A 60,948-nucleotide genomic window follows, 5' to 3' on the forward strand; every position below is an offset into this window, starting at 1 on the left:
CATGTGCTTATCTTTTTTGAATGCTGAGTAATATTCCATGGTGTATATGTACCACATCTTCTTGATCCAGTCATCTATTTTTGGGCATTTGGGCTGTTTCCAAAGCTTAGCTATTGTAAACAGTGCTGCTATAAACATAGGGGTGCAGGTGCTCTTTGGAATTGATGTTTCTGTGTCCTTTGGGTAAATACCTAGGAGTGGAATTGCTGGATCATATGGAAGCTCTATGTTTAGTAGGTCCAGAAATCTCCACACAGCTCTCCATAGTGATTGGACCAGTTTGCACTCCCACCAACAGTGCAGGAGAGTTCCTTTTTCTCCACACCCTCGCCAACATTTGTTGTTGCTAAGAGGAAACAAACCATTTTTCTTTTTCTTTTTCTATTTATTTATTTATTTATTTATGCAAGCACTGGGTACTGTCAGAAGTGCGGAAGGGTGAGAGAATTCACCAGAGTCAGAGCAGGGAGCAGAGCAGGCAGAAGGACCGAAGTACACTGCTGAGGGGAGCAGCGGGCGGCAGGAGAGGTCTGCGCACCATGTGGGCCCCTCCTCCGGTGGCCGGGGAGCAGCCGGGGATCAAACCGGCACTGCAGAGGCTGCGGGCAGCTTTGCAACTAGGGAGGCCCCTTTTTTTCGTATCTTTGTAAGATGATGACTATCAACCAAATGTATCGTGGTGATTTCACAATACAGGTATCTCTGCTTTTGGAAAGTCAATGTTATGTCAGTTCGCTTTTACAAAAGATGTACATGACTACCTGTTTTCTTGAACCGAAAGAAACCTCAAGAGGATTTTTGCTTCTAGGACAAAAGACAAAAAGCAAAATAGCATTTGCCATTTGTTTTACAGCAGGCTTTCTGGACACAGTGGCACCCTGAGCAGTGAAAGCGGCTCCCCCTAGCTCCTTCCTGGAAATCACTTCCTACAGGCTGCATATTTGTCATATCATCTCTGCTCTTACTATATGTGAGTATTGTATAGGTTTTATGTGCTAGTTGGTGTGATTTTTGGTAGTTGATTTGGGGGTCTGATGCTTGACAGTTTTTCCATATAAATAAATAGTAATTGCTTCTTCACCTTCATCATTTCACAGACATTCTCATAGGTACACTGCAAGAAGGAAAACCTATAAATGCACATCAAATCGTTGTGCTGTACACTGTGACCTCATACGGTGCTGCATGCTAGCTATAGCTCAATGAAACTGAAGTGTAAATTTTAAGATAACTTAAAAAGAAAATAAAACAAAAAGCTCTAATGTTCTTGCCTGCAAATTAGGGATGATAAGGCCCCTGCCCCATTACTGTGAGGATTCAACAGGATGAATACAATGTGCTAAGACACACATGGTGACGTAACAATATTTGATAATAGTAACCTATTACTATTGTTAGTATCGCCTCAGTTTCCTAGTTTATAAGATACAGACTTTCATTTAATGATTATTAATTGAGCAGCGACTGTGCGCAGGTAGCTATAGTATTTTAGGCTTCCTGCCCTTGTGACCTGCTCCTTTGGGGAGGGGGTGGGAAGCACAACTAGTTATGTGTCCCCTTTAACCCTCTCACGCCCATTCTACCCCCATACCTCCACCCCCCTACCCTTCATCTCCTCCCTCCCCCAAAAACACACATTTAGGGCCTGGGGTATTGAAGACCAAGTTTAAGAGTTGGGCTCCTACAGGCAGGTTGGCTACGCCACCTAGTGGCCACACATAGCCATGCCAGAAGACCTGTGCCTCCTGCCTTCCTGGACTCCACAGGACTTCAAATCAGTCTCCCTCCAAGGGCTCACAGACTGGGGTAGGCAGGACACATTGCCAGTGCCAAACATCCCATAGTATTTTTTGCTCACTTCACAGGCCTCAGGGGGGATGTGGGCAGGTCAGGGGATTGGAAGAAGTCAGCCCTGGGTTGTTGGCATAACCTCTTAGCAAACAACCTATAAAATACTCCGGCCTCAGTTTTCCTTATCTGAAAAATGGGTGATCATAAAGTAAGTCCCTTCACACAGAATTATAGTGAGACCCAGGAGGATGGGGGAACATGAAAGAGTTGATTTCTGTGGCTCTCTGATGAGCTGCTGGTGTACTGTGCCAGCTAAGAGTGAACTGGGCAAATTCAAGGACCTGCTGACTGCAGCGAGGAGCCAGGTATGAAACCAGAGTGATAACTAGGACCCCAATGCCAGGCTGGCACAGTGCAGGGGAGCATGGGCCTTGGAATCTGACATATTCCAATCCTGGTGGCCCCCCAGCACACCCCTTGACCCATCTGATGCCCAGTTCTCTTTTCTCTAACATCATTATTATGGACCTTTATGGGTAAAAAGGCATAATCCCAGAGCCAGTGCACAAAAAGCATGAAAACAAGGGCAACTTTCCTTGATTGACTCTATGGGAAGGTGGGGAGGGGTCACCCAAAGGGGTGGTCCTTCAAAGATCATGAGGCCAAAGTTCATGTCCATTTCGGGGTCCCAGCATGGTCCCAGCACCTGCTAGTGTCCAGGCTGTGAGCAGTGGTCGCCTTACAAGGAAACCACATCCCGCGCTCCCGCCTGAACACAGGTGCAGAAAATTCCAACAAAATTTAAGCAGATCCAATCCAACAGCGTATTAAATAGGTAACATGGCTTGACCACGTGGGGCTTATTCTGGGAATGAAAGATTGATCTAACATTTGAAAGTTAACCAACATAATTCATCATATTAACAAATTTTTAAAGGCAGGAAAAGCACTTGACAAAATCCAAACTCTATTATTAAAATTTTCAGTTAATTACAAGACATTATTAAGAGACATAGAAGATATAAAGAAACAGAAAGATATTCCTTATTCATGGATTGGAAGAATTAACATCGTTAAGATGGCCATGTTACCCGAATGTACAGATTCAGTGCAATTTCTACCGAAGCCTCACTACGGGGTGGAGGGAGGACTATAAAGAGGAAATTATTAAGAGGCAGGAGGACATTTTTTAGGATAATGGATGTTTGATATCTTGATTGTGGTGATGGTTTCACTTATATACTGATGTGCACTTTATGTCAAGTATATTTCCTATATTGTTAAAAAATTAATTTGGAACTATTGTATTTATAATTTTTATACAAAACCAGTCTTCCTTAATGTACTTTGTCTTGGTTTTCTTATGTAACATGAAAGTCCAAAATCAAAGCCCACAAATCTCTAGTTTCACAATATACTGTGAGCTGCACTAACTCATCATTTCCATCGTGTGCTCTGGTGTGGGCAAAGGATGGGTTTTGAGGGTCCTTCCATCCTTGTGAGACTAGGGGTCAGGTGTGATGATGTTGGTGGCTTTGCAGCACAAAGGGCTGCAGTAGCAGAGGCACCCCCAACCACAGGACTGAAAAAGTCCTCTCCTCATGTTCTGTTCTGCTTTCTGGAGAGGTGAGTGGCTGAGGTTCAGAAGGAAAAGCACAGTTGATTATCCACTAAACCCCTGCCCCTGTTGAGTGCCAGCCATGAGCCTGGCTCCATGTGAGCAGCAGTGTGAGGGAGAGAGTTCTGTGAGTGGTGGTGGAAAGAGGGGAGGGGAAGGTAACCAGGTTTCCGGGTTCCAGAGTAATGAGACTTTGAGACTTTGGGTAAGGAAACCCAGCAGTCACCCCCCTCCCCCGCCCCAACCCACCACACATGGTGCCTCTGCATCATGCTGCCCAAGGTGGTTCCATGACCATCCATGGGGAGAGCCGCACCAGCTTTGCACCCCAAGTTCCATGTGTCCACGTGAGGCTTTATCACTTACTATGTACCTTGGGCAAGTTATTTAATCACTCTGTGCATCAGTTTCTCCGTCAAAAAAAAAAAGTACTTACCACACAGCTGTGAGGATTAAAGGAGTTAAAACCTATGTTTAGACATGTTCCTAATGGATGCCCACTGATGATTTTGCTCTTGTTGCCCTTTCTATCCCTCTGAAGACCCTTCTCCAGCCCCTTCCTACCCCACGGCAAGCAACTCTGGCAGACCAAACATCCAACCACTCAACTTCTGGGTCTTATGGAAATTCCCTTAACATACTATGTTGAGTTCATGTTTAGAGCACTTGCTAATTTATTGCTATTGCTCTATCTGCTAAGAACCTTACAGAAAATCCATGCAAATCCTGTCATCTCCAGCAGAGGGTGATCGGCACCAAGTTTTGCATTGAGCATCGACTGTTCTGGGACTCCCAGGCCTTGGGTACAAGGTCCTTGCTGTTAAAGAGTCACTCAGGCTCTAAAGCCTCAGGCAATTTGTGGGCACTGCTCCTTCCTGGACCCCTGATTTTCCTAGTTTCCATCTGTCTGACTTCCTGGAGAAGATGCCTCATGCCATAGCTGGCTTGGCCTCAGTTTCTCAGTTTGTAAAATAAATGGTGCTATCTCTGCCTGTTCTCCTGAGGTTTCCCATGTGAATTCTGAGCAGGACGAGCAGGCACAGGAGGCCCCAAGCCCAGCCCACAAGCGCCGCTGGGAAATCATTTCCTTAAGTAGCAACACCACCAGAGTGGGAGAGGCCTTTCTAAACCAGGAGTACACAGCCGGGCCAGGCTGCTAATCCTCTCAGGCCTCAGTGTCCCCAACTGTGCCAAATCTTGGCCCAAGGGTATCCTCCTTCAATCCTTGCACCAAGAAGGAGTTTCTTAGCCCAAGTGAGGGCTTCCTCATCCCCTCCCCATCCCAAAAACCAAACAGAAGACAAAAAAAAAAAAAAAAAATCACATCTTTAATGTTTGATTAATAAACTGACTTGGAGAGGCAAGAATAGTGTCATGAGGAAAAACCCAACTTTTATTACACAAAATTAGTGCTAACTAATTAGTGTTAACTAATTAGTGTTGACTAATCCTGTTAACTATACACAAAATTAATGTTATAAAAGTCACATTGAAAAATAGGGTCTGCAAAGCAGTAGCCCTTGGGAAGTTCAAGGCACCTGAGACTCTCAGTTGGGCCTCTGAAGCATGGCTGAGAGAATGGGGGTCCAGGGGCTGCACCCCACCCTTCCATCACTGTGGGGCACGTATGCTGTAGTCTTTCCCCGCTCACAAATCACTACAAAACTGCCCTCCAGGGATTTAGCCGCTATAGGCCAAGGCACTACCAGAAATGAAATGGGCCCTGAGCTGAGCACTGAGCCCCTGACTTGCAGCGGCCCAGGCCCACAGCAGGGCCTCCCTATTCCCCACGCCCAGCGGTGCTCATGGTGGGCCAGAATCCTGGAGCTTCGGAGGGTCGTAGGCTCCACCCCTCTGAGAGGCAAGGCTATGGGGCCCCTGAGCAGACACTATGCTAAACCCAGCCTGGGTTTTGGTCAGGCCCAAGTGTGGGACAATGGGCCACAGCCCTGTCCAGGCCCCACGGTGTGGCCTGGGCGGGGTTGGCTGACATAGCCTGCTGGAGCCGCTTCCCCAGGCGGGGGCCCTAAGTGGGGTAGCACATACAGCATCCTGTGCCTGCCGCCTCCACACTGGGCTTGTCACTGGAACTGAGTAACCCATCGGTGGCAGAGTACTCATTGATGATGTCCTCCACCCGGGTGATGTACAGTAACGTCAGCAGCACCCCGAGGAACTGAGGAGAAGGACAGGTGAGAGTCTGTTGGGGATCTGGGCAATCCCTGCTACCCAAGCAGCCCCAGTCTGGCCCTCTTCTATCCATACTTACCCCCCACCCCCAACCCAGGACAGCCCAGAAACTCGCTCTGTGCCACATCAGCAGAGGCCCCTCCATTTTTTGCTTCCATCTCCACCCCAGCTATGTCACTCACTACCTGGGAAATCTTGGGCAAGCCACCTGAGCTTGCTGAGCCTCAATTTCCTCTTTTGTAAAGTGGGAGTGACAATGGTAACCTACATCAGAGAATTTGAAGGGGGCGGCACCTATATACCACTTGGAAGAGCTTTCTGCTTAAGCCATGCTATTGCTGCCGGCTTCTTCTTCCAGCCCTCCATGGGTGAGCCCAGCTCACTGGTACAAGAGCCTCCTTCACTCTGCCCCTTTGTACCTTCCCTGTACTTCTGAGATCTCCCAGCCACCCTACCTGAACCCAAGGCCTGCCTACCACCCCACCTCCAGTTCCCTCCCTGGGTGAGGTGCCCACCTGGGGGAGCAGGATGCCCAGCAGGAGGCCCGCCATGATGGTGTAGTTGTCCATGAACCAGATGAGCACAGCATTGGTGCAGCCCCGCACGTAAATGATGTCATGCACGCTGAGGCGCTGCACAGGGAGGAGCTGTGCTGAGGCCCCAGCCTGCCGAGTCCAGCCCAGCTTCGCCAGGCAGGCCTCTCGGCAGCGCTGGGCCTCAGCCTCTCACATGCAATGTCAGGTTCTAGACCACTGGGCTCTAGATCACTGCATCTCGGTGGGCAGTGCTGTTTCCTGGAGAGCACCGGGGACACAACAGAGCAACTTCTGGGTGTCACAAGTATTACAGCTGGGGGCCTGTGGCACTCAGGGCAGTCCTACCCCACAATGGCCTGCCTACCTCTCAGATGTCCCCCAGGCCTTCATGTGGGTGAAAGCTTGTACATTAATATGTAAGGCAAAAGCCTCACTCCAGAGACATATAAAAACCACAGTATTTTCTGTGTGGTTTTAATGTACACCGAATTTTGCAAAAATACTCCTATGCAAATTAAGAAAAGATTATACTTGGTTTGAATTTATTAAAAATTGCTCATCATTTTCAAAAAATGTGTCAGTGGGAAAAGGATGTCCCTGGTACACAGGTTCCCAGTACAACATCCCAGGCCAGGTAAGCGCTGCCCAATTCATGCCAACACTGCCTGTTTCACTGTGCCCCCTGCTATTGGGCATCAGCATCCGACCATTCGCACATTGAAATACAGCATGTGGAGGTACGCCGTTTCATTTTACTTCCCCTTTTGTCTCCACTAGATCATTATGTTACTTGTTTTGAAATGAGGTGTGTAAGCAAGCTGCATTGCGGTGAATTTCAGGGCTCACCAAATGTTTGTTATAAAAACTGGCCATTGGGTCTGATGGCTTGGGAACAACTACGTGTCTGCGCCTCTCAACTTAAATGGGTCAGAATCACCGCTCAGGCCCCACTCCAGGAATGTGCATTTCTGACAAGTTTCGAGGTCAGGGACCTGGGGTGCTGCTGGTCCAGGGACCTCACTTTGAACCACTCCCCAGAAGCATCTCAAGTCATTTTAGCTCCCTTCTCAGAACGACCCCAGCTTCTTTCCTGGTACAGGGTCATTGCCCAGGAAGCAAACCAGAGGCAGGCTGAGGACACTCCACGGGCAGAGGCAGGCTGTTGCTGAGCATGGCTGGGAACACTGATGCAAGGGGACACCAGCAAGGGCATGGTGACCTCACAAGACAAGCGCACAGTGTCTGCTCAGCAAACCCTGGCAGGTGGTCTCTCCCAGCCTGGGCAGATCTCTGGCTCCCTGAGCTCATCTGTGCCTGCATTGGGGTGGAAAACCCCAGTAGTCCCTGGCTCTTACTCACTGCCATGAATGTTGGGAAATCCCAGCAGCCAGGAGCCTGACCCCAGGAAGCCCTCTAATCATCCTGGGGGCAGGACAGGAAAAGCAATCTTTGCAGAGAAGAGAGATTTCAAAGACATTACCTCCTTGTCGATAGTTCTATAACCACACATGGTGTTGACGACTTCTGTCTGAAACAGAAATGTACATTAGCTGACATTTACCAGGTACTTATTGTAGAAGACACTCTTCTCCCCATTTTAGGGATGAGTGAACTGAGGCACAGGGCTCTGCCTGCACTGTCTAGTATTGGTGAGGGACATTCCCACCCAGGCAGTCTGACTTATCTGAACCTTAACCTCCTCCTTGCTAGAAATGCCCAGAGAGAAAGGTGGAAGGCCACTTCCCCAGCATGCAGGAGGGAGCCCCACCCCTCTACCTGCAGGAACCTTGGGACCCAGAGAAAAGTAGCTGCCCCAGAGGTTCAGCTTTGGTGCTCTTGTAAAGGAAACCACAGACAATAGCCAGGAACATGCCCAGTTGTGGTTTAGCTGAGGACAAGACCAGGCCTCTGACCGTACTGCCCTGTCCCTGCAGACCACCACCCATGAGTAGAATTGCCCCCCCCGCCCCAAGTTCTTTCCTGGGAAGTGTTGCTCTCAGGAACTTGTAGTGGCTGACTAGGTGCAAGGAAAGCCCTAGGCCCCATCAGACCCCTCCCGAGCAGGCCTGTCTCTGCCTGGCAGAGGTACTTCCATCACCCTCTGCCCCCCATCCCTGTGGTCTCCTTCTATAAGGGGAAGGAAACACCTGCTCCCACCCCTCCTCTGGCAGTAGTGATTCAGAAGAACAGCAGAGAGGCCAGTGGCATCATGTTACCTGGTCCTGAGCTCTGTGACCTTAGGTATGCTGTCGTGGGCCAGCACCAGGAAGCATTCAATGAATATTTGTTGAGTGAGTAATGAGTAGTTTACCTAGTCTCTTCTATAAAGCCACGTGATCAGTGACCCCACTTCATGGATTGTTTTGAACATAAAGTGAGATATGTGTGTGAAATGCTTATCCTGGGGTCAGGTCCTCAGGACTGGTAGGAATGCTAACTGCATTCCTAACACTCCCAGCCTCTGGAAAGGCGAGGAAGGGTGTCTACACTCCTCCCACAAGAGTGGGTTGGACCTCAGATGTCATCGAGAGCAGTCTAAATGTCAAGACGTGGTGTGTTGGAAAAATAACCTCCCTCAGTCTAGACTATCCTGAAACTGAGCAACACCCACCACCCACTTACATTAGTTGGCTTTTATTTTTATTATTATTATTTTTTTAATTTTTAAAAAGATTTATTTATTTATTTATTTATTTATACAAGCACTGGGTGTAGTCAGAAGTGAGGGAGGGTGAGAGGATTCAACAGAGCCAGAGCGGGGAGCAGAACAGGCAGAAGGACCAAAGCACACTGCTGAGGGGAGCAGCAGTAGCGGCAGGGGAGGTCTGCGCACCATGTGGGACCCTCACCTGGTGGCTGGGGATGGAACCAGCGCTGCAGAGGCTGCGGGCAGCTTCGCAACCCAGCACTCAACTGCTGCACCACCGGGGAGGCCCTACTTGGCTTTTGAGGGCCCTCGAGGCCCAAACATCACCCAGGAGAGGGACTGCCTGGGAACAGGGGCAGAGAGCATGATAGGAACGAGTGCTTTGGTTGTTTGTTCATGTAGTCATTCACCAAACAAAAATTAACTGAACACCTATTATGTGCCAATTACTGTTCTAAGTGTTTGAAATCTAGAAGAACAAAATAAAGACCTTGCCTTCATGGGACTTATATTCTAGGAAAGGAGATAGAAATTAACATTGTAAGCTATATGGTAGAAGGTGACAAGTGACTTTCCTTTTCACTGTGGTTCTAGCCCTGGAGGCAGAACCATTGCCCCTGCTCTCGGGAAACAGTCATGTCTATGGCAGAGGCCTCCCTCACACCTGGGGCCCAGAATACTCTCTAGGCCCCGGTACTGGCTTCCCCTGCCAGGGAAGACCCTCCCTAAAGTGGAGGAGATGAGATGCCTCCACGGTCTTTCCAAAGGTAAAACTTGCCTGGTTTGACCACAGAACCAATAGTCTACAATGGGCTCAGCTGTGCAGTCGCCTCTTCCATATACACATGCCACAAGACAAGAAGTCAGAAAAAGGACTCCAGGCAGCCAAATCAGGGACACAGTAAAGCTCATACACTTTACCCACATGTGTTTGCTCTCATGCTGGCCCAGGACTGATGAACTAGGTTATCAGAGGTCTAATGGGAAGGGGGACAGAGGTTTTCAAAGACAGGCCCCCATAGGGTAGTCAACAATGATGGTGGGTATCAATAAAAACTGGACACAGGAGTTTACCAGGCAGCAGTCTGAGGCCATGCAGAAGCCGTCTACACCAACAATCTCAGAGCACCACTCAGTATAAGCAAATTTTACAAGCCAAAGTGAAGCTCCACTGTTGATGGTGTAAATCGTGTCCGAAGACAAGTAGGCTTGAGACCCAGAAAGACCTAATGTTTCAGGTCAAGCCCCAAGACAATCAGGTAGAATTCTCCCTTACACAGGGGAGGGACATATCCCACCCAAATCCTCTCATAGGAAGTCTAGTAAAGAAATTTCTTTTAAAGCTGAGATCTAGAGGTAGGGGGTGAGGGGCAATTACTCTTCTCTGAACTGGTATGTTTTCTTCTGTTGAACAGTAATAGTGAAACAGACCATATTTCCCTTTTTCCTTTGTCTGCCAGGAAGCTCTAAGCTCCCAATATGCAACTCATTTCCACTGATTTCATAGACTCTTTGGGCCTATGTATCAGTAGTAGACATAGATCTACTATTTTTGACTATATTTTCCATAGTCCTGATTTTTTTAAATTTTCATTTTTTATTCTATGTATTCTATGTATCTCCCTTCTTTGTTGAATGATATAGCGTAAAATACATTTGTATGCAAATGGAACCATCTACCAAGGAAGGAAACACCTTTCACATTTAGTGAAAATCATCCAAATGTGGAGGCCCAGGGAGAACCCATTTGTATGAAAAAAATATATAAATACATCCCAATCTGAATAAAGCAGATGTTCTCCCTATATGGGCCTTATCCAATCAGTGGAAGGCCTGAATAGAAGAGAACAGATGTCTCTTCCCGAAGTAAGAGAGAGCTTTTCCTGTCTGACTGCCTTCAGACACAAATTGAAATGTTGATTCTTCCTGGGTGTCAGCCCTGTAGGTCTTTGGACAAGAACTACATCAGCTCTCTGGTTTCCACGCCTTCAGACTCGGACTGGAAGAAAATCATTGGTTCTTCTGGGTCTCCAGCTCCCTGACTTGTCCTGCAGATCTTGGAATTTGCCTGCCTCCATAACAAGAGCCAGTTCCTTACAGTAAATCTCTTTTCTCTCTCTCTCTCTCTCTGATTCAGATACACACACACACACACACACACACACACCCCTACTTATTCTGTTTCTCTAGTAACCCCAACTGATCCATTTCTTCTGAACAGGGCCAGCATGTCCCTTCCTGAGGAGAACACTGCAATCATGCAATCCCCCAGTCAGTGTGGGGGATGAAGGCCTGGCCCTCTTACCCCAGTATGAGACAACTGGGACCACCCAGATCACCCCTGCAGATTTAGCTAAGGCCTCCAAGTGCTGCCACTCTACTTCCCCCTCTGCCCACCCCTGCTTCTGTCACCTCCTTCACAGGTGTCAGCCCCCACAGCACCTCCTGCTAAGCCTCCCAGACAGCCTGGCCTGGACTGAAGCCACCTGGGCCGCTGCAGCTGGGCCTCTCCGTGTCTACCTCTGCCCTGCAGCAGGCATGGCAATCCTGGTAAAGCCCGAGTAAGATGGGCCACAGAGCCCCTGAAGTCCTGTCATGAATCCCCATCCCTCAGGACATAAAAGTCCTGGCAGTGGCTTCTGGGCACCTGACTTCATCTGCTACTACCTCCTTCCCCTCCCCACCTGCTCCCTCTGCTCCAGTCACACCAGTCTCTCTGCCATTTTCCAAACACAATTGTCCAAGATCAGTTCCCACCTCAGAGCCCTGACACTTGCTGCCCTCTGCTAGGAATGCCCCCACCACACACACACACTCGGGAGACTCCCTGTTTCCTTCAGACTTTTACTCAGAACCCATATTCTCAGTATCTAAAATTGCGATCTTCCATGTTTCTGCCTTACTGTTCTCCTTAGCATTTCTCCCCTTCTAAGGTACTATTTTTTTAGTTATTTATTTTGTTCTGCTTTCCCCACTAGAAAATCAGCTCTGTGCAGGCAGAGTTCTCTGTGTGTTTGTTATATACCCCCAGACCTTATAACTGCACCTGGCACATAGTAGGGTCTCAATACATGTTGAGAGAGTGAGTGAGTGAGTGAGTGAGTGAGTGAGTGAGTGAGTGAGTGAGTGAATGAGTGAGTGAGTGAATTCACGTTGGACATCCAGGTCTCAATTTGGACTTTGGGTGTCACTGCTATGGGCCACAAAGTTCAGGACCATTCCCCCACTGGCCTCTCTGAAAACTCAGTGCCCCTCCCCATTGCCTGCAGAGCTACCCTAAAATGGCAGCTAAAGCTTCTGAACAAGCCTCTCCTCCTGGTCCACGAGCCTTTTTTAGGGCTTGTGCCCTGGGCACTAGCTCCCTGATGCATGGGTAAGGCCTCTACCGCCACAGCAGCTGTTGAATTACAGAACCCAGCAACGGGCACAGGGTGGTGGAGAAGGCAGAAGGAAATTTTCCATGACTGTCACGGCATGAGTAATTGCAAAGCTTTCTGCCTCATTCCAACCCAGAATCCAGGCAGTTTCTGGACACATTAGCTAAACACAGAGGACTGAGGAGGGCTCTCATCCGTCAGCGTGACTGCACAGCACAGCCTTCCAGTGGCCAGGGAAGTGACAGCCAGCTCTATCCTGCTGGGGATAGGTGGAGACTGGCATTGAGGTCACCAGGCCCTCCGCTTCCAAGAGCCCTGTTCCTGACGATCACCAGGACCTCAAGCCCCAAATCCCCCAGAGATGCCCAAAGTGTGGGCCCTGTTCTCAGTCTTCAGCTAATGCTGCAGGGCTGGCCGCCCCTTCTAAGGGCCCTGGCCCAGATCCCCCTCCAGCTCCTTGCCTGGCTTGTAGTCTAGAGCACAGAGCCAGCACAACACCTGCATTCACCCAGCTCTCTCCACTGTGAACAAGGTCCCTAACCTTTCGGTACCTCGATGTCCTCATCTGGACAGCAGTAAAATAACAATACTGACCTTGCAAGGTTGATGAAAGGCTAGACTTTCATCTTAAGAGCCTAGACTAGGCCTGCATGTAGGAAGTGTACAATAGAGGTTAAGTTGCACTCCTAGTAAAGACAAGGTCTCCCACCCCAGCCTGACCCCAGTTGTCCCCCTTCTCGTAGCCCTTGAGGCTCAGGAAGCCTTAGCAAGGACTGTCACCGACTGCCTGCCCACCCCAAACACACAGTAAGTGCACACCACCCCCTCCCAGCCAGAAACAGGTGAGGTGCTTAGCCAGCATATTCCCAGCTCCAGAAGCAGTGGGCGTACCGTGTTTTTGAAGCAGCAAGTATAGGGCACCCCGCAGGCCAGGGGTCCGGGGGCGCTGCAGTCGTGATACTGGTTTTTGTTCCAATCTCGGTAGTCCTCCCCGCCACAGCACTTAAACTGAGAAAGGAAGCAAGTAAGGAAGGGAGCCGGCTGACTGGGAGGCTGCAGGCAGGTGGCAGGAAGGGGCCCTGCCAGACAGGATGGATTTATTATGTGGGTCACCCTGGCAGGGGGAGCTGCAGGGAATACCCGTCAGGTCAGGTTGGCACTCTCCAAGAGCAGCAGGGCTGCCAGCAGGCTGCAAGTACCCCCGCACTGCAGAGGCCAAGCCCTCTGCTGGGGTTTGGGGATGGTGACCATACACTGCAAGTCCTTCCTTGACAACTGGACACCATCGTCGAGTCCCCAGTGCAGGTTTCAGAACTGAGAAGTTGGCCTTAAGATCCCAGAGACTCGGAGTCTATGGACACCCCCACAACCCCGTGGCCCCCCATACCATACTGACCTCCCCACTTACCCCAGCTCTGCCTGGCTTGCCTTAACAAAGGCTCCTTAGCTTAGACCCTCCCTGTCCCCCCCCCCCCATACCAGCACTCATGCAGGCCCAGGGAAGCAGTTGCTCTGCTGCAGTGCTGGCTCTGGCGCTGAGAGTGAGCAGAAGCAGCACTGCCTGCCCATTGGGACACATTCTAGTGGACAGAGACAGGACATAACCACTACAGGATAAGGCCAGCGAGGCAGAGCTATGTACCAGGGACACAGGAAAACAGGAGGAAGCAGTGGGGAGGGGCAGCCTTAGCTTGGAAGCGCAGGAAGTCCCTCTGAGGAGATGGTATTTAATCTAAACATAAACAACAGAAAAAAGCCACAAGCAGACCACAAGTTGGTGGTATTTCAGAAGCAGGCAGAGGTCAGTGTGTCCACAATGAGCGAGAGTGGAGGGCATGAGGTTGAGAGGGGGCACAGGCCGAACTATGCAAAGCCTTGTCAGCCAGAATAAGCAGGGAGCTGGGGGCGTATTATGAGGGATGGGGAGTCATGGAGTGTTTAATCAGTGGAGTGAGATTGTTGGAGGTCCTAGTTGAAACCCCTTCCACAGCCCCTCCCACCCCTGCCTCTTAGGCTATCAGATTTCAGGACCTGGATGTGCCTCCCTGTGGTGCAGTGCAAAGGGCATTTGCTTCGCAATCAGACTGGAGTTCAAATCCTCACACCACTACTCTTAGCTGTGTGACTTCAGGAAATTGAACAGCCTCTCTGGGCCTCAGATCCTCATCTGTAAAGCAGGAAGAGTGAGACCAGCTTTATGCATCTGAGCCGAGGATTACAAAGAGAGGCTGTGCATGAAGCACTCGGTACAGGGCCTGGCACCAAGCAGGTGCCCAATGAGCAAGAGTCACCCTCTATCCCACCCACGAGAGATGAAATTGCCAAGTCAGATGAAGGCTGGTTCCAATGAAAACATCTTGCTCCACCCAAAGCAGGACTCAGCAGTCTGGCAGACACATCCTTGGCAGAAAAGGACCTACCAGAGGCTGCACCTGTTGTGACCACAGCGAAGGCTTAAGCCAAGGGAGTGGCCACTGTGCATGGCCCTAGGAGTGGTGAGATGTTGGCCCCACTGAGGGCCAGATTGAGGACCGGGGGGCTGAAGCCCCCAGCACTGTCCTGGAAGCACTGCCAAGACTGAGAGGGCCCACAGCCCTCACACTCTGCTGGTCCTCATCCAGGAGAACACGACCATGATTAGTGCTGCAGCTGGCACTTATGGGGTTCTCATCACACGCTGGCATGGCTTGAAGCTCTTCTTAGTTAAGTCAAGCAGTCGACACTCAGTGGAAAGGACTACTAGTTTCCCCTGATGCTGGAGGAAACCTGAGGTTCCTAAATGGCATTGTTGTGTAGAAGCCACCAAGGGCAGCGGCTGGCTCTGAAACAGATTTGGGTGGACGTAGGGGATGAGGGACAGTGTCAGAAATGACAATCATCACATTCAAAGAAGCATCATGGAGGTAAATGGGTAAGGCTTGTTCTGACCCATTGCAAGGAGAAATGGAATTAAGGAAGCGCTCTCAGCCCACGGGGGTTGTCCTAGACTTGTCAGGGAGTGAACCCCATCACTGAAGGGACTGGGCAGAAGGAACATTTAACTGAGTAGCTTGGACATCATTCCCACCACAAGGAAGAAGAATATCTGACCAGTGAATAGGGGCACCCGGGACCCTGCAAGGTAGACTTTAGCTATACCTGACCTTGTGTTTTTTGGGGTTTTTTTTTGAGGGGCAGGGTCCATGTACTGGTGAGGGACACACAGGCAAGGACATTCTGGGCCCAGGCATGTGGGAAGAGGTCTGGTTGGGAAGGCTGGGCCCCAAGCTTCCCCATCCTTGGCAGGTCATCCACAGCCCACCCTGCCTCTCACCTGCTTGGGAATGGGTAAGTCCGTGACTCTCACCCTCATCCTCTTGAGCAAGGTCCTAAGATGTTGGGGAGGGGTGGACAAATGGCACAGTAGGCACATCTCTCACCCAGACCACCCGGCTCACCTTCTTCTGAACAAAGTCCATGATGTTTTTGAAGTCCAGATCATCATAATAGTTCACGATTCCTCTTCGAATGTTGTCATTCAGAAAGTCGATGGTCTATTAGATGGAGAAATTACAAAGGAAAAGGCCCAACAACTGGAGTTCAACCCAAGATTTCCCAGAGGCCCAGATTAAAATACCGTCCGTGTGCCCAGGTGGCCCCCACCTGCATGGAGCACCCTCTAGTCCCGCCCTGAATACCCAGGACTTCCCTGCCCAGACACCATCTCTGTGCCTCCAGTGCACCTCTGATGCCTGGGTGCTCTGCCATGTCTGAGCAGGATGATTCACCTCATTTCTAGTACCGAGCAGATAACCCAGGCACCAACAGTGGAGCACCCACCTTGGGTACATGGCCCCAAAGCAGGTTTGCCTAGTGTGTCCTTTCTACCTCCCAACGACAGGCCTGCAGTAGAATCTTCCCTATGCCCTCCAGACTCCTCGCCACTCATCTCTACTATCCAACCTCTTATGTTACAGAAAAGGAAACAGAGGCCCAAAGAGGTGGCCTGACTTGTCCCAGGTCGCAGAGCAGGCTGGTCGGGGGGCTCAGCCAGGACTGGAAATCAGGTCTCCGACTTCCCACATGGACCACTCTTCATCATTGTAAGTGCTGGGACCCACAGGCGAAAGAGCCCACCTCCCAGCTCAGGCTGGGCCAATCCCCGCCGGGAAGACCCTGGCAGGCCGCCCTCTCTTGCTCATGCTGGGCCTTCTGGATCAACAGCTCTGCTGTTGTGCTGAGATCTGGGAGCACAAAAGGCCCCACAGTGGGAAGGGCTGGGGGTGGGAGTGTGGGCAGCTCAGCTCCACACTCACAGCCACAATGAGGGCTTTCAGAGCAAGGAGACTCGAGTATCATCAGAGATTGTGTTGGCACAAAGGGGGCATTCTCAGCTCTGGAGCCAGCTGATCCCCGGGGGAGGTGCCTACAGGGGTATACAGGGCCCCAGGTCCAGGCCGTGTCCTGCCACTGCAGACCCTGACACCCTTACTTTCTCCCTCTGCCTCAGTTTACCACTTACAAACCAACCCTGCAGTACTATCTTTAAGTTACCATCCAGTTCTGAGGATCAAAGACTAGAACTGAGTGGGGCTGTCAAGCCTCATGGTTAAGAACAGTCCTTGCAGCCAGTCAGGCCTCAAGCACTTCATTTAATTTCTGACCCTCTAATTTCTCACATGCAGAATGCAGAGGGTAATCTTCCCTGCCTCATAGGGATGTTGTGAAATTTAAATAAACTAAAAGTACGAAAGTGTTTAGTTGGATGCTAGGCACCTAGTAGGTCCCTGTAGCATTATTATAGATCTTTCCTTTTAGAACACACAAGTACCCTATGGTTCCATTTCATACCCATCATCAGAGGAAAAAGATGAATCCCAAGGCCTTAACTCTTGCCCAAAAGACCAACTACAATGGCAGCCTCTGGGGGCAAGAGCAAGCCCTGATCTGAGACACAAGCACCCTGAAACCCAGAAAGGGATGTGATTTGTCCAAGGTCACCCCCACTGTTGCTGGCAGAAAGAGTTGGAACTGAGGTGTCAAACTCCCACCTTGATGCACTGTAAGTTAGTCAAGGTGAAAACTCAAGGTTCTGTTTGGGACCGCACCCCCAGCCATCTCCAGTCTCAGGGGGAGAACAAAGGATGCAACAGCTGCCTCCTTCCCCACACTCGCACTGCTCAGAGTCAAGGTCAGGAAGGAGACAGTCTCTGTGACCAGAAGGAAAACCCTCTGCCGATGATAAATAGCTGCTCCGGAGCAGACCTGGCAGCTGAGCGAGTTGGGAAGGCAGCCTCAAGAGAAAGAGATGTGGACACTGGCCAGCCCTTTCCAGGTTAAAGCGCCAGCCTCCCCAGTCCTCAGCCCTGCTTGGGTCCAGCCTGGAGCCCAGGGCCAGACACTGGGAGGAATAGCAATGTGTTGGCCACATGGCTGGGGCAGAACAGGGATGCAGCTGACCTCAGGCCCTCCCTCCAGACCCCACGTCATGCCGCCTTTCCAACCATGAGTGCCTCCTCCTCTGGGAGATGAGGCCAGAGCAGCCAGCTGGGGCATGGTTAGGGGTAAGAAACAGGACACCAGGGTGGGGTCAGTCTGCTACTCAGGGTAGGGCAAAGGAATGAGCTCACATCACTGACTTGCACGCTGCAGGGGGCCTTAGGCCAAGCTGCTTTGCAGAAGGTGACGCCAGGGTCAGGGATGACTAAGGCCACACCCGTAAGTGTGTGCTGAGTGACTCCCTTCTACTCTTGAGGCACCGCAGACACAGTCCTGGCCTACCGTGTCCTCTGCACCCACTCCAGTCCACTGTCAGCCTCCGATTGCCTCCACCAGCCTCCTCTCAGCCTCCTCACAGGTTACATGCTGACTAGACTCCCCCAGAGCTGTTGACAAGGTGTGAGGAGGAATGCTTGGATCTGCTGGGGAAAGACTCTCCCTCCCTCTTGGTGAGCTGCTCAGACCACTCCCCAAGCCATCTCAGTTTCTAAGCACTTTCCAAAGGCACTGACTCCAAAAGAAGCCTCTTTGTGAAAATCAGGCCCTCCATCTGGTAAGCTGGGCCGGCCCTGCAGGGACAGGAGGAGCCGCTGGAGGCCTCTCAGAGTGGGCAGGAGGAACAGATGGCCCTGGACTCCACGGGCAGCAGCTGCCCCCAGTTCCCATCAGGGACCTCTCTGGGTCCTGCAGGTTCTTGCCAGCACACACTGCCTCGGGCACTGTGTGTGTGTGGTTGTGTGTGTGTGAGACAGTGTGGGAGTATGTGTGTGTGCACACACAAGAGAGACAGGCAGGACACTCTGGTGGTCCTGTGCTGCGATGGTGGGAAGGGTGGGTGAGACACTCGCATGAGACTGGCAAGTGGTGCAGCCCATGAGCTATAAAGTGCTGTGCTGTGTTCCAAGGGTCAGGGGAGCCACTCAGAAGACAGCCCTGGGAATGCGGCAGGACAGAGAGGACTCTGGCTCAGCTGCTGCTTCCAGAGGCCAAACATACCCAGTTCCACCCCGCCCTGCTCAAAACCAGGTCATGCTGGTGGGGGCAGCTGGAGCAGCACTAGAAAACCATCTTTCACGGCTGCCTTGGAGGCCACATGGCCCAGGCTAAATTAAGCAAAGACTAAGCAAACATCAAAGGCCACAGGATGTTCAGAGCATATTGTTTGAGCCATCAGATTCAAGCTACAAAAAACTGTCTTTTCTAGTTCTTTCTTTAAATCTAGTTTAGAAGATATCTGGAGTCTCTGCATAAACCCTCTCCCCTCAGGTAGAGCACTCTGAGTGCTTTTAATGAAAGAGGAATCAAGCAAGGGGTGGGAGGCACATGGCAGCAGCTCCCTCAGGATGGGAGGCCTGGGGTGAAGAAGGAGCACAGTAGGAGTCTCCTGTCAGGCCTCTCTAGGCATAGTACTGCCCTTGTTGCCTACAGGTTACTGGCTGACTTCCAAGGCATCCATATCAGCTGGGGAGACCCAGCCTCTGGCATCCAGTTGGAACCAAAGCTGGTCCAGTTCCATAACTTGGGGGTAGGGAGGTCACCAGTCTGGGACTTCTATCCTTCCTTCCTTTGTGCCTGGACTGGGTCATCATCTCTGAGCGACCCTCATACCCCTAGAAGGTGAGGGATTCATCCTTATTGCTCCAGACCTGAGATGGGCCCTACATGATAACAGAAGGTCGAGAAGGACCCAGGGAGTGACAGAGGAAGAAGATAGAATACTACAGGTACTTTGGAATATTTTCCAGAGCCTTCCTCAGACCTGGTGGAAAGCCACAGGTTTAATGCCCATGATGGGGAAAGGTTATGCTTCAGCTTCTCAGGTATTTGGAGTTCTAGTCCTCACTCCCAATGGTCACAGTGTGGTGCACCGGCTGTGGGTTCTGACCAGATTAGCATAGATTAGTGTACTTTGCTCTGGGTGGAGAGGAAGCATATGTCCAGGTGCTCAGTCAAGGGGACCATAGTACTGTCTCCTTTCTCTCTGCTCCTGACCTCAGTGCGATGCTCAGAGCTGACAAGTGCCAGTATCAAGATAAAATAAGCCAGCTGGGTGCTGCCTACCATCCTGGCCTACCTGGCCTGGCACTAGGTATGACCCCTTCATCAAGGTCAGGAAAGAGGCAGTTGCTCTTCCCTGTTGGTAGAGGCCTGGGATGGGGGTTCAGATGTACCAATTACAGTTCAGCATTCTCTGGGTATTCCTGCTCAGCTCTGCCCATCCGATACCTACAAAAGAGGTATTGGGTATGGAATGGCAGGTGTCAAGAGGGGTAAGACCCAGATAGTTGAAGTCAGTCAAGTTCTCCTCCCACTGACTGGGATCAGGATACTGCACTGCTGTTTCTAATGACTGTATTCTCGGTTCCCTAAAACCCGGCCATTCCACCCTGTACAAGCAGAGAAGCCACCTCAGTCTGACCATCCAGTCAGGCCTGTCAGCAGAAACCTTGCCCATTGGCATGAGTTGATAGAGATTTTTGTCCTTACACTCAGAAGTCTGTTTATCTTTTGTTGCCTGGCTGAGGCCATGCTCTGTGTACCTTCCTGAGAAGCCAGTGTGAAGCCATTAGCCTGATTGTTTGTCCTCCGTTGTCACTACAAGTGGATGCTTAGACTGAACAGGTAGCCTCTGGGACTGCAGACTAAACTTGTTATAGTGTGGCTCAGAGCCACGTTACACTGACTCTTCCTGTCAACATCAGTAGGTAGGCTGCTCCCTAGCTTCCAAATATTCTTCCTTTTGTTTTATAATCAAGGGGTAAATGTCATATAAAGAAAAAATAATAATGGCCTCTTCAGCTCTCATACAATATGATTTTGTAAAATTTTGTACCAATTACAGTTCAGTATTCTCTGGGTATCCCTGCTCAGCTCTGCCCACCCAATACCTACAAGAGAGGCCCTGGAATGGCAGGTATCAAGAGGTATAAGATCTCTTGAAGACTTCTGAGTTTTTAGAGTTCATAGGGTTTTGTATCCCATTTTTAAATTATTTTGATTTGTGTATTACAAGCACATGATAGCACTGCCCACTGTGAGCTTCCAAAGAGCTGAGAGCCCTGACAGCAAGTAGCTTCCTGAGCTGCATAAAACCCTCCCAACAAAGCCCAATGAGGGTATACCCCATCCAAGGGGAAAGAATTAACAACCTTTACCTAGATAAACTAAGAAAAAAGATATGTTTCAAATAGAGTAAGAATTGAAAGCTGAAACATTACAATTGATATCATAGAACTACAAAGGCTCAAAAGATACCACTATGGCCAATTGCACACCAGTGCTAGATAACCTAGAAGAAATAGATAAATGCCTAGAAATATACAGCCTGCTAGGATGGAATCATAAAGAAATGGAAAATCTTAACAGACCAATAATGAGTAAGGAGATTGAACAGTAAACAAAACTCTGCCAACAAAGGCAAATCCAGAGCCAGATGGGGTCACTGGTGAGTGCTACCAAACATTCATACAAAAATAAATGCCAGTGCATCTCAAATTCTTTCAAAACACTGCTGAGGAGGGAACACTTCCAAACTCACTTATGAGGCCAGAATTACTCCATAACACAGTTAAACAAGGACACTACAAGAAAAAAAAAAAAAAACTATAGGCCAATATCCCTGTGGAATATAGGTGCAAAAATCTTCAACAAAATATTAACAAACAGAATTTAACAACACATTAAGAGAATCAAATACCATGGGCTAGAAGGATTTATTCCAGGGATGCAAGGATGGGTCAACATCTGCACAGATAATTAAAAGTCATTTCAGTCATAAAGGAAGAAGCAAAAGTTTCTGTTTTCAGATGACATGATCTTATCTACAGAACATTCTAAAGACTTCAGGAAAAAAACTGTTAGAACTAACAAACAATTTCAGTAAAGTTGTAGGATACAAAAATTAATTGCATCTACATAGACTAACAATGAACTATCCAAAAATAAACTAAGAAAACAATCCCATTTACAATAGCATCAAAAAGAATAAAATACTCAGAGATATATCTCACCAAGGAAGCCAGAGCTCTATAAAATACTGATGAAAGAAATTGAAGATAACACAAATAAATGGAAGATACCTCTAATTCATTCAAGAATTAACAATATTAAAATGTCCATAATACCCAAAGTGATCTGTAGATCCAATACAATCCCTATCAAAATTTCAATGAATTTTCAAAGAAATTTTCACAGAAATGGGGCCAAAAAAGCATCCAAAAATTCACATGGAACCACAACAGACCCCAATTCATTAAAGTAATCAAGGAAGAATTGCAAAACTGGAGACATCACACCTCCTGATTTCAAGCAATATTCCCACACTACAGTCATCAAAATAATGTGACAAAAGAACAAACACCTAAACAGAACAGAAAAGTAAAATCACACAGATATGGTTAACATTTAAAATGACCTAATTTTATTTCTTATTTATTTATTTATTTCATTTTAAAAGGACAGGTTTATTAGGAAAAAGAGGAAGGAAAAGACCTGCATAGAGACAGGCGGGTAGAGAGCATCCGCTGCTGCTTTGCAAAGGGATAGGCTTGTGAAAAGAAAATGCCTGCATAGTCACAGGCGGGCAGGAGAGCTGCTGAAGATGACCTAATTTGCAACAAAGGTGCCAAGAATACACAATAAATGATGCTGGAAAACTGAATAGCCACATGCAAAAGAATGAAATTGGACCCTCATCTTAAACCATATACAAAATCAACTTAAATGTAAAATCTGATGTTGTAAAACTCCTAGAAGAAAACAAACTCCTTGATTTGGGTCTTGGCAATGATCTCTTTGGATCTGACACAAATTCACAGGCAACAGAACCAAAAATAAACAAGTGGGATTACATCAAACTAGAGAGTTTCTGCACACCAAAGGAAACAATCAAAAAAGAAAGAAAACATAGCAAAATAAACAAGGAAATATCCAAAATAAACAAGGAAACTTTGCAATTCAATAGCAAAACACAAATCTGATTTTAAAATGGGCAGGGCCAAACAGATTTTTTTCCAAAAAAGACATACAAATAACCAATGAATATGTGAAAACACGTTCAACATCACTAATAAGGGCCTCCCCTGGTGGCGCAGTGGTTGAGCGCTGGGCTGCGAAGCTGCCTGCAGCCTCTGCAGCCGGCTCGATCCCACACCGAGCACAGACCTCTGCCAAGCCCGCTGCTCCCCTCAGCAGTGCATTTCATCAGTCTGCCTGTTCTGTTCCCCGCTCTGGCTCTGGTGAATTCTCTCACCCTCCCGCGCTTCTGACTGTACCCAGCGCTTGTAGAAATAAATAAATAAATCTTTAAAAAAAAATTTTTTTAAAGTCTATTATTAAAAATATAAAAGAACAAATGTTGGAGAGAAGAAAAGAGAACCCTTGTGCACTCCTGATAGGAATATACATTGGCACAGCCATTAGGGAAAAGTATGAATTTTCCTCAAAAAAATTAAAAATAGAACTACCATGTGATCCAGCACTTTCCCTTCTGGGTATAGACCCAAAGCAAATAAAACCGCTATCTCAAAGAACTATCTGCCATGAGATTCCCTTGCTTATTCAGTGTTATTCACAATAGCTGGGGAATAACATAGGAAACTCCCCTGAGTATCCACTGCTGTCAGCAAGTGGATAAAGAAAATGTGAGAAACACATGTTCATATTGTATTATAAATATATAGATGTATGTGTAGCCATTATTTATATAAGGGAACATTATTCATTCATTAAAAAAAAAAAGATATCCTGCATTTACAACAACATGGATGAATCTGGAGGGCGTTGTGCTAAGTGAAATGAGCCAGGCAGAGTGAAGTCAATACTGTATGGTATATCACTAAAAAAAAAAAAAAAGAAAAATTGTCAAACTCAGAACCAGAAAGTAAAAAAGTGGTTGCCAGAGGCTAGGGCCTGGGGGAAATAGGGAGATGTTGGTCCAAGATTATACTTTCAATTATAAGATAAATAAATTCTGTAGGATGGTGATTACAGTTTAATATGTCCTATATACTCAATCGACATAACGGGAATTGCCCTCCCCTCTCCAGGGCTCAGAAAACTGGAAGACAAGGCCTAGATTCCAGGGCTTTAGATGCCCATGGTTAAGGCCCATCCACAGGAGGCCCGTGCAGAGCAGGTATGGTCCCTGCTTCCACCTGGGCTGGAATGCCAGATGTACCCATGAAGAGTATGGCAGGAGTCAGATACTAAATCATCTGCACAACCCAGTGTCTGGGATATACTACTGGGCTCAAGTTCTGGCAAGAAAAACAATTTGGCCATAGCCCTGATGTACCTGCCCAATAGCAATGCCCAGGACTTCCAAGAACTAAGGTAATGGGGCAGAAAGGGGTAGAGGCAGGAGACTGCACTAAGAGCTTCTAGAAACAGGTCCTCCTTCTTGAGCCCTGCCTAAGATCCCATGGCCAAATGAAGACAAATGTCTTTCTCTTCTCCAGGGCAAAGGAGTTAGTGCGGAATTTGGATCCACTAGGGACCAGAACCATGCCAGCTTCTTCTCATCAAATCCTCACCCAAAACTCTTGAGCTAGAAATCATTAACCTGTAAGGAGCCTGCGGAGCTGAGTAGCTCAGTGACTTGCCCAAGGTCACACAACTAGTGTGAGTCACACACAGCCTACAATGGAAGGACCTGGGACCAGGAGTTCTGAGTATCTTTTGCACTTTCAGGAACCCTGATTCTGCAAACCCCTCCAGGGCCAAGACTCAGGCTTTACCCTATCAGCCTCTCTGGTCCTCACCTGTGGAGCCAGTACAAGAGTCCTGTTAGCACGGCCTCCAAAAGATATACCATTTCCACCCAAGCCCACTGCTTCCACTTCAGTCCAAAGAAATACCCCCTCTTCCCTGGATGACCGTTGCCTCCCCACTGGTCTCCCCACACCCCCCTTGCCTCCTTCCTCTCTATTTTCCACTTGGTGGGCAGGGCAAAATGCTTATCAAATCAAATCACGTCACCACATGGAACTAAGGCTTCCTATTGCCTTTAGAAAAAATCCCAAGCTCCTACCCATAGCCTGAGAGGACCCACATCATCGAGTCCTTCAATTCCACCTCCTACTCCTCCCTATCACCCCTCCCCTATGGCCAAGCAGCCTGCATGCTGTTTCACTAATCTGTTCTGCTCTCTTCTGCCTCAGCAGTTCCCTCTGCCTGGACCTCACTGGGTTGGTCCTTTTCATTATTTCATTGTTGTTCTCCCCCAGACACACTAGCACCTTGTTTCATTTCCTTTTCTTTGATTTACTTATTCAATGCCTCTCTCCCCCAGCAAATGGTCGTTCCATCACCTGCCCTGCCCTCTGCCACACCCTAGTTTACAGCCCTGGACACACACACCTCGGGTGCTCAGCATACACGTAGCTGATAAATGAGCCACAGACCCACCTGGTTCCGGAATATCAAGGCCACCATGCCGCCAATGAGCTCCATTATGAGGCAAAGCCCAAGGACATACTGAAACTGAAAAACAAAAGTCAGAGCTTCACCTAGAAGGCCCAGCAGAAGCAGGTCAAGTGCAAAAAGGAACATCGTCTGTAGCAACTCTTCTTGGCTCCTGGGCCTTCTGCCCCTTCCTCCAACGAGGATATGGGATGTGAACAGACAATCCCAGGGAAAGCCCTTTTCTGGATCCAGTGCCAGGAGGAGGACTCAGATGGCCCAGCCAGGTAGTCACTGACATGTGACCCAGGGCTTCATGGGGTCTTGGTGTAAAAGCACACCCCCTCCCTCCATCACCCCACACCATCATGAGGAGAGCTGGTCCTCTCACCAGCTAAGCTAGAGAGCACAGGCTCAACGTGAAGGCCCAATTCTGCTAAAGAGCCCCATAAAAAAGGGGTGAGGGGTGCTTGAGGCTTACAGGATACTCTCCCTCCCTGCCCTTTATGGGAAAATAGGCATTGTTCAAATGGATGCCAGCAACCTCCAGCCTCAAATAGCACCAAGACCCTGCTTATACAGGCTTTTAGGGGCTTTCCATGAGAAACAATGAGGTCCATGTGGGTACTGAGTAAATGGATCTGCCTTCCCAGTAGCCCTGGCTTTAGGGAGCTATCACTCACCCCATTATAAGAGGGGCAGGTGGAGCTGGCTCCACCCCCTGACTCCATAGTAGACCATCAGCACCTGGGACTTTGGTCAGAGTTACCAGGAAATGTTCCCTGGGCTCTCGGCTATAAGCCCTTTTTGGCCTGAGGCTGCCCATGCCCATGGGAGGTGGCCTGAGAAAGAGCTCAGTGGTGCCGTTGAGACTCCTGAATCCAATAACAACATTTTTTGTTTTCATTTGCTCTCATTTGAATGTGGTTTCTCCCAGTTCCAACATGGGATTTAAGTAAAATTATTCAAATCATCTTTCATACACAGACTCAGAGGTGGTCTGGGCCCTCTTGGGGCACCATGGACAGATGGGCTGATTCCACAAAACCCTTTGAAGAGCTGGCTGGAGGCAAGGACTGAAGAAACTGGACTGCCTGAAGTCCAGGGCAGGTCTCCCAAGTCTCTCAGGAACTCCAAGGACCCACACACCTTGGCTGAGGGCTGGGCAGGACTGACTCACCGCCTGGAGAAGGCACAGGTTGTCACGGAGGGAAGCCAGCACGCCGATGAAGGAGACAAAGAACATGATGGCCCCCAGGAGGATGAGGATGATGGCTGGGGCCAGGAAGGCACTTTCAAGGGTTTTGTATTTCTGCCGTTCGATCTCTGCATAGATCCCCACCAACAGCACCAGGCCCCCGATCAGCTGCAAAGAAGGCAGGGAATGAGAGAGGGAAGGCCTGGAGGTCATTTGATTGTCCCACAAGGAACTCAGCTGAAGGCTCTGGTACTTGCCACGGCGTGGGGTGGGAGGGTGCAGAGTGGAGGATGCTCAGCCCAGTTGACCACACAAAAGGGGACCTAGTACAGGCTGTGTTCCCCCAAAATTCATATTCTGCAGTCCTAATGCCCAGAGCCTCAGAATGTGACTGTATTTGTAGAACTTTTAAAGGAGGGTAATTAAGTTAAAATGAGATCACATGGTGGGTCTTAATCCAGTGTGACTGTGGTCACAGAGGACAGGGACACAGAGCGAAGATTGTGAGAAGACAAAGGGAGGAGACAGCCACCGATAAGGCAGGGCGAGATAAAGCAGGGAGAGATAAGGCAGGGAGAGAGGCCTCAGAATGAAATCAACTCTACCCACACTTTGATCACAGACTTCTAGTCTTCAGAATTTGAGACAATACATTTCTGTTGTTTAGGTCTGTGGTACTTTGTTACAGAAGTCCTAACAAACTTACAGACCCTTTGGAAACGTTACTTGAGAGGAAAGTGCAGGTGAGTGGGGGAACATGCCACTGGTTAGAGGCGCAGAGAACCAGGCTGGAGCCCCAGATCTGTGCTCACCAGCCCTGGGCCTTGGACAGGTATTGACCACACCAAGCCTGTTCTCATCTGGAAAACAGGGGTGGAGACACTTGTTTCTGTCTACTCACCCCATAGGTTTTTGCAGACCTGCATGCCAAGAGGGATATTTTTTACTGTTCCAGGCACCCCCAGCAGCCAGAACAGTCCCATGTCTGTCGAATGGATGAGAGCTCTTTGCAATACCCCCTGGCCTGGAGTGTGATGCTGGCTACCAGTCCCTTGTCTGCCCAAGATGCCTACTTTCTTGATTTCACACTCCCAAGAGCAGAGATAAGTCATCCGATACATGGAACTGCTCACTGAGTTGAATGCAGCATGGGAGAGCAGCTGGAAGGTGCGGGTGCTGTCAGCCAAGATCCAAGTGAAAGAGGGGAGGGATAAGACTCCAAGACATTGAGGAGCCCTGCCTGAGCAGTACCCACTAGAGTCAGCGCCCCTCCAGTTATCCATGTCTGTACCTGGCCTCACATGGGCTGTCACGTGCCCTGTAGATCCCCTTGACTTACTCCTAAAGAGTGCCAAGACTGTCCTGGGTAAAGGGAAATGGCTGCTTCCCCTGAGCTTTGACAAGTAGCTGGGATGCCAAAAATTAAACAAACAGACCAAGCTTAAGTAACACCGGATGACAGAGGATTACCAGGCACCATGTCCCATCGGTCCAGCACTTTGCAGTATTTCTGGCTCGGAGCCTTGACCTGAAAAATCATCCATGGTGACTGAGATCCATTCCCCCAATCTAAAAGAATGCCTGTCCAATAAGACGCGCCAGAAGGGCTACAGACCTGGGGCCTCTGCAGTGGCACAGCAGGTTGAGCACAGCACTGTGAAGCTGTCCGCAACCTCTGCAGTGCGGGTTCAATTCCCGGCCGACCAGGGAGATACCCACATGGCGCGACAGACCTCTCATATCTCGCTCGCTGCTTCCCTCAGCAATGTCTTCGGTCCGTCTGCCTGTTCTGCTCCCCTCTCTGTCGCTGGTGAATTCTCTCACCCTCCCACACCTCTGGCCTGTACCTCAGCTCTTGTATAAATAAATAAATCATTAAAAAAAAAAAAAAGTGCCACTGACTTGAACAAACCCAGCTGTCAGGTACTCATTAACAAATTGGCCATATCAGAAAACCATGCATAAGACAAGATGCAGAACACACTCATGCACCCAGACCTCTATAGGAAAATGGTGATCCCAGAAGTAACACCTGCCTTTGATAAAGATACCTAGAAGCTATCTGTTAATCCCAAACTCAGACATATTCAAGGCCAGCCTAACCCCATGGGTCTTCCAAGAACAAGCAACTTTAAAAGTCAGATCCCTTCCTTCCAAATTATTCCACTTATCACTAACTCAACCCTAACTGTGAACCAGACACAGAGCCCAGACATCCCTCCATCCCAAAGCTGAGGATCATAGTAAAAAAGAACCTCACTGAGAATGAAGTCTTCAGAGCCTAGACAGGGTATGCAAGGTCACAGTGCACATGTGGGGGGCAGAGATGAGGTTTTATCTTCCATTTTGATGAAAAGTGAAATTCACATGCTGTTGCTGAACCAACAAGACAACATTTTAACATTTTCAGAGCTGATCCCATCGATTTATGCGAGTTCTAAGTTTCCTAGGCACTGACATCTTCTCACCACCCTTGTGCACCTCCACTCCTCATCCTGCCCATGGCCATGCTTCTGGATTAAAGAACCTGCTTTGGAAACTATCTCCCAAACACCAGGGTTGTTGATGGCCCCAATTCCAAGCAGAAATGATTCCAGCCTTCTCCTTAAAGGCACTCAGTAGCTTCTTCTATTTTTAAAAGCTCCCCAGAGCCCTGGGACCCATTCCAGAATAGCCTTGCTGGCAGGAAACAAAACTTCCTTTGGTCTGATCTCTCTCCCACTGCAAAGTATTGCCTCTTCCTCAGTAGTGAGTCTTGCAACATTTCCAGACCACTAAGGCCCTGGGAAAAGCTCCTGTGGCAAATACAAACCCAAGCCTCCTGACACCCCTAGCACCATGCACAGAGCTTTCGCAGGTCTTGTTTTTCCTGCTCCAAGCAAAGGGGCTGTCAGCCCAGCCCCGGGAATGGCCTGGTAGGCAACTCCCCAAGGCAGCTCCCCACATACTGCAGGCTGAGCTATTGTTTGAGTGCAGTGGGCTTGGGGAGAGGCTGGCATACTCTTCCCATGAATTAAATGGTATTTACATCTACAGTGACATCAGTTTATGTTTCTATCTGGATAGAAAATTAACTGTCAATGCTAAGCATGCAATCCCATCCACTCTTCTCTGCTAATTATAGCCCTTCACCAGGAGGCCAGCCACTCCAGCTCCAGTGCAGGAAATGAATGGCCTATTTATCAAGGAGGACAGCTTCAGCTAACCAGCACAGGGGTGGAGACACACAGCAGGCCAATGCCAATTTGGGCCAAGGAGGGAAAAAATATGCTATTGCCAGGACACAAGTTAGGCCCAAAGCCCTGGACTTTTCAAGTCACATGGTGTCTTCAACAGGCTGCACAGGAGCTCCATCACCCCGCATAAACTCGGCTTATAAGCCTGGGCTCCCCAGCTTCCCCTTCCTCCACCCACTCAGCTGCTGGGAAGCAAGAGGCCCAGGCAGGCACTCCAGCACCTGTGTCTCCTCTTTCAGGAAGCATCTGGTCACTGGGCCCCACTGACTCACCTTCAGCTGGGGCAAGTCTGCCCTTAGATGGGACCTGCACAGCCTGTTTCCACCCCAAAAGGCACACACACTTCACCGATTGTGTTCCAGGCCCTGTATCTTGGGGACACAGATCTAGTCACAAAACTAGATACAGGGTAAGAATGGGGAAGGAGAGAATAGGAGAAGCTGGAAATCTATGGTCGGGGGATGGATGCAGGGAGTCTTTGAACTGAGTTAGTCACACCATTGTTTTCACTAACCTCTAACTGAAATGTTCCTTCCATTTCACATGCAGACAGCAACCCATAGCATTATTAACAATACCTGTGACTTTGTCACCAACAGACATCAAATCAGTTATTCCTGGATTGCTGAATATCTTAAAATATCACATATATTCCACATCAGTTCAAAATCACAGCATATTAGACTCAGTGTTAGATCTGGTGACTTAATGCATTGATAAAGGACATTATCACAGAGCTGAGTTTGTAACATTTTAATAATTGTATCTCAATAAAATTGATCTCCTTGGCAATCCTGTGTATGTCATTTTATGCATTTAAACCATGTGTTCTGAAGAGGATTCCATCTGCTTCCCCTGAGAGCCACGAGGATCCCTGGTACAAAGAGGGTGAAGAGCCACTTGTCTGCGGGAAGAGCGCTGTGGTCCCCGTCATGGACAGAGCAGGGGGCCGGAGGAATTAGAACAAAAGTGAGATGGTGAAAGGGAATGACAGAAATTAGGATGGGCTTCCTGAAGAAGCCAGTGTTTCCCAGAATGCCTCAGAACTGCTTCATTCTAGAACGACCTTGCGTGGCACTGGAGGATGAAGAGCTTTGTATTGGACCCAATCTAAGCACTTTGATGAGTTTCTAGCTTAAAGGATGTGGGAAGTAGCTGAACTCCAAGGATTGAGAGACTTTAAATAAGATGGAGCTGAACTTCACGCCCACAGGTCCATGGCCTCCTGCTCTAGGTCCACGCTGCAGGGACCTCTTGTCCATAGCCCCCTTCCCCTCTCCTGTATATAACCTGGTGCTGGAAGGAGCAGTAAAGGTGAGACAAGAGATGCGAGCTAATGGAAACAACCCAAATGCCCAAAAATAGATGACTGGATCAAGAAGGTGTGGTACATATACACAATGGAACATGACTCAGCAATCAAAAAGATAAACTCATGCAAATTGCAGCTAGCAGGAATTTAGAAACCCTAAATAAGGGCCCAGGAAAAAACCTAATTCTAATAAAGTAAAAATCAAAATCAACAAGCAACTATAAACCAGAGACACACTACAGAGGGGGGAGGAGGGAGTAGGATCAAAACAAGGGGGGTGGGAATTGCATGGGGACTATAACCAAGATGAAAATTTATACATTGTGCAAAAATGAAAAATGATGTAAAAAATGTATAAAATAAAATTTTAAAAAACTAAAAAAGTAAAAAATAAAAATTATAGAGAATAGATTAAAAAAGAGAGAGCGTGCGATGGGAGCTGGCATTCTGGGCTCCATTTCTTAGCTCGGTGCCCTTAGCCCTGTCACATCCCCTCTTTGGGTCCCAAAGAGGAACTGTGGTTAAAGGAGAGGACGCAGGTGTGCAGCACTCTGGCATGTTGTGCCAGCTCTATAATTGCTCTATAACTGGCTGCAGGCTTTGCTGCCTTACAGGTGAAGAAGACAGAAAGGAAGGACTTGGCCTAGCAGGTGCCACAATGTGTTATAAAGCTGCAATGATGGGAATAAGGTTGTGTAGATAGATTGACTCCTGGAAGAGATTAGGGGACCAGAAGCCCCCTGAGATAGGCTTCCCCTTTGAGCCACGAGGATCCCTGGTACAAAGAGGGTGAAGAGCCACTTGTCTCTTGAATTTAAATTTAATTTCAAAGTCCTTCCTTTCTGTCTTCTTCACCTGTAAGGCAGCAAAGCCTGCAGCCACTTATAGAGCAATTATAGAGCTGGCACAACATGCCAGAGTGCTGCACACCTGCGTCCTCTCCTTTAACCACGCACCCCCTCACATACCGAGAAACAATCAGTCTCAGCTGACAGACCAGACTCAACTTTAGGCTCAATGGCATGAGGGGCAGAGTGAGGTAACACAACCAGAGCCTGTCTGTCTGGCCTGCCATGAAGGTTCCAAATGGGACTTTTGCAAAGACCTGGGAGACACCGGTGTGAACAGCCTTTGCAAAATACCAAAGGTGCCAATAGGGCAGCACAGCCAACAGAATGTTCTGTGATGATGCTGAAGTCCTTGCAGCAGCCACGAGCCACATATGCGGCTGGCAGGTTCTTAAAATGTGGCTTGTGTGCCTGAGAAAATGCATTTAAAACTTTATTTCACTTTAAATTCAAATTCAAATCCAACCACCTGCAGCTAGTGGCCACCACATTGGGCAGCACAGCTCCAGCGGTTGTCTTGTGTCAGTCATCACTCTCACATTGTTCCTTTCACGAGGGAGAAACCACCCTTATTTAAAACTCACATGCCTTTAACATCCTGCCACTAGCCAGAGAAGATTCAATGAATATTCACTACGCAGTGGAAAACAATCTCTCTCCTCTCCTCTCCTCAAGAAACTCAGTTCATGTTGTCCCCCTCATCTTGACCGTAGGGACAGCAAGACAGGCCAGATCCACAAGGCCCTTATGGTGCCCCCACCTACACAGACATAGGACCCATTCTGGCTCCCCCAGACCATACCAGACCGACCCCAGGACCACCGGGCAATGCTCTGAGCTCTGACGCCTGGATACTGGTGCCACCAAGCTGGCCCCCATCCTGCTCAGCTCATGCAGGAGGAAAAGGGCTCATCTCAGCACCAAACCCAGGCAACCCTTTGCTTTGGAAAGCGCCAGAAGCTGCCTCCAATTGCCAGGAAAGGAGCTGATCCCTGCTATTCATCACTGGTACTTTGCTGTCAACTCTGCCTTGACCCTGGGCAGGATTTATTTCCTTAAAAACAAAACTAGGCAGCTCTCCTGTCCGCCTGTGACAAAGCAGGTGCCTCTCTTTTTCTTTCTCATTTTCCAAATAAACCTGTCCTTTTAAAATGTGAAAAAAAGGGCCTCCTTGGTGGCGCAGGGGTTAAAGTCTCAGTGCTATCAAGCTATTGGTAGCCTCCGCAGCATGAGTTTGATCCCCGGCCAGGGAGTTAACCTGCATGGCGCAGCAGACCTCTCCGTCTTGTCCGCTGCTCCCCTCAGCAGTGTATTTCAGTAGATCCCCCTGTTCTGCTTCCCACTCTGTCTCTGGTGAATCCTCTCACCCCCTACCTCTGGCCTACACCCAAGTTCCTGTATGCACAAACAAATAGATCTCAAAATAAAATAAAATCAATTAAATGTGAAAAATAAATAAGTAAACTTGAACTTGGACATCAAATACAGAGAACTCGGTTAATTATAACCCTTGGTCCATGACGTTCTGTGACACAGCCTGGTTGGTCTGTAATGTAACAAGCACAGTTCATTGGCTAGTCCTCTCATCCCACTAATCTGCTATGCCCCACTATGTCACAACTAAGGAGCCACATATACCTACACCTGCTTCTGGTTCCCTAATCTCTTCCAGGAGTCAATCTATCTACACAACCTTATTCCATCACTGCAGCTTTATAACACATTGTGGCACCTGCTAGGCCAAGTCCTTCCTTTCTTTTTTCTTCAGAAGTGTCCTGGACATTCTTGAATCTTCCATATATATTTTAGAATCCTCCTATCAAGTGCCGTGAAAAAACCTACTGAGGCTTGACTGGAATCTATAGATGGATCCCTTTGGAGAAAAAAAATAACATCTTTATCAATCTTCCCACCCTTGCACATGGTTTACCCTCTCTTTGTCTACTTACGGTTTTTCTAACAGTGCTCTCCTCCTCCCTCAAGCTTTTCATGGCCTCCAGAGCAGAGCTCTGAAGAGACTTCTGTAAATATTTCCCAGGCCTGCCCGGGGAGCACCCTCTTCCACCTCCCTAGCAAGATAAAGGAGTGAAAAACACAGCCTTTGGAAAATAAATCCCTCCAGGAAGCAACGTGTGCACACAATCTGTGTTACCATCCTTCTTGTCACCAATGGTTACAGAAATTTGACTTAAAAGACTCCCACACCCACACAACACATTCCAGGCTTTGAAAGAGCTGAGCTGGGAGGTTTGCAAGGCCCAGCTATTCAACCATCAGGGCAGAGAGTGGAATTTTTAATCAAGAACAACCACAGACATAGCACTGGGGTATGAGTGACTGAGCATGACCCTCCTCGGGAAGTGTTTTGGGGGGCAGGCGGGGTATGCAGTGTAGCAAATAACTATCAGGATATTCTGAAACAATTGGTAGAGCAATTACTTCTTCCTGAAAGTGAGAGAAGGCCCATGGAGCTGAGTCTTGAAGGCTGCATGGACTTTGACTTCACAGCCCTAGCCCCTCCACAAGCATAGGGATGGTCCAAGGTACAAGGTGGAGGACTGAATCTAAGATATGAAATTACTTTAAATTCCTATAATCCCAAAGAAGAAACTCTGGTGATCCCATTCTGGAATAGAGCCTTCCAGGGCTTAAGAATAAGAGTGACTCGTGGTTAATCTGTGAAAACAGTCAAGGGAAGGAGAGTCAAAAGCAAACACCTTCACCCAACACATTCCTCTCTCTGCTTTTCTCTCCCCCTTCCTCCCCAGGCCTCCTTCCCTCTCCTCCCTTCCTTGAGTCTGAAGCAAAGTCAGAACCTGCCTCTCAGCCCTGTGTTCCTCTAGTGTTTGGGTGATTATCTTCCCAGATCTCAGCCCTAAGTGATCCCAAGACAGCCCCCAAGCCAGGCTGACCCATTAGAGCCAGAGATCAACCAGAACAGAAGCCACTGCTCCCCAGAATGTACCCTGGATGTCTAGCCCTTGTGTTAGCGACAGGAGTCCGCAGCTCACACCACTGCAGGCAGTGGCCTGGATCTAGCTGAGAGGAGAGTACTGGGGCATGGAACTGGGGCTTGGGGTAAGGGCTTGGGCACCCTAGGGATTTGGAGCTATGCAGGTGGGTTAGGAGGTGCTTTCTGCCAAGGTTCTGCTCAGGAGTATACCCTGTGCCTACAACTCCCGCTCATCCCGCCCTCTTCTGCCTCTGGCCCAGAAGTGCCTTCCCCACAGCCTGAGGCATCCAGTCATCTTTGCCCGTGACAACTTCACAGACTGCACATGACATGCAGGTTCACGAGGATGTCTCAGAAGTTCATAGAAGTTTGGTGGCTTAGCTACCAGACCACACTCTTCCCACAGAAGCCATAAGGAAAGTGGTTAGGGCCCAATTCAGTTCACAGTAGCCTTGCTGAACCACAGTATCTCTGAAACAAGATACCATGCAAAAGTTCCTGGTACCCAGAGGTGTTCAATAAATGTTACTTCTCCTTCCCCAGTCGAGACATAGTAGTGTTGTAACACTGACATTTCAAGACTGAAATCAGATGCCAGAACTCACTTCCCCTTAGAGGCACTTTGAACCAAGGATGATTCAGGGGAAGGAGATACCCTAGTCTGAAATCCAAAACAGCACTCACTGATTCAACAAACATTAAACACCTACTATATATCAGGCACTGGGAGTAAAAGTCAAGACCTAGTTCCTGCCCTTGAGGAGTTCGGTGTGGTGAGACATACCTGCACACTAACCAACGCAGCAGAGTGAGGGAAAAGTCAGAGTAGAGGTAACTGAATACACAGAGGAGGCCAGAGAGAAGGAGACACTAAATCAAATCTATTTACATGTTAACATACATAGCCTATATTTTATAAGGAATGATTTCAGAAGATTTGCGTTTCTGCAAATAATAATGTCTGGATGATGAGAAGACAGCTGGATTCTCACAGGTCATTTATTTTGAGATTGGAACAGGGAAATCACTGAAATAGTTGAAGGGCTGGGGAGTGTCACATGCTCATATTTGCTTTCAAAGCTCTTTCACCAAACTGAATAATCCACAAGGTCCCCAGTTGTCCCCCATCAGCATCTGTATTTGTCATCCTGGGGAGAGGCAGGCTTCTAATGGAGAGGGCTGGCAGTCAAGCTGGGCATGGCCGGCAGCAGGAAGCCCCGACATCACGTGCCTCCTAATGGGGGAGACTGTAGCTCCCACTGCATCCCCCAGCAGCGCTCCCACAGGAAGTGGGTGGCCTGAACCTAATTACAAGGAGACCATAAAGCGAATCCAGAAGGCTGATGATGTGCAGATCAACGGGGCTGGAGGCTCCAAAGGAATCAAAACAGTGAGGACAGTCGAGATTGGGGGAGATTACAGAGACCGTATGGTCAAAAACAGTGAGTCTGTGAAGCTTGAGTGTATCCTGAATTGGGCAAAATATCCACTGCAAAGGACATCAGGGGAACTAATGAGGAAATGTGAATGTAGACAATGCTATTAAAAATGGTATTTTATTTAGTGGCGATTTGTTTTTCAGATGGATGATGGTGTAGAGAAGGCCCTTTTGGGAAAGTTGAACTCTGGGGTATCTAGGGTGAGGTCAAAATAGCTACGGCTTCCTTTCAGCTGGCTTGGTAAAAAAGAAGTATTTATTGAGAGAGTAGGGGGATGGGCAAAGGGAGGAGAGAGATTCAGATGTTAATAACTGGTAATCCAAAAGTATCCAGGCAATCTTTTATTTTTTTAAAAAATTTATTTATTTATTTATTTATATTTTATTTATTTGTTTATTTATACAAGTACTGGGTACAGTCAGAAGCACGGGAGGGTGAGAGAATTCACCAGAGCCAGAGCAGGGAGCAGAGCAGGCAGAAGGACGCAAATACACTGCTGAGGGGAGCAGCGGGCGGCAGGAGAGGTCTGCGCGCCATGTGGGACCCTCCTCCTGTGGCCGGGGAGCAGCCGGGGATCGAACTGGCGCTGCTGAGGCTGCGGGCAGCTTCGCAACCCAGCGCTCAACCGCTGCGCCACTAGGGGAGGCCCCAGGCAATCTTTTAACTCTTCTTTCAAACTTTTCTGTGGATTTAATTTTTTTAATTAAAAATTTCCCTGATCACACCTTAATTAAAAATCTGTGATTTGGGACTGCTCCAGCAACTAGCCCTCTCTATCTAGCCTAAGAGACGGGGCCTCTCCTGTCCCCATCCTCAACAACAGCCCAGGCATCAGAACACAGCACAGAGAGCCTCCCTCATCTCTCTGCCATGCTGACTTCCCAAAACTGGTGCACACTGTCTACAGAGGGTCTGCGATCAGGCAGCACCAGGGCAGGCTGGGGTCTCCAGGCGGACTGTGGGCCTCCAGCCCAGGGCTCTGAGCTCTCCAAAGCACCTCCCCCAACACCTCACAAAGCTCAGCTGGTAGTTAGGGGGCACTCAGGAGTCCCTGGGGCAGTTTCTAGTCACCTCCTTCCAAGGGGAAGAGGATTCCTGCAGGATCCCCACAGCTCCACCCCACTTTGCAGGCCCAGCAAGTCTTTGTCTCCCTACTTTCTGGATTTCCTCTAAGCAAAGAGAGGGCAAGACCCCAGTAGGTGTTGGTGAATCAGGCAGATGCACAGGCAAGTCTTTTCCAGAACTCTTGAACTGTTAGGGGGAATATGATGTCCTAAAGCTAATTCCATACAGGCTTTGTGGACTCCAGCCCCACCCCAGGCCAAAGCCAAAAGACTCTGGGAATTACAAATCCCATCACCACCAAAGGGAAGGTGGCTGGAACCTGAGGGTGGGGTTAAGCAGCCAGGTTTGGTAAAACCAGACACATGGGCTTTGGAGAGGATCCCCCATTTTGGCTCTCCACCAGCTCACCAGTTCCGCCAGCTCTGAGAGTGCCTTTGGGTTTCCAGGCCTGCGATCGGGTAGGACGCGTTAAGACTTTATTTCCCTATTTTCTCCCTGAGTTGTACATTTCCTTAATTCCCTTTCCCTTGTAAATAAACCTTTTATTAACCTTTTGTGTGTGACTATAGTGGAGTATTAATAAGTCCCTTTTAAGCGCACAGGTGAGGACCCACAGCCAGGAACCCATTTTATATCGGGGTTGCTCCGTAACAGAACCTAGAGCAGCAGGGCCTCGGAGATTGTTTCAGACGCACTGGGGCCTTTTTTTGTTAAAGGAACCCAATGCAATGCATGTGCTGTTGTTGTAGAGCAACCCCGATACAAAACGGGGTGCCTGACTGTGGGTCCTCACCCGCGCGCTTAAAAGGACTTATCAATGCTCTACTGCAGGCACACGTGAAAGGTTAATAAAAGGTTTATTTACAAGGGAAGGGGAAATGAGGAAATATACAGCTCTGGGAGAAAAGCGGGAGACAAAGTTTTAAATGAGTCCTACCCGATCCGCCGATCTGGAACCCCAAAATGGCGCTCTGAGAGCTGGCCGCCAGCCAGGAGCGGTGAAGCCGGGAGGCGAGCGATCGCGAGCCAGAGAGCCCTAGGCCCACGTGTTTGGTTTTTTATATCCAACCTGGCTGCCCAACTCCACCCTCAGGTCCCAGCCACCCTCCCCTTGGTGGTGATGGGATTTGTCTTCCCCAATGTCCTGATGGTTTTTAGTCTGGAGTGGGGGTGGAGTCCACAAAGCCTGTATGGGATTAACTCAGGACATCACTTCCCCCTAACACTGTGATGCTGGATGCTAATTTTTTTAAATGCACTATGAGAAATATCTTAAATTGGAGAAGTTCTAATATGGATTTGGTGTTCTCAGGAATGATAGTGGTGTGTTTGATGGAAGTTTAGAGTTGAAAATTTTAGATGGAAGGTCTCACAAGGAATTGAACCAGAGTTTGGGGTAGGGATGATGAACAAGTCTTAAACCAAACTGGCGATGGAAGTTTCCAGGTATCTGGGGTAAGGGCAGAAAGGATTATCAGTTACAGAAAACCAACACAACCTGACCCCAGAGCAATGAATTCCACAGTAATTTCATGAATCTGAGTGCGTGTGTGGGGTGATTCAGAAAGGATTATCTGTTCCAGAAAAACAACCCATCCAGACCCCAAAGGAATGTATCACCCCCAAAGAACACTACATAAGGGCACCCCTTGCTCTGGCAAAATGAAGTTCTTGCCCCTAAGTCTGCCCACCTGTGTCTATGCAGCCACTTCTTTTCTCCTCCACCCCCCTACCCCACCCCACCCCCTCCAGCCTTTCTTTTTCCTAATAAACCATTAAAATGCAGGCTTTGCTTGCTTGTGTCTGTACAAACATCTTTTTCCTTAAACTCGCCATGTGTCACTGAAGGGGAACATTGCCAAAATCTTTCTCAGAAGGACCCAAGGACCCTACTCTCTGAGCCCCATCATCTGGACCCCAACATGGTTATAGTCAAGCATTTTTTAGGAGATGCAAGCTGGGATATTAGGAATGAATTGTCATCATAACTGCAACTTTCTCTGATATGTTAAAATGTTAAAATTATTGATTCTGGTTCAGGTGTTTTCTGCAATTAAAAAAGTGGAGAAAGCAAGCAAGATCCAGGTTCCAGTTTTTCCAAGAGGAGATCTGTTTACAGGTCTGAGTCTCCCTTTAGCCTAGGAAGTCTCAGTGACCCATGGCCAGGAACCCGCTCACCAGATGCTGGGGGCGGATAGGCTCCTCTGGAATTAATGTCCCAACCAGATGTTTCATTAACTTCTAAGTTGGGCTAAATATAGGCTGTCATGGGAAGCTACCTATGACACAGGCAAGTGAGCCTGCAGGAAGACCGGCCCCAAGGCAGCAGGACCAGGCCCTGCTGAGCAGATGGAGGGGCCTGGAGAAAGGGCGAGAGGGGTCACTCTCACCTAAATCCCCTCCTTTGCTTTACAAAAGTTAGGACGAGGGAACACATACACTACAAGGCAATGTGGTGATGAAATCCTGGTGCTGAAAGTGCCAGCAGTGAGCGGAGGCAAAGGCCTAGTGACTGTGACCTTGTTAGGCCACTCCCCTGGGGGGCTGGGTTGGTGTGCCGGGTTAAAGGGCACTCACCAGCTGCAGTAACTCCCACTGAGGAGCTGGTGACCTTGCACAGGTCACTCCCTCCCTGCTGCTAAACAGGAATAGTAACTCCAGCCCAGCGGTCACTCAGGGGAGCCCTTGAGATGGGCAAACCACACCCTGCAGCTGCAGCAAGTGAGAACCCCCAGGCTATCTGTAAACATCAGCAGCTATAAAGACTGTATCTAAGCGCTATTTCACATGTCTAAGCGCTATTTTTCTTAAAATTGACGGACTTTTCTTACTAAAGTAAGTATGGTCCTCATTTAGCCTCCTGGCATCTATGAAGCCATAGATTTGAAATACTAGTTATTTTCTTTAATATATATTATACTTAATGTACAGGTATTAAATTTTAAAATATTCCCCCATAGACCACCTAAAATCATCTTGGGGAACCACCAGGAATAACCAGTTAGACCCCAACTGAAAGTCCAAGTCGCACCCTAACTGTCCCCAATGAGGGGCTCCCTAACCTCTCTGAATCTCACTGGAAAATGGGCAGTAACAGTGTTATAGGGCAGCCCCGATACAAAACGGGTTCCTTTCCCCCTAACAACAGCACTGCCTCTTAGGGCTGGAGGGTTAAAATTAAGAGAACGCCTAGAAAACTCAGTCCCATACCACAGGAAGGGCTTGACAGTCGTTAGTTTTAAAAACACAAAAGAGGAGGAAGCAGAAGGCGAAACCAGACTAGATAGGGGGCAGCATCTGGGGGTTTCCTGATGGCAGAAGGAAAATTTTCCTTCTAAGTAAAGGCCAGCACCAGGGAAGAACCCATAGAGAAGACCTACACAGGCAAGCACCCTCTTGCTTCAGGGGCTATGGGGCCTTAAATAACTCTTTTTTTATTTTTAAAATTTATATATATTTTACATCATTGTTCATTTTAAAATTATGTTTGCTTCCCCCGCCCCACGCCCTCAGGTGTAGTCCCCATAGAGTTTCCTTCACCAACGCACCGCACCCATGCACCATCACCCCAGTCCCCTGTGCTCCTCCCTCCCTCCCTCTGATCCCTCTCCCTTCCCCTCCCCTGCAGGATGTCTCTGATTTATATCAGTCCCATTTACCATGTGCAACACCACATGCCAGCTGAGATGATGATACTGGGGCAGATCCCTGAGTAGTGCCCACTGTCCCCCTGAACGATGGAGGTCACACCACTGGCCACAGAGTTTTAAACCAGAGGCACTTGCTGTGGGTCTGGTCTCCCCCCTGAAAGGAAGGGGTTGCACAAGATACGCACCACATCCCTTCAAAGTTAGGCCCAACTGGAGGTCCAAGCTGCACCCTAACTGGCCCCAAGTGAGGGGGTAATGCTCTGGTTCTGAAGGATTGCAGGGGAGTCCCAGATGCTACATAGCCCTACTTAGTTAAACCCTAAAGCAGTTTAACTGCTTTCAGAACCAGGAACTCCTTCGAAAGCTAATTTGCATTCCCTTCCCTGTTTTAACCTCTTTTCATCAGGCTTTCCTAGCAAAGGGGAAGCCCCTAAGGGAGCATTGTAGACAGTAACCTTCGACCTCCTGGATGGACAGGGATATGGGGCCTCTCAAGGGATGGTCTTGATGGAGGGAGGAGCTGAAGTGGGCCACACTCTCTTTCAGTCCCCTCCTTGCCCACTCCTGCCTCCAACCACTCTCTCCTCAGTTTTACTACAGCCCACAGTAGGGAAATGGATTTTCAGGGTCCCACTCAGTTGGGGCCCTCCTCTGTGAGGCAACCTGGTAAAGCAGAAGGGCTTGCATTGGTTACCCGGGGTTACCTTTACAGATATTCTTATGGGTTTGGGCCCTCACTTTCCACCTCTCCCTTAAAAGAGGCTACTGTTTAATGCAGCCAGTCTAACTTCAGGAGAGACTATATTCCTAATCGCTGTCTCTTGGTGTGCAGGGAGAAAAAAATTGCCACCAACTGGGCAACTTAAAAGAAGAGAAATGGGGCCTCCCCGGTGGCGCAGCGGTTGAGTGCTGGGTTGCGAAGCTGCCAGCAGCCTCTGCAGTGCCGGTTCGATCCCCGGCTGCTCCCCGGCCACTGGAGGAGGGTCCCACATGGCGCGCAGACCTCTCCTGCCGCCCGCTGCTCCCCTCAGCAGTGTACTTCGGTCCTTCTGCCTGCTCTGCTCCCCACTCTGGCTCTGGTGAATTCTTTCACCCTCCCACACTTCTGACTATACCCAGTGCTTGTATAAATAAATAAATAAATCTTAAAAAAAAAAAAAAGACAAATGTATTTTCTCACAATTCTGCAGAACGTAGTCTGAAACCCTGCCTTCCTTGCCAAACTCCTTCCAGAAGTTCTAAAAGAAAATCTCTCCTTGCCTCTTCTAGCTTCTGGTGGCCTTCCCCTCTGGATGTCTGTCTTCTTCTATCACAAAGTCCCCTCTGCCTTTCTTTTACAAAGACACTTAAATTTAGGCCCAATCAGGTAATCAAGAATAATTTCATCTCAAGAGTATGGGCTTAATTATATTTTCAAAGACCCTTTTAACAAATAAATGAGGTCACAGTCACAGGTTCTAAGACATAAAAACATATTTTTTGCTTATTCGTGGGGAGTCCAGCAGTAGAGAGGATGGCAGGGTGACATCCACCATTCAACCTGCTACAGAGCTCAGTGGTCAGTCAGAAGTCATCCTCCTGCTATCTGACCACTAACTCATCACCTGACCCCAGGGCAAGTTCACCTCACCTCTGGTGCTGTTTCCCTATGGGGTTGAACTCCATGAGTTGCTGCTATTCAAGAGATGACACCAGTTTTCCAACATGATGCCTACACATCAGCAGTTCTCAAATTGGACACATAATTTAAAGGGGGAAAATGTGAAACTTCAGGTTCAACAATAACCACAGAGAAGTATTAGTCTGTAGGGCATATAAAAGAATTTTGCAAAGGAAAACAAAATTCTAGAACCAGAAACTCCCTTTCCTCTCCCCAGAAATACATCCTGGTTCCTTGAAGACCAGGCTCCCACACAGTCTCCCACATGCCCAGTCTGGGATTTCCCACATCTCCCAGCCTTTCCTCTCCCAGATGGAAGCCTGCCGACTGACCCTGGTTAGAGCATTCTTTCTCTTTTGGGGACCACTCACACAGCAGTGCAGTAACTTTCCAGGCCCACAGATAGTGCAGATGGTCAGGGGTTGGGAATAGGTTTAGCACATCACTCAGGATTCAGCTAAAGAGGAAGCCAGCTTGCAAACTGGGTAAGAACCCTCAAAGTTACAGCCACTCAAGCAGTAACTCTTTTCCACTCAAGCTTCATGTTAAATCCCACCCAAGACCCCTGACTCAGCTCTGAGGATGGCCCTGGATACATGCCCTTTGAAAAATCCCCTAAGCCTGGAGGTTTTGAGACCCAGAGCCATAGGGGAGGCCCAGTGACCCAGGAGGTCCTGTCATTTAACCTCAGGAAGTGACCTAGTCTCAGAATCTGGTGCCACCTTCAGAAGCCAGCACCCTAGAATGCAGTGGGAAGACCCTGCAAGATGAAAGATGCAAAAGCACCGAGCACCTGGTAGGTCCTGGTGTCCATGGGAGGATGGAGATTTACTGGGGAGACTTGCAGAGTTCAGGGGGTGCAGGCACAGAAGATGTGATGAGAACTTCTGGAAACTGTCTTGTCAGAAGAAGCTGCTTTCTGCATGTCTAGAGCAGATGGCTGTGGCCACACCCTTGGGCCAAAAAGTCTGATCCCTTGGGAGTGCACGTGGCTATTCCAAGGACTAGTAGCTCCTTCCTACCTCTTAGTTCCTGGTCTGTGCACCATATGACAGGCACATGTGTCATCATAGAAAAGTCCTGTGTGGTTCTAAGACTAGTCCTGGCACCTGGGCAAGGGAGGTTGAGACAAGCACTACAGTGTACTTAGTGCCTTTGTATATTTCATCTTGTAAGGGCCTTCCGATTGTACTCTAGGGTATCCACAGGTGAGGGGTCTAGGAACTCAGCAGATCCTCATCTGCTCCAGTCATACTTGCCTACCACAGTGCCTTTGCACTGACTGCTACCACTGAGATGTTCTCTGCATGTCTTTTTATGGCTAGCTCCTTCTTACTCTTTGTGTCTCAGATGAAATGTGAATTCCTCATAAAAGACTTCCTTAACCACATCATATAAAGTAGGAAGTCCTACCTTGTCTCATTGCTCCCTAATTTCTTCTGTAGCACCTATCACTCTATGTTTATTTACTGATTTGTCTGTCTTCCTAGCTCAGGACTAAGTCAATATTGTTCATTGTCATTTCTCAGCACCTATTATAGTGTCTAGCAAACATGGTAGCCAACAAATAAATATTTGTTAACTAAATAAGCAAAAAAAAAAAAAAAAAAAAAAACCCCACCCTGGAGAAAACAGCAAACTCAAGACTAGACTTTCCTATATTCCAAGATGTCAACTCAAACCTACTTACATCCAAAAGTTCTCCAGGAAATCCCCTGTGTGCCTGGGCTTACCCAGAAGACAGCTTTCCCCTGTGTGTGGAACCAGTTGGTACAGAAATTTATTATCATTTCCTTAACTTGTTTACTCTGAGCCCCACCCCAGGTTGGCATTGTGAGTCACCCGGACAGAAGAGGCAGCGGGCAGGGAGGGAGGGCAGGTCACAACGACTCCTGCTTCTCAGGAACACACTCCCAATGGCAGCAGCAGCAGCAGCAGCAAGGGTCCAATCCAGGCCTACAGCTTACAATAACCCCCCCTCACAGGAGGAGAAGGGGTCATGCACAAAAGTCTAGACAAAGGGTAAAGACACTTTCTCAGCGTCTTAGTTTGCTCAGCTGTAAAGTGAGTGTTTCGGAAGGTTTTCTGAACCCCTTCCAGGGCAACAGTCTTAATTCTCTGGGATGTTAAAGTCCCCATGTCTGGGGGGTGGGGGAATGCCTCTCTGTGCCGATGGACAGAGCTGTCTCATTGCTTCCAGATTTTCCTGACAGCCCAGGAGGCCCAGGGACCTGTTCTCTAGTATGAAGGCCACTAGCATGTTCTGCTCAAGTTTCACTACTTTTTTTTTTTTTAAATGTTTGCCTCAAACAAAAGGAAAATGGGTCTGCACAATGAATCAAGCACAGTAAAAATAAAATTAAGGAAATAAAGTATGAACATATGTGTACAAGGAGACCTCTGGAGAGGTACTTACCAGGGGGTAACAGTGGTTCTCTCCTAGGCAGAATTGAAGGTGAATTTTATTGGTTTGCTGTACATATATATAAATATATATATATATTTATTTATTGAGTTTTTCTTTTTAACTATGCATATGTATTGTTTTCACAAAGGCAATAAAGCTCTTTTCTGAAGTTGGAAATTCCTGATGGGAACCAAAGCAACTTTCTTTTATTCATTCATTTATTTATTTATTTATTCTAAAGATTTATTTATTTATGCATACAAGATCTGGGGTGCAGGCCAGAGATGTGGGAGGTGAGAGGAATCGCCAGAGACAGAGTGGGGAACAGAACAGGCAGATTGACTGAAATACACTGCTGAGGGGAGCAGCAGGTGAGACAGGAGAGGTCTGCTGCACCATGTGGGTAGCTCCCTGGCTGGGGATCAAACTCATGCTGCAGAGGCTGCAGACAGCTTCATAGTGCTGTGCTTGCACCACCAGGGAGGCGTCCCTACTTTCTTTTCTATCTGGTTTCATCTATTGCTTAACCAGCAGCCAGGTACCGGGTTCCTTCCCAAAATGTCCTCCACCCACAGCCTGAGCCCCAACATTGGGGAGGGATCATGGGGTGTGTGGAGGGGGTGGGGTTGGGGTGATTGGTAAAGGTCAGATGACCCAGTGAAGAACCAAGCCAGGCAATCTGGTTCCTAATCTTGATCTGTCACTAACTTGCCAAGGGATGTCATGGTAGAGGTAGTGACAGTCATTTCTAAGCCCTTCCTATCTCAGCAACTCTCCCATGAGTTCTAATGAGTAGGTGGCCCATTTTACTGATAAAGAAACAGAAGTTAGTACCTAAGCCACTCAACCTTTAAGTTGCCAGAATTGGGATTTGGACCCGGGCAGCCTGGTACAGAGTCTACACTCTTCACCACATTAAACTATAGGGAAATATAAAGAATCTCAGGCCAAGGTATCTGTGGAGAAGGTGAGGATGAGTTAAAATTGCCTCTGGCATTCATTACCTTCACCACCTACCTCCTTTTCACTCAGCACAGCCCCATCCTTTTCTTACTGACTAGTGAATACAACCCCCCACCTTATTCTGACACCCTTACTCAGTTGGAAGACCTATCTGGTTGTCAAGGCAACAGGATTGTTGCTTTCTAAGAGCCAGTGGCCACATGATCAGCACAGCCCACTTTGTAAATTCAAGGCCTCGGCAAATCTGACCAGTGCAGGCTATATATCCAGCTCATGTGCTGAGCCAGAAGCCTCCATCTCAGATCCTTGCTAGTAAGACCCAGTGGTGCTCGACCACCACAGTGCAGCAACCCCAGCCCCAGCATTTGTAAGAGGAGCCCACAACCCAGCAATGAAAAGTAGTCATGTAAATGGATCTCTAGGATACCCTGTGGTCAGTGCTAAAATTAGAGGTGTGTCCCCAATGGGCTGAGGGCACATGTGTCAGAGTGATTCACCCTGCCTGGTGGAAAGAGGAGACTCCAGGTGCCTCTGGGTGAGCTCATTTCTCCTGGAAACAGCTTCAGCGACCTACTGGAAGGAACTTAGAGCTGGGAATGAGGTGGGGGGGGGGTATGCCAGCTCTGCTGGGTGACCCTGAAACACATCCACCCAGGGTCCCCCAAGTGAGGGAGAGGAAAGCATCATAAGTGGTTCAAGGTCATATTCAAACTGACTCACAAGACTGGAATGAGTTTTCACTGCTCATTTCCCCTTGATCCTTCCAATGCATCAAGAAACAAATCTGGTTTTGGTGCCAGTTTGTCTTTAAGCTTCTCAAATACTTGTTAACCAGCTTTTTAACAAAGGAGGATCCTTCAGGATCACAATGTCTAAATAGGATTTAATAAGTAAACTGCTTTTTTTTTTTTTTTTGATGAGAAAATACTGATTTCCCATCGAAGGTAGTGACATAAAATCTTTTTTAAAATAAATATGTTTTTAAAATCCATCAAAAGAAACATAATTGGCATAACTTCCATGTAGGGCCATTTACCAAAATCTATCCAAGTTTTAAATGCACATACAAAACCAGGCAAAGCTGCTCTATGCCAGCAGATGTCCCAACAGCAATCACAGCTGGAAGGGGTTGTGACTAGAAAAGGGCACAATGGGGGCTTTTGGCTTCTGCTGTCCATCCTGCTGGTTGATCTAGGGACTGACTATACAGCGGTGTTCACTTTGTAAAACATCAGACTATATACACTTGTGATAGTGAAATTTCCTATGTCTATTATACATTGACATACCCTTTAATCCAGCAAATTTCACTTGTAGAAATCACCATGCAGAGACACACTCAAAGATGCTCAGTGTAGCACTGGTTGCAGTAACTAAACACTGGAAACAACCTGAGTTCCCCAGCTGGGGACTGATCAGAGAAATGCTGGCATAGCCTCCAGTGAATTCTCTGCAGTCACTGAAGAGAAGAGGCAGCTCCTAGCAGAACACCCAAATCTACATGGATTTCAACTTAAATGAAAAGATAAGAACAGAACTGCAAAAAGTGTGCTCCTTATGTGAAAAAATTAAAAATGCATTTACATTTGTGCATAGGGCATCCTCTGCCTAACATAGTATCTCAAAAAAGAATTACAAGAAGCTACTAAAAGAGGTCTTTCTGGACAGGGCAGAGAGGCAGGAGAAAAGCTCAAACCAATGACTATTCTTCTGTGCTTTTAAATAATGTACAATGTTCTTGTATATCCTATTTGATATTAGTTAAAGCAAAAATACTTTATGGAAGATATACAGCAATGGTAAAACTTCTGGCCCCTTCCAGAGCTAAAGACTGAGATGAATATTAGTACTTTGGGCTAATAAAGCAAGTAACCCTTGGCCTCACTCTCCTCCTGAGAGGTGGTGGCACCTGAGTTAATGGGCTTTCCTGTCATAATTTCCAATTAGCAGTGATTGAGTTCCAGGACAAATTATTTATTCACACAGGCCTCCACCCTACAGTCAAATTCTGGCACCTGGAGCTGCCCTGGCAGGTGGTTCAGTTCCTGGCATGGATGAGGAATTTTTGAGAAGAAATGCTTCCTGGAATAGGAAGTCATGGGTTTAAGAAGGCAATTTCAAATGACTAAAGAGGAAGGGTTTCAAATTCTGAGACTCACTGCCCTAAGAGAAGCAAAGGAGGAGCCCTAGAATGGGATAATAACAGAACAGGGTCTTGAGAGTTCAAATTTTGTTTTAACTGCATAACTTTATTTTGTATAGTGCTTGGCTTGTCCACCTGTCACTGTCCCCAAATCACTAATCCTAAAAACAATCAATCAATATGGGGCAAGATATCAGTCCATTTCACAGAAGGAAAATGGAGTTTTAAAAAAAGGTCATGTCATTTTAAGAAAATTACATATTGAAGAAAGGGTAAAACCAGAAACCTAATAGGTGGGGACTATTCTTCACCTTGTGACTCCTGGTCTTCCCTTATTTTCCCACCTTCTCCATACCACTCATTACCCTTACCCTTCACTCTTTTAACTCTGACCTTTGGAGGCCGGGAAAGCATTTGGACAGGCAAAAAATACCCGAATTAGAATCCAGGACTCTGAAACCATCTTGCCCAGCAGTTTTCAACCCCAATGATACACTAGAATTGCCTGTTTAAATAAACCCCTATACTAGAGACCAGACATCTATCTGTAGATTTTTTTTTTAATTTTCTAGTTGATTCTCAGAATGTTAGCTCAAATCAAATCATCCCATCAAATCTCTCTGGGTTTTCACTATAGTCCAGGCTTCATCCTCTGGCCCAAGTATACTTCATAACTTGTCCACATCACACAGAGTCAAAACACTGCACAGAGTCAAAATTGGGCTCAGCCTAATTTCCTAGAGGGATAAGTCAGTTAATGACCTTCAGCCCTCTGAGAAGAAAGTGACTTGCCTAAAAGCTCCCTGAGCAGTAACAGAAAAGGTTAGAGTCTGGATCTCTTGGAACGAGATCAATAGGGAAGGTCACATCTGCAGCGCAGTCACATGGAAAACTAGGACTGATGGCACATCTAGCTCTGCTAGCAGAATAGACCCCACGAGAGGCTAAGGAGGAGACCATTGTGTTTGAGAGGGATAATGTAGGGGATCCCTCTGGGGTCCCTTGGGCAAGTCAGCTCTGAGGCATATTGAGAACAGGGAACTATTCTAGAGTGGCAGGGTTGGGGCAGACCTGTGGAAAGCTGTCCCAATTTCTAGATAGAAATGCAGCTTAGTCTGAAATTTCCATAAAGAAATCCAGTCTCTTTGGTCACCTTACCATGGGGGTCTAGCTTCCCTGCTAGTAATAATAATACTGATAATGATAATAAATAATAGCTCATACTTCCTGGATTTTTTTCCCCATGATAGGCACTGAACTTGGCACATTTCATAATCTCCACAGATGTTCTAAACTTTGAGTATAATTACCGTCTCCATTTACAGATGAAACTGTGGTCTAGAGAATTGTAACTTCCCTAAGATCACTGAGCTTGCAAAGTGGTACTGTTAGGGGGAAATGATGTTCTGAGCTAATCCTATACAGGCTTTGTGGACTCCATCCCCACTCCAGACTGAGACACAGGGCAAGCTAGGAATTAGGCAGTTCTAGGGACACTGCAGGAGGATACCTTGGAGAATTGAAGAAGGCTTCAGAGATAAGGGCAGCAAGAGGAGTGTAACTAATTCCACCTGGAAAAACAAACATCCCAGGACCAAGAACAACATTGTTAACGCTGGCCTTGGTTTTCTTCAGGTGATAAAGGGAGGTAGAGATTGGAGAAATGGAGAGTGGTTTAATTTATGGACAACTTAGAAGGGCAGCTGTTTAACTTCAATGCAGGGATGCCCATGCAGAGGACTGGGCCATAAAGATAAAGATGCAACAAATGGGGAAAGGGAAAGCTGTTAGATAAGGAATGTGAAGATCCCCCACTCAGTAGCAAATTAAGTGAGACAGCCAAGAATTAACCAATCACAAAGAGACTGGTGGAGCTTTAGCATAATCAGGGAAAGAAGGTACATATTCCCTGAGACACGACTCCATTTTGGCTTCCTCGCCTGGTTTCCTGGCCTGGGAGTCCCACTTTATTTCTGTTCTTTTTCTCCTCAATAAACTTTTTCTTTCTCTAAACAACCCTGCCTCTTCTCGCTTGCTTGCCTGAGCATCTGCGAAGTTCCTGTTGCGGCTTCGTGAGACACCAACCCGTGGGGGTCTAGTGGCTGGGGCTCAGCGCTGCCCTGCAGCCTGGGATCTGTTCCTGGCTGGGAGACTAGGCCTGACAATTCCGGTATCAAGACCAAAGTCATCAAGACATTGGGAAAGACAAATCCCGTCACCACCAAAGGAAAGGTGGCTGGGACCTGAGGGTGGAGTTAAGCAGCCAGGTTGGGTATAAAAACCAAACACGTGGGCCTTGGGGTCTCCCGCTCTGTCGCTCGCCTCCTGGCTTCAGGGCTCCTGGCTCGCGGCCAGCTCTCAGAGTGCCCTTTGGGATTCCAGATGGGCGGATGGGGTAGGATGCATTTAAAACTTTGTCTCCCATTTTTCTCCCTGAGCTGTACATTTCCTCATTTCCCCTTCCCTTGTAAATAAACCTTTTATTAACCTTTCGCGTGTGCCTGCAGTAGAGCATTGATAAGTCCTTTTAAGCGCGTGGGTGAGGACCCACAGTCAGGCACCCCGTTTTGTATCGGGGCTGCCCTATAACAATAGGAGCACGATTTCAAGCCTGGTTCACTCCAGCCAGTACTATCCCAATAAGACACAAAAGGAGCTAAAATCCAGTGGCTATGAAAATTGTTACTGAGCATCAAGGAGGAGCCAACGACCTTTCCCAACGTGGAATTCTCCCAACCAAGCCACAGACAAGCCGTGAACATTCTCTTTTGACCAACGAGGAAGCCTAGGCGCAGTGGGGGAAGCATCTTGCTCAGGGGTATCGGTAAGTAAACAGTAAACAGTGGGGCCAGGACTGAGGATCCTGGGCTCCCAGCCCAGACCACAAAGTCGACTACTTTCCCACAGGCTGAGGGGGGGCCACACTCGGTAATACCCGGCAGGGCAGGCGGGGTTGTGACCGCCTGGGGTTGTGACCCCCACCACCGCAAGCGCCCCGAAAATCTCAAACCGAGCCCTATGGGGATCACTCACCCAAAATATTGTAGAGTAAATAACGAGCGAGAACTTGAGCCAGAGGTAGGAGAAGCGCGCGCAGTAGCGCACCTGCTCTGAGTCCCCGCGGGGCATCCCGCACTCCCCGCGCGGGGCTCCGGGGCGCCCGCCTGGTGCCTGCGGCCGCGTGGCCACAGCCCCGGGCCAGCAACCTTAAGCACCGCCCAGCGGCCATAGAAGCCAATCGGCGCGCAGTATCTGAGAGGGTGCGGGCCGGGGCGAGGCTCAGCCCAGGGGGGACCCGCGGGGCGATGGAAGGGGAAGGGGCAAGGGAGGTCGCCAGAGCCTCTGAAACCCGGGTGCTGGCCGCCCAGAGCGCGCCAGGGTGCCCAACGCGGATCCGTAGGGATGCGGGCTTTCGGCTTTCATCAGGAGAGAAGACTGTGGCAAAGGGGCAGGAATTAACCTCTAAGGTATTAAAAGTGTGCAAATGAGTTTGCAATAGGTGCGTGGAATAAGGAAATGGAGTTGCTCAGCCTGAAGGGGCGGGGTATTGCTTCACTGTAGGTGCTCTGAACCCCATGCGCCTACAGGGCCTCCATGGAACTGGGGTCCAGTTTCCTTTTGTTGCAGATCTCTATAGGAGAACTTCACCAGCCGGACTCCGAGAAGCCCCTTCTCTGTGACGAGTGAAATCAGAACCCTGAACCCCGGGGCCTCTCCCCCTGGAAAGCCCTCCCCCCATGCCCGTCCTCAGGCCAGGTCTGTGGCTCCCTCCCTTGCACACACTCAGCGCAGGTCTGACAGCGCCCTTCCTCCTCCTGGGACCAGAAGTGGCGGTCAGTCTCTCTCCCGCGCTAAATGTCTCCATCTTGATTCGTGTTTGTCTTCTTGCCTCCCAGGCAAGGGAGCCAGGCAATTGGTGTTTTAAGTCAGGGCTAGGTGGGGTCCCTGGTGGTGATTGCGAGAATGACACCCTGTCCTGTGCCCTGCCCTGGACTGCCAGGTTTCCAGAGGGAAGAAAGGTTGGGGGAGGGAAGGGAAGCAGTGTACTGCCCTGGGGGGTAAAGGGGAAGCCAGTTTCCTGGCACAGATGGAACAAGGCCTGTAGGGGTGTTTATTTGGGGCAGAAAGTTGTAATCAGGGACAGCTGCAAGAATAGCCTAGAGCTGCAAGACCTCTTACCACAGGGTTAAAGTTGTCCTTTCTGTCTTTGAGGAGACAGGCCCCTATTTGGGGAATTAGCATCCCTCACCAGCCTTGCAGAACTAGCTTTCCATCCACTCTGAGGTACTGATCTCTGTCCCCAGGCACACCCCCAGCGCTAGCTCAGCAATTTGCCCTCTGAGGTGCTGGTCTGTCTGTCTCTGGAGGTTAGCCCCTAGTCTCCTTTCCCATTTACTTCTCTTTCTAGTTGACACTTTTTCTGGACTATCTAGCTAGCAAGGCATTCTCTCCTCTTTCCGGTCTTCCCTAGTGACACCCAAGCAGTGCCTTTCACCTCTCCTTGAGTCCCTGTAAGATGCCCTGCTGCACTAGGGGGAGACACCCTGAGTCAGGTTCTGTCTGGACCCTGTGGGCAGGCATAACCTGGGGCAGGCTTCTGAGCGCCTTAATTGGCCCTCCCCACTTCAACTTGACCCAAGCATTGAGGACTGTCCCTTAGTCACATCTGCAAACCCTGAGACCTCAAGAAATAAATAGCAACCTATTTTCAATTCCCCCGCCCCACCCCCACTTGTTCCAGGAGCTCTAGGCTGGGGGTCAGCAGGCCTGATGCTATCCTCGTTTTGCCATTAACTTTTTGGAAAACTGTTTGACTATATGGCACAGTGTGACATACAGGTGTGAATGTGACCCTGGCTGCAGATTAGAACCACCTAGCTTTAAGTGTTCTCATATGGTAGCCCCTGACTCAGTTAAGCCAGAATCTCCACCAACAGGAACCTGGGAATCAGTATTATTTTAGAGGACCCAAGTACTTTCTAAAGCGCAGCCAGTATTGAGCATGACTGGTCTAGAGCAGTCCTGAGGGCAAAGCAGTCAGGCAGCATTTTATCAGAGTGACCACACTCCAGCAGTCACTATCCAGTTGGCTGCTAGTGAATGTTTAATAACTGGCTTCCTGCTGGGAAGGAAGCAAGGAGGACCCTGATACAGCTCTACGTCATCTAAATACTTCTCCCCTATCTGATGTCAAGTTACCAACCTGAGCCTGGGAGTTAATAAGAGGTGCACACAAGAGCTCCACACATAGGGAGCTCAGCAAGCCTCTGCAGCTCACGTCTCAATGCACCTGAAGCTTTACTGATTAGCACACAGAATACTGTAATGAAGGCATCCGTGAAGTTCACAAATGGATGCATTAGGGCAGCTTATTAATTAGCATAACATATTCGAAAGGAGATCTCTTCTGACGAAACTGGTAGAATTCAGGATATGTAGATTAGCTAAAGCAAAGAAGAAGAACCCTACTCCTTGTTCAGAGTAAAAGAATATCTCTTCGATATGCTGCACTGGGCTCAGTCCTTGAAAACCTTATGTCCCGCCGGGTTCTCTTTGCCTGATGTAGCCATCACTCATTGAATCCTGCGTCTCCACGCTTGTCTTCCTCAAGGGTCTTCCTCCAAGGGCCCTTCACACAAGTTAGGTGAACACCTAACAGGAGGGAGGGCTGCGCTTCCCTGACTTTACAAAACAGAACGATGAACCGGTTTTGTGGCTGTTTGCAAATAAATCTTTGTTTTATTGATATTTGTAAGGGCAGCAGAATTTATTCTGAGATCTGCTTTCATGACAACCTGCCAGGAGGATTTAAGGGGAAGTAAGTAAATTTCACCTTTAGTAACTACTACTTTTTATGGAAAAGAACCTTAGGATTGGGCCTCCCTGGTGGCCTAGGGGTTAAGTCTCAGCTCTATCACCATGATGGAGTTCTATCCTGGCCAGGGAGCTACCCACAAGGCGCAGCAGACCTCTCCTGTCTCGCCTGCTCCTCCCCTCAGCAGTGTAGTTCACTCAGTCTACCTGTTCTGCTCCCCACTCTTTCTCTGGTCTCTCACCCCCTGCACCTCTAGTCTAGACCCCAGTTCTATGAGAAAAAAAAAAAAGAAAATGTTTAAAAAAAAAAGCAGAGGCTTCAGCTGTGTCCTGAGAGGACAGGTGGGGGGCAGAAGAGACACTTGACCACGGGCTTTGCAAGATGGGGCTCACCGATGACTTTGATAGGTGTATTTTCAATGGCATGATGGGGACAAAAGCCCAGTTGCAGTGGATCAGGAGAGAGAAGAAAGGGAAGAAGTGGAGACAGCGAGCAGAGACACAGGAAAGTGTGGACTCCCCAGGAGGTACAGAAACATGTGCCTATGGGAGCACATATGTGGAATTCCTTCCAACCCACAAAACAGGCTCCCAGGCCATACACCCGAGTTAACCTCTGTGTGGGGGAACTGAAACAGTCATGACCTCCTTGCAGCTTCTCCATCAAGAGGCAGAATCTCCTTCACCACCTCTTGAATCTACACTGGCCTTCTAACTTGCTTTTCACCAACAGAATATGGTGCAAGAGAGGAGGAATGGTGCACAGCTTCTGAGACCCTGCAGCTAACCCACCTTATCCCCCTTTGGAATGCTGCAGCCATGAGAACAAGCCCCAGCTAGCCACTGGAAAGACCACATGAAGTTCAACCAAGACTCCTGGCTGACAGCCACCAACTACAAAACAAGTGAGTAAAAGTTGCTGAGGTCGCCCAGCCCATCACCCCACAAGCGAGTCCAGCATGACTAGCTGAGCCTAGCCCAAATGTGTCAACTTGGAGAATCATGAATAGGTGATTGTTATTTTAAAGCACTGAATTCTGGGGTGGCTTGTTATACAGTAAAAGTTAACTGGTACATTCATAGAGTCGAAAATGGGGAAAAAAAAAAAAAGCGGGCCTCCCCGGTGGCTCAGCGGTTGAGCGCTGGGTTGCGAAGCTGCCCGCGGCCTCTGGGGCACCGGTTCAATCCCCGGCTGCTCCCCGGCCACCAGAGGAGGGTCCCGCATGGCGCGCAGACCTCTCCTGCCACCCGCTGCTCCCCTCAGCAGTGTACTTCGGTCCTTCTGCCTGCTCTGCTCCCTGCTCTGGCTCTGGTGAATTCTCTCACCCTCCCGTGCTTCTGACTGTACCCAGTGCATGTATAAACAAACAAGCAAACAAAACAAACAAATAAATGGATAAAGCATGCCTCTATTAAAAAAAAAAAAAGCATGAACACAAAGAACACAAATTCCCGCCCCCTTTTTTCCACTTCCTCCAGTTCTTCCTCCAAGTGCTTTCATTCTATATATTTATCTTCACAGGAGGCTTCAGTTGTCCTTCAAGCTTTCTATGGCTCCTTTGGGGTCATCTTCTGGCTCATATTTGAGGTCACTTCTTCCAATTCCATTTTAGGCTCCAAAGATCTCTACTTGTTTTCTACCAGTTATTTACTAAGCATCAGGCACGGAAATGTGCGCTTTCACCTCTAAATTTTCACGTGATGAATCCCACTTTCAAAATGAAGAAACTGAAGTTCAACAAAGGAAGTGAAATTTTCTCCACTGGGAAGTTAAAGCGCTGTGTGATCCAGCAGAAAATACAAGGTGTTTCTCCTTGAATGTAGCATTGCCCCCAAGACACTAGAATGAAGTGAGTTAACCACATGGCTTAAAAGCAAACAGGGGGCCTCCCCGGTGGCGCAGCAGGTTGAACATGGTGCTGTGAAGCTGTCCGCAGCCTCCACAGCACCGGTTCGATTCCCGACCGGCATGGGAGAAACCCACATGGCGAGGCAGACCTCTCCTGTCTCACCCGCTGCTCCCCTCAGCAGTGCTTTCAGTCCATCTGCCTGTTCTGCTCCCTGCTCTGTCTCTGGTGAATCCTCTCACCCTTCCGCGACTCTGGCCTGTACCCCAGCTCTTGTATAAATAATAATAAATCTTAAAAATAAAAAAGCAAACAGGGGGGCTTTGAAATGGGTTAAGACACAACCTATGAAGCTAACCGCAGCCTCTGTACCATGAGTTCAATCCCCGGCCAGGGAGCTACCCACATGGCGCAGCAGACCTCTCCTGTCTTGCCCGCTGCTCCCCTCAGCAGTGTGTTTCAGGCTGCCTGTTCTGTTCCCCTCTGTGCCTCTGGTGAATCCCCTCAACCCCCACACCTCTGGCCAGTACCCCAGTTCTTGTATGCATAAATAAACAAATCTTTAAAAAAATAAATAAAATGGTCAATTAAAAAAAAAAGCAAACAGGAAGAACAGTCTCACTTCAAATAATAATTCCATACTGGTTAGAGTTGAAACTTTACATAGTTATTGTAGGTTACTGAAAAACAGTAGTTCCATGAAATTTTAAATCTTTTGATACAAAAATGATTTGTCAGATAAGTTTAGGAAATGTTGCAGAACTTCAGAGCCTTTTCCATGAGAATGGACATTGTGTGTCTCAGGAGAAAGGAGGTCGTGCAGCCTTTCTCAACTATATTTAACTGTACAACCTTATCTTCCCCAGATAAGGTCACCCTCCGTGCCAGCCTTCCCGCTCACACAGGTGTTCAGAGGGGAGGAGCCGGGGTGAGAGGGCCTCACGCCTGTGCCCTCTGACAAAAAGCCAGAGAAGTGGGAAGGGAAGACTCAGGGGAAAGGACCAGTGTCTACAGCCATGGGGAGGGTGTCACGGGGGACAGGAAGAAGCTCATTCCAGGGGAGTTCTTGGGATAGACCCAGGACCAATGGGACCTACTGAGGGTGAGCTAAGCCCTCTAATGCAGTGCAGGGTTGTGAAAAATGTTTGATCCAGAATCAGAGCATAGGAAGGAGGGGGATTACACATGCCAGCGAAGTGTGGGGAAACGTTACTTACCCTCTCAGGGCACAGATGCTATCTGTGAAAGGCTACCCTTCAAGAGCTAAATGGGAATCCTCAAGGTAATCGAGTGGAATCATCAAGTATGGTACCGGAAACAAAGCGGGTCCTTATAACTGAGTCAAATCTGCCCGCAGCTGACACGCATCTGTCCAGCCCAAAGGGGACTCGCCAAGCTCCTCTGGCTGTGGAGCAGGGCAAGGCCTCAGAGACCACCAGGGCATGTCCCTTTCTTGACAAGCACAGGTCTGTGCTTGACACCTGTGCTCTGGCTGGCTTTCTCCTTCACAACTTCTTGGAGCCCCCTCACCAGTGCTGTGAGGCAGGTTGGTAGGTGTTCGTATGCCCCAAAATGAAGGGAGACAAGTTAAAACACTCTCCCAGGTCACAGAAGGACTTAGCAGTAAACCAAGACTTGGTGATTCAAGGTGTATCAAAGCTGAATCTTAGACATCGTTGTGACCAAGCCCCTTGTGAATGGACAGAAACTCAGCTACCGGAGGCCAGCAGCTCGCCGGTGGGTGTGTGCTTGGAGTCCTTTTCTTCATGTGTGCTCTATTGCCCAAAAAAGTGTTTTCAAAAGAAAAATGTTCTCTTATTTTACTTTGCATGTCCTTGGTGATTACTGAGGTCTAGTGTACTTTTACATGTCGATTAGCCATGTCTGGTTCTATAAATTTCTTGGTTTTATCCTTTGCACATTTTCCAATCAAGTAATAAGTTCATTTAAACAGATGATGGCCAAGGGCTGACAGGCTGAGGAAATGACTTTCCCTCTCTCATCCCCACAGGGAGGAGCCCTTCGAGCTGAGGACAATCCATTCTTGTCTCACGGAGCTTTGACAGAGGAAGGGTCTCGGAGCAGGGCTGGGCTCAGCCAGGGGCTGAGGTAGGGGCTCAGGTAGGGGCTCAGCCAGGCATTTAGAGAAAACAGCCTGGGGACACCCCGATGGATGTGGTAATGGTCAGGCCTGCACGACGCACTGGGAGCGGTGGGGTGCCTGGACCTCATGGCCACAGCAGGAGCCTCATCCCTTACTCGCAAAGGCAGAGTAGCTGCTTCAAAGTAGACTGGGTGCTGCTGGGGAAGGGGAGCCTCAAGGAGCCTGCTGGGCTTCCAGGGCAGTTTGAGGGTATGAAGAACAGGGGTCTGAGGGACACAAGTGAGGTCTGGTCAGGATCCTGTAGCTATTGAGGAAGGGATGGAAGGCTTTTACAGAAAATACATGGATCTGCTCATCTCTGCCATGAACATTAACAAACCACAGCATCTGGCATGTGCTGGTTGCTATGGGACCCCCTTTTAAGGGTGGAACTTGACAGTGTACATCTTGCAAAGTGCTTTCTCCCACATTTCAGAGCACTTACCACCCCCTGATCAATTTGGAAATCACCCCTTTCTCACACTGGATTGTTGACTCCATGAGGAAGAAACATCTTGACCACCAGGTACCTGAGTGGCTAACTGCTAGGGCATCTGGCACATGGAAGTCACAATCCGCTGTCCCTTTGGCCATTTCAGGCTGAAGAGTCTGTCCTTTCTCAGGCCTCCACTCACCCGGGGATTTGATGAGACATTTGTTGGGTCACAGGGAGGGGCCGTTCTCTTCTCCTGGACTTTCTGACTCCTCTTACTTCCTGTATTTTCCCTCAGGCCTTTCGACTTCCTCTTTCTGTTTGCTGAGGCGCTCAGCCCAGCCAGGGCACCTGCGCTCTGTCTTGCGAACCCAAGCCCCTTTCTGCCCTGTTCAGAAAAACAGAAGTCCTCCCAACAGCAAAGTGACCATTTTCTGTTTACAAACATGTGTCAACAGAACTGGTTCCCCCCACCCCCACCCCCGCCATGGGTCGAGAATAGCTTTGCGTGGGAAACAGGACTGGGAGAATTCTTCCTGTTTTAGACTTGAGGAGACTTTGTCTCGGGGTTTTTACCCAAAGTCACACAGCCTTTTGGGATCTGGGTGGAAACTAGTACCTGGAGTTAGTTTCTACCTCCTACCTCCTTCTCCTCTGCATCTTCAAGCTCTGCTCTCCTCACCCCCCCAAATACTGGAGTGGGGTTTTCTCACTTTCGATCCCAGCAAAGAGCCTTGAGTATTTCAAAATGACTGCAGAAAAGCAGGCTGGTCTGGACTTCTGGAGGGTCAAGTGGGAAAAGTTGGGGAAAGACCACTGAGTTTAGGCTACTCCTTAGTTAATTCCAGACTTTTAAATGCTGTGAGGTGATTTGGTAATTAAAGTAGCTGGGTGGAAGAAGTCATGGGATTCCTTAAATGATCTAATTCTCTGATTTAACACTCTTGTTGAAACAAATTAGCTCTCCCAAAATATCCTCTAATTCAACATTGCTCATAGATTTTTTTAACATTATCCAGAGATGTTGAAATACATAATAATAAAATACAGTATACAAAACACACAACTAAGCTCAAGCTGCTGAGCAAGCTCACCCTTGCAGCATGATGCATCTTACATTTCCTACACTCTTTTGTTGTAATGCTAGTCATAGCCCATTGTTGGAAACCACAAATCTAATTCAAGCTACAGGCTGAGTGCTTCCAGAGAAGTCCCACTAGGTCTGTTTTAGCAAACAGATTAGTCACACCTGGATGAACATTCGTTTGTAAGGAAAGTACCCAGCTATTAAACAAAAGCAAAACCTTTTTGGATTTAGCTCAAGTGAATCCTAAAAGTGCCTTGAGTCAACATATACTGTGGTGTGCACACACATACACACGCCCCCAATCTCACCAGTTCACTCACTCTCTGGAGAACACAATCAGGAAGCCTGGAGGGAGCACCCTCCTCCCTTCTCTGACTAACTAAGGAGGTTGCAGGTGTGAAGTACCACTCATTACTGGCTCTCCTGCTACATGACACAGTTCTGGACCATGAGGTATAAGCATCCAGAAAGATTTTTTTTTTTGGGGAGGGGTGCACTGAATGAATATGCAATTGGTGCAGCACTTTTTTCTTCCTTTTTCCTACCTTGAATGCAAACCTGGTCCCTGGAGCTGCAGCAGCCATCCTGTGACCCCAAGGAAAGTTTAAGAGGATTGAAGAGATGCCAGTCCAAACCTGGATGTTGTCCAAAAACTGAACCAAAGCCAGTGCTGCCTGCTTGTGATCGTGTTCAGCAAGAAAAACAAGTACCTATTTATTCAAACCATTCTTTACTCAAGTTTTCTGTTACTTGAACCGGAAAACATTCCTATGTAATGTGAGAATGAAAAATTAAAGGAGTTAAAGAAAAAAACCCTTGGTGAAGAAAAGCAGCTTTCAAATTGGAAGGTCTCATTTAGTACCATATTAAAACTGATAACTCTTTTTTTTTTTAGATTTATTTATTTATGCATACAAGAGCTGGAGTATAGACTAGAGGTGTTGGGGGGTGAGAGGATCCACCAGAGACAGAGTGGGGAAAAGAATAGGCAGATCGACTGAAATACACTGCTGAGGGGAGCAGTGGGCGAATCAGGAGAGGTCTGCTGCGCCATGTGGGTAACTCCCTGGCTGGGGATCGAACTCATGCTGCAGAGGCTGTGGATAGCTTCATAGGTTGTGTCTTAACCCCTTGTGCCACCAGGGAGGCCCAAAACTGATACTCTTTTATACATTTTGTACACACCGGCAAATTCCTGAATTCCAAAGTAAAAAAAGGAAAAGCTACAATCTTCCAACAGAAAGAGCAAGTTCCTTAAAGGAATATCAGACAAACATTGGATTTTTAGCTCCTGAGTTTGGAAGACAAGAAAACCATGCCAATAGATTATTGGGAGGAAATAACCATAATCTAAGAATCTGCCACAATATCATTCACTTAGAAGACAAAAGAAAAATATCCTTGGATATGTAAGGTCTCAAAGAATACTTTCAATGTAATTATTATACATGACTAGAATCCTCAGAAGACACTAACTAAATGGCAATTTAAATCAGAGCAAAAATCTCAAGATGGCGGAAAGGACAGTGGTGAGGAATAGATAGTGAGATCTAAAGGGATGATGAAAACATGATTGGATATGTTTTATAATAAAATTTTAAGTGAAAACTCTTTTTAAATATTAAATATTTAAATATTAAATATCTACATTTAAAAACAGCTCAGGACTAAATATGTTAAATGATCTCAGCAAAACATAGAAGTTTAGGTGG

General features: G+C 48.2%; 1 protein-coding gene across 1 annotated transcript; it reads right to left on the minus strand.

Moving 5' to 3' along the window:
- Window positions 1-5,435: 5,435 nt before the first annotated feature.
- TSPAN15 (tetraspanin 15) lies at window positions 5,436-51,041 on the minus strand (the record flags this gene model as incomplete). The annotated part of the gene is made up of 8 exons (XM_084245451.1): window positions 5,436-5,585; window positions 6,115-6,231; window positions 7,616-7,663; window positions 13,051-13,167; window positions 15,597-15,692; window positions 25,045-25,119; window positions 26,219-26,404; window positions 50,946-51,041. The coding sequence occupies 8 exons, from the start codon at window positions 51,039-51,041 to the stop codon at window positions 5,436-5,438; spliced, it is 885 nt and encodes a 294-aa protein (XP_084101577.1).
- Window positions 51,042-60,948: the final 9,907 nt, after the last annotated feature.

This window comes from Talpa europaea (genome assembly GCF_964194135.1).
Source record: "Talpa europaea genome assembly, chromosome: 10".
Lineage (NCBI taxonomy): Eukaryota > Metazoa > Chordata > Mammalia > Eulipotyphla > Talpidae > Talpa > Talpa europaea.